Genomic DNA, 72,089 nt, shown 5'->3' on the forward strand with positions numbered 1-72,089 from the left:
GAAGATTCGGCCAATGGGCCTATGCTTATGTAAATATTAATCCGAGTTCTATCTTTTCTTGCTTATTGCTCCTTTGGCTTTTTCCTTTGCCGCCTTCCCCTAGTCGCCGCTTTGCCGGCCGGCAAACCACTCTGCGGACTGCCGCTGGGCCAAATGCCTGGCTACTTTGGGGAAAGCAAGTACTTGCCTTTCTTTGGAGTTTATTTAACAAGTTAGATAGAAAGCAGTAAGCCGAATATTCGCGAGTCGGCTTGTAAAAGGGGGCTGGAAGCCGGCTTAGGCTATGTTGATGTTTTAGGTCCTTAGCCATTTTTCGTGTGGACGCCCATTCATCCTTACTCTTGCCTACCAATCAGTCGCTCTGCGAGCTGCGGCTTCTGACAGGAGACGGCTTAGGCGCCGCACACTACTTGTCCGACTTCAAGAAATATTTCATAGCGCCAGACGGTGAGTCCCCGGGCCGACTAGTCGAGCCCGGTGCCAAGCGGCATAGCAAGAAGTAGCATACTTGAAGGCATAATTCTTATCATACAAATAATCAAAAGGGGCAGTCCCCGAGCTCGTCTTGGGGGCCCGAAGTCTCGGTACTTTAATACAAAGGGGTAGCGTGATACATACTGAATCAACTGTAAAATCTTCGGAGGAGGTTTGCATTCCATGGTCGTTCCGACTCTTTGCCGGAGTCGTCTCTCTTGAGAGCTCGGGGCTTTTGGGCATCGATCAGGTAGTAGGAGTCATTGCCCAACACCTTGCTGACAACTCTTCTTTTCTCTTCTGACAGGCGGCGCAAGGGCTGCCTGACGGGCTTCACATCAGATCAGACATGTAACTTGTGCTCGGCGAATTCCATCGGTACACCTGGCATGTCTTTAGGGGACCATGCAAAGATGTCTCGATTCTCACGGAGGAAATCGACGAGCTCGCCTTCCTATTTGCTGTCTAGGTTTGCACCTATGATAGTGTGCCTCTCTGGGTGCTCCGGGTCCAAAGGTATCCTCTTTGTTTCTTTAGCCGGCCTGAACGAACCCTCAGCTTCCGACTCCTTGGGGTCGGGCGACATCTCTGGCTGCTTGCCGGCCATCGCCACAAACCGGTCAAGGATCCGCCTCTCAGCTGCGATCACCAGGGACTCAGCCAGCCGACTGCTCTCGGCCGCGCAGGCGGACGACTTCCTGTAGTCGCCAGCCACGGTCAGAATCCCCTTTGAACTCGGCATCTTCATCTTGAGGTAGGCGTAGTGGGGGACCGCCATGAACTTGGCTAAAGCAGGTCGGCCAAGCAACGCTTGGTATGGGCTTTCAAGGTCCACCACTTCAAACTAGACTGGCTCTCGGCGAAAATGGTCTTTGTCTCCGAAGAGGACGTCTATCTGGATCTTGCCGATTGGGGAGCAGGAAAGGCCAGGTACAATGTCGTGGAAAATAGTTCGGCTGCTTTGAAGCTGTTTCTGCTTGATTCCTAATTTCTCCATGGTATCCTTGTACAGGATGTTGATGTTGCTGCCTCCGTCTATCAACACTCGCGAGAAGCGAGCGGCCCGCCTATCAGTGGCCAAGGTAGCACTCAGAACCAAGGCGTAGGAGCCCGGATTCGGCATCACCTCTGGGTGATCTGCTCTGCTCCAACTGATAGGCTTCTCGGACCAATGCATAAACTCCTGAGTATCTGATGCTACTGCATTTACTTCTTGCTGCTGCAACCGTCTGCTGCGTCGATCATCAGCCATACTGGTGAACACCACATAAGCTCCATGTTCTTCGGGGTATTCATCTTGTACGGCGCCGACTGGCCTGGCCGCCGGCTGCTGGGGCGGCTGTGGAGGCGGCGGCCCAGCAGGCAGAGGAGGAAGGAGGCCGTCTCCCTTGGCGATTCTGGTGAGCCAGTGGCATTTCCGGGTGGTATGGTTTGACGACTTCGCGCCGCTGTGAAACTTGCAGGGACCATCCAAAGTCTGCTCATAAGAGAAGGCCGGCAACCAGTTGGACTTGCCGCCTTTCTGCCGCTTCGCCGGAGGCTACCCCTCAGGCTGTTGGTCTTCGACTGTCGCAACCTGCCTACTGCTGGAAGTCGGCTGTGGGGCCTTGCGCCTGTGATCATTCTGCTGCTGTCGCCGACTGGTATCTCCAGCCGGAGTTCTGGGAGCCTGAGGGGCCACTTTGCTAGTCGCACCAACTTGAATCTCTATCTTCATGGAGGAGTCGGCTGTAGCATACTTGTCTTCTATGACCAGCAACTCGTCGAGGGTCTCTGGCTCGTCGCAGAGGAGCTTGTGCTTGAGGAGGGTGCCTTCTCTACACCCGGCAGTGAAGTACTCGATAGCCTGCACCTCGTGCACGCCCTCGCAGGAGTTCTGAAGCTTGCCCCATCGCGTGAGGTAGTCGCGTGTCGACTCGTCTTGGCCTTGTACGCACAAGGAGAGTTGTCGTGGCTTGGGGGTCGCTTGTACGTGCTTGTGAAGTTGCGGATGAAAGCGTCGGTGAAGTCGACCCAACTGTTGATGCTGCGGGGCTTCAAACTGTTCAACCATGTCCGGGCCGTGCCCTGGAGCATGAGCGGAACGTACTTCACGGCAACACGCTTGTTGCGTTTGCTATGTTGACGGCTGTGGAGTAGTCAACTAGCCAATCTTCCGGCTTCACGGAGCCGGTGTACTTGGGCGTGTCTCGGGGGAGCATGAACCCTTTGGGGAAGGGCTCGTCTCGAATGCGGGCGGGCCCAGCTCATCTTCTTCTTCCAGCGCCAGGGATCGGTGGAGTCGGTCGATCCGGAGGCGGGCGTCGTTCTCTCCGACTCCCTCTCGACGGCCGAGGCGGTCGCCGAGAGTCGGATGCTCGACAGTCGGTGGGGAGACTCGTCTTTCTCTTCGTGGCGGAGGAGGCAGGTAGTCGCCCTGCCGCTCCACTGCTCTTGGGCGGCCGTCTTGGTCGCGCTCGATGGTGATGCGAGTCCGACTGTGGCTGACAGCCGGATCCTTCTCTTTTCTCCCGCGGACTCCACCAGTCGGCGTCCGAGACGTCGCGCCTTGATCTCGGCAGGGAGGTAGGTCATCATTTTGGCGTTGCGGCGCCTTCGTGCGGCAGCCGGCTTCGTTCTGTGCGGCAGTCGCTTTGAGGAGTCGCTGGACTCGCTCGGTCATTAGGCGGCGCTCTTCGCCTTTGAAGTTGTCTAGCTCGTCTGCTGCCGCCTGGGCGGCGCGGATGTTCTCCGTGGGCGTGGCATATACGGGGCGATCGGCCCCGAACAGGTTGGCGATGGCTGTGCCGCGTTGTCAGACCGCGCCTAGGCGGCTAGGCCCAGTCGGCGCTGGCGAGCCGCCCACAGCGCGACCCATCTCACGTTGGTAGGCCTCCGACAAGCGTCTCATGCTCGCCAGCTTCTTCGCGCCTTCGACGAGCTGAAGGCGGCGTGCCTCCAGCGTCTCGGTGTCAGCGTCCTCCAGAATGGGCGCCGTCAGGTCTCGCAGAGCCGCGTCAAGCGGGTCATGAGCTCCTTCACCGGAGTGCTCGCCATGACTAATGACGAGCACCTCCATGAAGGCTCTGCCGCCGCTCCCTTCGCGAGGGAGTGGCTCGTCGTAGATCACCACGTTGGAGGGGAACGTGTCGAGCGACACGCCGTCGGAGTCGACCAACATCGGGTCCGTGGAGCCTACGGACTCCAAGTCCACGGCAGGCTCCCCGGCGACGTGGAGATGGTCGAGGAGGCCCGCGAGGAGGCTTTCGGGGCCGCCCGTGCCCGCATCGGATGCAGGCTCGTCGAAGATGCTAACCTCGCCGAGAAGGTCAGCGAGGCAGCTCGCCGCGTAGGCGTCGTCAATGCTTTGCAGCGCGTCAGGGCAAGCGCCATCGGGCGTGTCGGGCTGGCTACGCTCGCGGGGGAGGAAAAGGGTTCCCGTCCAAAGTAGGTCTCCGGACGACGGTGCACCTCGCCCCACGGTGGGCGCTAAATGTCGGGGGTTGGGTGCGACATATGCCAAAGGATGGCTTATCATGGTGGGAGCGAGTAGAACGTCGCCGGTGCCAGGAAACGGGATTAGGCGAAGGCATGCACGCCGGCGAATCTTACCCAGCTTCGGGGCTCTCCGGGGAGATAACACCCCTACGGCTGCTCTGCGGGGTCTCTGCATGATCACTAAGGCGTAGTGACTACAAGGTTGCTCCTAGAGCTGTATTCTGGAGGTAGAAGGAGGCAAGGCTAGCTCTCTTCTTCCTATACGATCTGGTCTAAGGCTAATGGATGCGAACCCTTTGCATGGGTGCCCTTGGGGGTTTATATAGGCCTACCCCCCGGGGGTACAATGATAATCCGGCTGGGCGCGGGTCCCAGCCGTCTGTCTCACAGGCCGCCATCCTCTCCGTCGAGTGCTGGGGCCCGCCGACTCGCGGGCCCCGCCGGCGAGTCCGGCACTGTAGCCGTGCTTCGGATGACACGGGCTTGGTCATTGGGTCGTGGCAACAGTGCCCCATCTATCGGGCGATCACTGTCGTTACTCCCCATCTTGTCTGGTTAATGGCGCGTGGGACCCGAAGGCGAGGCTGGCCGACTCTGGGGAGCCGACTCCCACGGGGCCGCCTTCGGGGCGTATCCGCCGTCTTCTATGTTCTCACTGTCCGGCAGGTCCGCCGTCTCTGGGCCGTACAGGTAGGCCATCATGGCCATAGTGCGCCGCTCACTTGGTTGAGGTCAGGGCTGGCATGGCAACAGTGCCGGGCCACGCCGGAGATCTCCGGCGGTACGTCACACTGTAGCCATGCTGGCCCCTCGCAAGCAGGAGGTGACGGCTACGCCGTGGTCGTACCCGCCTCGCCTATCGAAACGAGTGTAGCATCGTGAGCCGACTCTCCGTAGTCGGCTTTCCTGGAAGTCGCTGGCCAGGAGTCGGCTCATCTGGGAGTCGTCATCTGAGACTAGGCTCATCTGGGAGTCGCCATCTGAGACTCGGCTCATCTGGGAGTCGCCATCCGAGACTTGGCTCATCTGGGAGTCGCCATCTGAGACTCGGCTCATCTGGGAGTCGTCATCTGAGACTCGTCTTTGAGGGGCGCGGCCTGCCCTGATGTCTTGAAAGGTTCTGGGGCTCGGGTTAGCCCACCCGTGGCCCATTACCCCGACAGTTTTCTTACCTATGAATAACCACAACGTGATTTTGTCAACTTCTATTTACCCTTCATAAGGACCCTTTTCATCGAATCCGCTCCAACTAAAGTAGGAGAGACAGACACCCGCTAGCCACCTTATGCAACTAGTGCATGTCAGTCGGTGGAACCTGTCTCACGTGAGCATACGTGTAAGGTCGGTCCAGGCCGCTTCATCCCACAATACCGCTGAAGCAAAATAAGACTAGTAGTGGCAAGCAAGTTGATAAGATCTACACCCCCAACAAATTTGTGTTCTACTCGTGCAATAGAGAACTACGCATAGACCTAGCTCATGATGCCACTGTTGGGGAACGTTGCAAAAAATAAAATTTTCCCTACGGTTTCACCAAGATCCATCTATGAGTTCATCTAAGCAACGAGTGATAGGAGTGCATCTACATACCTTTGTAGATCGTGAGCGGAAGCGTTCAAGAGAACGGGGATGATGGAGTCGTACTCGCCGTGATCCAAATCACCGATGACCAAGTGCCAAACGGACAACACCTCCGCGTTCAACACGCGTACGGAGCGGATGATGTCTCCTCCTTCTTGATCCAGCAAGGGGGAAGGAGAGGTTGATGAAGATCCAGCAGCACGACGGCGTGGTGGTGGATGCAGCAGGACTCCGGCAGGGCTTCGCCAAGCAACTATGGGAGGAGGAAGAGGTGTAGCAGGGGGAGGGCGGCGCCAAGACTCAGGGTGCGGCTGCCCTCCCTCCCCCCTCCTTTATATAGGCCCCCAAGGGGGCGCCGTCCCTAGAGATGGGAATCTCCCAAGGGGGCGGCGACCGGGGGGGTGGAGTGCCCCCCAAGGCAAGTGGTGGGCCCTCCACCCTAGGGTTTCCAACCCTAGGCGCAGGGGGGGCCAAGGGGGGCGCACCAGCCCACCAGGGGCTGGTTACCCTCCCACTTCAGCCCACGGGGCCCTCCGGGACAGGTGGCCCCACCCGGTGGACCCCCGGGACCCTTCCGGTGGTCCCGGTACAATACTGGGTGACCCCGAAACTTTCCCGATGGCTGAAACAGCACTTCCTATATATAATTCTTTACCTCCGGACCATTCCGGAACTCCTCGTGACGTCCGGGATCTCATCCGGGACTCCTAACAACATTCAGTTTGCTGCATACTCATATTCATACAACCCTAGCGTCACCGAACCTAAAGTGTGTAGACCCTACGGGTTCGGGAGACACGCAGACATGACCGAGACGGCTCTCCCGTCAATAACCAACAGCGGGATCTGGATACCCATGTTGGCTCCCACATGCTCCTTGATGATCTCATCGGATGAACCACGATGTCGAGGATTTAATCAACCCCGTATACAATTCCCTTTGTCAATCGGTACGTTACTTGCCCGAGACTCGATCGTCGGTATCCCAATACCTCGTTCAGTCTCGTTACCGGCAAGTCACTTTACTTGTACCATAATGCATGATCCCGTGACCAGACACTTGGTCACTTTGAGCTCATTATGATGATGCATTACCGAGTGGGCCCAGAGATACCTCTCCGTCATACGGAGTGACAAATCCCAGTCTCGATCCGTGTTAACCCAACAGACACTTTCGGAGATACCTGTAGTGCACCTTTATAGTCACCCAGTTACGTTGTGACGTTTGGTACACCCAAATCACTCCTACGGTATCCAGGAGTTACACGATCTCATGGTCTAAGGAAAAGATACTTGACATTGGAAAAGCTCTAGCAAAACGAACTACACGATCTTGTGCTATGCTTAGGATTGGGTCTTGTCCATCACATCATTCTCCTAATGATGTGATCCCGTTATCAACGACATCTAATGTCCATAGTCAGGAAACCATGACTATCTGTTGATCAACGAGCTAGTCAACTAGAGGCTTACTAGGGACATATTATGGTCTATGTATTCACACGTGTATTACGATTTCCGGATAATACAATTATAGCATGAATAAAGACAATTATCATGAACAAGAAAATATAATAATAATCCTTTTATTATTGCCTCTAGGGCATATTTCCAACAATTATACCCAGACTTTTTGAGTATGTGTTCACTGACAGAACTATTATCCTCCATCTTACAGCTATAGAACTTATTGGAGACTTCATATCTCTCAATCTGGGCATTTGCTTGAAATATTAACTTCAACTCCTGGAACATCTTATATGCTCCATGACGTTCAAAACATCATTGAAGACCCGGTTCCAAACTGTAAAGCATGGCACACTGAACTATCGAGTAGTCATCAGCTTTGCTCTGCCAGACGTTCTTAACATCGTCAGTTGCATATGCAGCAGGCCTGGCACCCAGCGGTGCTTCCAGGACGTAATTCTTCTGTGCAGCAATAAGGATAATCCTCAGGTTATGGACCCACTCCGTGTAATTGCTACCATAACCTTTCAACTTAGCTTTCTCAAGGAACGCATTAAAATTCAATGGAACAACAGCATGAGCCATCTATCTACAACAAACATAGACAAGCAAAATACTATCAGGTACTAAGTTCGTGATAAATTTAAGTTCAATTAATCATATTACTTAAGAACTCCCACTTAGACATACATCTCTCTAGTCATCTAAGTGATCACGTGATCCAAATCAACAAAACCATGTCCGATCATCACGTGAGATGGAGTAGTTTCAATGGTGAACATCACTATGTTGATCATATCTACTATATGATTCACGTTCGGACTTTCAGTCTCCGTGTTCCGAGGCCATATCTGTATATGCTAGGCTCGTCAAGTTTAACCTGAGTATTCCGCGTGTGCAACTGTTTTGCACCCGTTGTATTTGAACATAGAGCCTATCACACCCGATCATCACGTGGTGTCTCAGCACGAAGAACTTTCGCAACGGTGCATACTCAGGGAGAACAATTCTTGATAATTTAGTGAGAGATCATCTTAAAATGCTACCGTCAATCAAAGCAAGATAAGATGCATAAAGGATAAACATCACATGCAATCAATATAACTGATATGATATGGCCATCATCATCTTGTTCTTGTGATCTCCATCTCCGAAGCACCATCGTGATCACCATCGTCACCGGCGCGACACCTTGATCTCCATCATAGCATCGTTGTCGTTACGCCATCTATTGCTTCTACGACTATCGCTACCGCTTAGTGATAAAGTAAAGCAATTACAGGGCGTTTGCATTTCATACAATAAAGCGACAACCATATGGCTCCTGCCAGTTGCCGATAACTTCGGTTACAAAACATGATCATCTCATACAATAGCATCACGTCTTGACCATATCACATCACAACATGCCCTACAAAAACAAGTTAGACGTCCTCTACTTTGTTGTTTGCAAATTTTACGTGGCTGCTATGGGCTGAGAAAGAACCGTTCTTACCTACGCATCAAAACCACAACGATAGTTCGTCAAGTTAGTGCTGTTTTAACCTTCGCAAGGACCGGGCGTAGCCACACTCGGTTCAACTAAAGTTGGAGAAACAGACACCCGCTAGTCACCTGTGTGCGAAGCACGGCGGTAAAACCAGTCTCGCGTAAGTGTACGCGTAATGTCAGTCCAGGCCGCATCATCCAACAATACTGCTGAACCAAAATATGACATGCTGGTAAGCAGTATGACTTGTATCGCCCACAACTCACTTGTGTTCTACTCGTGCAAATAACATCAATGCATAAAACCTAGGCTCGGATGCCACTATTTGGGAACGTAGTAATTTCAAAAAAAATCCTACGCACACGCAAGATCATGGTGATGCATAGCAACGAGAGGGGAGAGTGTGTCCACGTACCCTTGTAGACCGAAAGCGGAAGCGTTATGACAACGCGGTTGATGTAGTCATACGTCTTCACGATCCGACCGATCCAAGCACCGAACATACGGCACCTCCGAGTTCAGCACACGTTCAGCTCGATGACGATCCCCGGACTCCGATCCGGCAGGGTGTCGGGGATGAGTTCCGTCAACACGACGGCGTGGTGACGATGATAATGTTCTACCGACGAAGGGCTTCGCCTAAGCACCGCAACGATATGACCGAGGTGGAATATGGTGGAGGGGGGCACCGCACACGGTTAAGGAACGATCACGAAGATCAACTTGTGTGTCATGGGGTACCCCCTGCCCCCGTATATAAAGGAGGGAGGGGGAGGTGCGGCCGGCCCCCTAGGGGTGCGCCTGGAGGAGTCCTACTCCCACCGGGAGTAGGACTCCCCCCTCTTGCCTTGTTGGAGAAGGAAGGGGGAAGGGGGAAAGAGGAAAGGGGGGTGCCACCCCCCCCCCTTCCTTGTCCTATTCGGACTAGAGGGGGAGGGGGCGCACGGCCTACCCTGGCCGGCCCTCCTCTTCTCCCTTATGGCCCATGTAGGCCCATTAACCCCCGGGGGGTTTCCGGAAACCCCCGGTACTCCGGTAAAATCCCGATTTCACCCGGAACGATTCCGATATCCAAATATAGGTGAGGGAGTCCTGGATTACGGGGTGTCCAGATAGCCAAACTATCACCATTGGCCGGACTCCTAGACTATGAAGATACAAGATTGAAGACTTCGTCCCGTGTCCGGATGGGACTTTCCTTGGCGTGGAAGGTAAGCTTGGAGATACGGATATGTAGATATCCTACCATTGTAACCGACTCTGTGTAACCCTAACCCTCTCCGGTGTCTATATAAACCAGAGGGTTTTAGTCCGTAGGACGAACAACAATCATACCATAGGCTAGCTTCTAGGGTTCAGCCTCTTTGATCTCGTGGTAGATCTACTCTTGTACTACCCATATCATCAATATTAATCAAGCAGGAGTAGGGTTTTACCTCCATCAAGAGGGCCCGAACCTGGGTAAAAACATCGTGTCCCTTGTCTCCTGTTACCAACCGCCTAGACGCACAGTTCGGGAACCCCTACCCGAGATCCGCCGGTTTTGACACCAACATTGGTGCTTTCATTGAGAGTTCCTCTGTGTCGTCACCTTTAGACCCAATGGCTCCTTCGATCATCAACAACGACGTGGTCCAGGGCGAGACTTTTCTTCCCGGACAGATCTTCGTATTCGGCGGCTTTGCACTGTGGGCCAATTCACTTGGCCATCTGGAGCAGATCGAAAGCTACGCCCCTGGCCATCAGGTCAGATTTGGGAGTTTGACCTACACGGCCGACATCCGCGGAGACTCAATCTTCGACAGATTCGAGCCACAGCCAAGCGCGCCGCACTATCTCGATGGGTATGATCTAGCTATGCCGCCGAACAGTGCCCTGGAGGTCGCACCAGCGTCCGCTCCGACCCTTAGCTCAGAGCCGACTTCGCCGATCGAGGACGAGTGGCTGGACACCACCTCGGGGGCTATGATCTCTACGGCGATAGAGCCGAACACCATCCCTGTCCTTTGCAAAGCCCATGACTCCGAGGTGCCGGACTCCTCTCCGAACTCCGAACCTCCCGCACCCCTGCCAATCAAATCCGATTGGGCGCCGGTTATGGAATTCACTGCCGCGGACATCTTTCAGCACTCGCCCTTGGGCGACATCCTGAATTCACTAAAGTCTCTCTCTTTATCAGGAGAGCCCTGGCCGGACTATGGTCAGGAAGGTTGGGATGCGGACGACGAAGAAATTCAACACCCACCCACCACCCACTTCATAGCCACTTTCGAAAGTTTAAACGACGTGCTTAATTTCGACTCCGAAGACATCGACGGTATGGACGACGATGTAGGAAATAATCACGAACCAGCACCTATAGGGCACTGGACAGCCACCCCATCTCACGATGTATACATGGTGGATACACCTAAAGGAAGTGACGACAATAAACAATGGGACGCTATGAAGGATAAACCCCTCGAAAAGCAATCAAGACGGCGACGAAAGCACCACACAAAATCCCGCCTCGACAAAGATGGCAGCCACACAGACCCAGCCATAGAGCAGGTCGAACCGATGGACGATGAACATGCCATTGAACAACCGTCCGAACAGGACAACTTGGATAAGCAACCCGTCCCCGGCGAAGATAACAGTCCGGACGATCTCACACCAGACAAGTTGTTGGAGCAGAAGAACCTCCACAAAAGGCTCGTCGCCACTGCGCGTAGCCTGGAAAAGCAGAAGCGGAAGCTCAAAACAGCACTCAGAATCAGATGGAGCAAAGTACTCAACACCGCACACAAATACGGCGACAGTCGCCAAACAAAGAGCTACCCGAAGCGCAAACTACTACCCGAATTCAATGAGGAGGCCTTAGAGCCCCCATAATCAAAGAACAAAGAGGCCGCCCGGTCGGATAGACGACCACATGACAAGCATAGAGCGGCAAGCGACGCCACACTTAAACCGGCACACGATCCGCATAAGGATCCGCATCAAAAGGATGGCCCTGTTAGATCCATCTACGGGCCAAGAAAGCAAGCTCTTCTAAGCAATGCAACACGCCAAATATCCGGATATCACGGCACACGCACACCCAAATACAGGGGAGCCGCACAACCCCTATGTTTCACCGATGAGGTGTTGGATCACGAATTCCCAGCGGGATTTAAACCCATAAACATAGAGGCATACGACGGAACAACAGACCCAGGAGTCTGGATAGAGGATTACATCCTCCACATACACATGGCTAGAGGAGATGATCTTCACGCCATAAAATACTTACCCCTCAAGCTCAAAGGGCCAGCACGGCACTGGCTTAAAAGCCTCCTTGAAAATACCATTGGAAATTGGGAAGAGCTCAAGGATGCTTGCTCGAGGATGCTTTTCGGGCAAATTTTCAAGGGACTTATGTCCGCCCTCCGGATGCAGACGATTTAAGTCACATAACTCAACAACCCGGAGAGTCAGCCCGCAAATTCTGGAACAGGTTCCTCACCAAAAAGAACCAAATAGTCGACTGTCCGGACGCCGAAGCCTTAGCAGCTTTCAAACACAACGTCCGAGACGAATGGCTCGCCAGGCACCTTGGCCAGGAAAAGCCAAGAACAATGGCCGCACTAACAAGCCTCATGACCCGCTTTTGCGCGGGAGAGGATAGTTGGCTAGCAAAATGTAGTACCAACGACCCAAGTACATCCGAAGTCAGAGATGGAAACGGGAAACTACGACGCAGCAAGGACCAGCGCCGGACAAGGGAAACAGTCCGAAGATCACGGCAGTCAATGCCGGATTCAAAAGCTCTCGGCAGAATTATAAAAAACTGCCCCTCAAGGATAACAGCCACGAGCTATCCAACTTAAACAAAATCTTGGACAAAATATGCCAAATCCACAGTACCCCCGGGAAGCCTGCAAATCATACCCATAGAGATTGTTGGGTCTTCAAGTAGTCCGGCAAACTCAACGCTAGACACAAGGGGCTCGACACATCAAGCGAAGACGATGACGAACCCCACAAGCAGAGCACCGGAAAACAAAAGAATTTCCCACAAGAAGTCAAAACAGTAAACTCACTTCAAGTGACAAAAGGGAAAATCAGAATGGCGCCCATAGAAATACGCGCCGCACGGCCTATCCCAGCGGAGTCCCGACATTGGTTGTCAAAACCAATCACCTTTGATCATCAGGATTACTCCGGACGTATCCGGAACGCAGGATGGACTGCCCTGATATTAGGTCCTATAATCGACGGACTCCAATTCACAGAAGTCCTAATGGACGGCGGTAGTGATCTAAACCTGCTATATCAGGACACAATCCGCAAAATGGGGATAGACCCAACCAAAATTCGCCACAGCAACACCTCCATCAAGGGGGTAATGCCAGGCCTATATGCCCATTGCACGGGCTCCCTACTGCTAGAAGTTGTGTTCGGCTCATCCGACAACTTTCGCCACAAAAAGTTAACCTTCCATATCGCCCCATTCAAAAGTAGTCATCAAGCACTATTGGGACGTGAAGCTTTCGCCCGCTTTAACGCAATACCGCATTATGCATCTCTTACACTTAAAATGCCCGGTCCACGCGGCATCATCTCATTAAAGGGAAATATCAAGTGTCACTCGAGCACGGAAGAACGTGAGACTGCTTGGACAGTCACACACTAATCCGGCTCCACTAAACCAAGCACCTGAACAGGTCATTCGGACCCCGGATACGGCTAGACGAGTCCGGCGTAATCATATGAAGGCCTACTAACCGCACACCCCCGTACAAGGGGTTGCATGCATGTACAACACGAGACAATAAAGCTCAAATTTTATTCGCTTTTTGAATCGTACTCCTTTTATTTAAACATAAAGTACATCTTTCGCACGATCTTTCTTCAACTAAGTTCTTCTCCTTTATAGACGAACACCGTGCTACACCCGTCCAAGATACGGCACAACGGAGACACAGGCGCAGACATGCAGTAGGGACCCGTTGCAAGGATTCTTTTCAGATTAAGACTCTGCGTAAACCTTTTTTACTGTCTCTTGTTGGTACACATCCCCCGGTTTCTCGCTATAACCGAGGAGGAGGCTGGCGTTTTGGCATCGGCCGCGTCAGAAATTTTTGCGCGTACCTGGACACCAGGGGCTTAGGGCATTGTTCTGCCCGTTTTCATAAAGACTGAATACCTTAGGGAGTGTTCGGCGTCTCGAGTTAGGCCCTATATGCATCAGCTCCGAATCATGTCTTTGGTCAAATGTTGGGTTTGCCCGGCTCCTGTGTTTTGCTGCCTTACGTTCCGTTTTATCGGTTAACGCGGCACCAGGAGAACTACTGCGATTGTGCCCCGGTTCGGCCTGGCGAGCACCTCAGTAGAGAAAGCCGAAAACTAATTGTCATGATATAGCGTGAGACTGGTCAACCACTCGATGACCCACCGGAATGTTTAGAATTCATCCGCATTAACGAAGGACCGTTTCCCGGTCAGGCACATACGCGCCCCGAATTCGGGAGAGCGCGGTGCCCCTAGGGGCTATATAGTAGCCCCACCATCGAACTCCTATGGCTAAGTGAAAGTGATAAAGCATTATAGTCCGGTTGCCTAGTTTGCTACGCTATCACCTCCTTTACAGGACCAAGACATTGGATTAAGTGTGAAGATGCGCTTTTTTGCAAACACCCCCACACTATGTGCGTGGGGGCTGAAGCCAAGGACTGCCATCTTTCAGGTTATATACACATATACATTAACGGCCGCACAGGAGGTACATTACTACTTGCACGCACAAGTATAAAATGCCATTATATTATATCGAAACATTGTTTCGCAAATCATACATGTCACTTGAACATAATATCCTTCGAGCACTGCGTCTCTATTAAACGAGCGCCCTGCAGGACTTCCTCAAAATAGTGCTCGGCAGGTACTCGGCTTCTATCAGAATCCTGGGATGCAATGTCGGTGGCTTTCATATCTACCCAGTATGTCTTGACACGGGCGAGAGCCATCTGCGCACCCTCTATGCATGCTGACCGCTTCATTGCACTAATATGTGGCACCGCACCAAGGAACTGCTGCACCAAGTCAAAATAACTCTTTGGCTCGGGCCTCTTCGGCCACAAATGAGTCACGACAGATTTCATGGCAAGTCCGGACAACCTATTCAGCTCAGCCCATTCGGCCAAACGATCAATCAATGGAAGCGGACGCTCTGGACTATGGAACTGCGACCAAAAAAGCTCTTCCATTCCGTGATCCTTTTGGCCTCGGAAGTGCTCGGCCGCGTCCGCGGCACTCGCTGCCAAATCCAGATAAGCATCCTCCGCACCCCACAGCTGGTCCAACTGAGCATACTTGGGATCCGTGAATTTTCTCCGCGGCAGAAATGGCTTTACAGCCGCAATATATTCGGCCTGACGTAGCTCCTCTTTCGTAGCTCTCATTGCAGAGCGAGCATCCTTGGCCTCAGCAGCGGCCTTTTTTAGGCCCTCTTGTTCCGCTCGACCTTCTTTTTCAAGAAGCTCGCAACGGTCGGTAGCATTCTTCAACTTTACGGCCATCTCGGCCATCTCTTTCTTGCTTCGGCAGTGAGCAGCCTGTTCGGCTTTCAGCTCTTCGGCCGCTTTTAAGGCAGCCACATCACTTTTTCGGGCTTGCTCCTTGGCTCGGGCGAGTTCCGCCTGAAGGTTCTCCATGGCAGCGGCACCATCTGCGTCAAGCATACAAGTTGTAAGGCACAGACATTAAGCTACCTTACAGGGTGTCCGCAGAGAAGTTGCATACCTTGTGACTCGTCAAGCCGCTTATTGACAAGCGCGATGTTAGAATCCGCCACGTCAAGTTGCCGCTTTAGTTCGGCAAATTCATCAGTCTGGCTTGCCACCGGACGCCTCGCCACCTACATAGGAAGAGCACATATTATATCTGGGATTATGATCCTCAGTGCGCTGTCATTTTTGACAACGCACCGAGTCTCAGGGGCTACTATCTATACAGGGCGCATTCTACATGCCAAAGTATTAGAAGGTACATCATCTTTGCGTACCTCAAAACCCGTCAGTAAACTTATGACGGCTCCATGAAATCCGCTTTCAGCGGATGAAATCCTTTCAATCACCGTACCCATTAGCGCACGGTGATCTTCCGAGATAGATGCTTGCCCGAGCAGATCTTTCAGTACACCAGTCGGTGCCGGACTAGTCCGATGGCCTTTTTCGAAGGCCGGACGCAGAGGGCTTTGAGGGGACATACGACTGCCTTCGGGCCCCGCCAGATTCGGAGAAACCCTCCGCGACGACACCTCAGGCTCGTCCGCTTCGCATGACGGCACGGCAGGCGGAGGAGTTTCGCTCTCCATCTTCTCCAGATCAAGATCCCCTGAAGACGAGCTCTGCTGAGAAGGGCTGAGATCCGAACTACAAAGAAAAACTTTGGTTATCTTCAGAAATAAAACAGGGATGCCTCTCATTTTAGGAAGACGCCCCTCTTTACTTATGGCTCGCTGGAGGGCTGGTCTCCTTGGGGAGATAATGCGGCCGGGGCAACTCCCGGGGCAGGACCCTCTGGCGAGGATTTCTTCCCTCGCTTCGAGGCCTTGGTCTCCGGATCTTCAGAAGCGGTCCTCTTCTCCCCTGGGAGGGAGGGATTCTCGGTCCCTCCCTTCTTGATAAACTCCTTCGCGGAGGCAGTAGCTCCCTTGCTCCCCCCTTCGCCCTCTTAAAAAGGCGCAACCTCTAGCATCCTAGTTAACACAGGATCCGGCGTGGTCTCAGGGAGGGGGGTCGGACACCGGATCAGTTTTGCTTTCGCTATCCACTCTTGTTCAAAGGACAGCTCTTTTAAAGGCAAGTTTATGATAGATATACGGATAGCATGTCCGGGTACAGGGCTACTTATTTGAGTATCCGGGCGATTGCAGCTTAGACCTGCGTCCTCGGACAATTCTGGACACGTTGCTCGTGATCCGAAGAATAGTTGGTACATCTCTACGGGCGTTGCGCCCATAAAATGCTGGAGAGCTCGTGGTCCCTCCGGATTGAACTCCCACAGGCGGAGGGGGCGACGTTTGCAGGGCAGGGTGCGACGAATCAGCATGACCTGCGCTACTACAACCAAATTGATCTCCCTCTCTAGGAGGTCTCGAATGCGGCCCTGCAACAAGGGCACGTCCTTGGACGGCCCCCAGTGGAGCCCTTTGTTGACCCATGACGCCAGCCGTGGTGGAGGACCCGAGCGAAAGGCAGGTGGCGCCACCCATTTGGTGCCCCTGGGAGCGGTGATATAAAACCACTCTTGTTGCGATAGTCTGAGCTCCTCTTGAAAAGAGCCCTCGGTCCATGGAGCGTCAACATTCTTGCTTATGACAGCCCCTCCGCACTCTGCCAGCTGCCCCCTGATTATCTTCGGTTCCACTTTGAAGGTTTTGAGCCACAACCCGAAGTGAGGGGTAATACGGAGGAAGGCTTCACATACGATAATAAACGATGAGATGTGGAGGATGGACTCCGGATCCAAGTCATGAAATTCCAGCCCATAATAAAACATGAGCCCCCTCACGAAGGGGTCCATCGGGAAGCCTAAACCCCGAAGGAAGCAAGACACGAACACCACGCTCTCACTAGGCTTGGGAGCGGGAATAACCTGCCCTTGGGCAGGCAACCTGTGCGAAATTTCGCCGGTTAGATACCGGGCGTCTCACAGCTTTAGCACGTCTTCTTCCGTGAAGGAGGAAGGCATCCACCGACCTTGCAGGCCGGACCCGAACATGTCGGAGGTCCGAAGCGCCTGAATCTAGAGCTTTGGGTGTTGGAACTCGAGGCGAGGGGCGGATTCGATTGAAGATTGAAAGAAAGGAGCGGGCCTTGGTCTCGTTATAAAGAGGTTGAATACCGAGAGCCCTCCCCGTGACCGTTCGGGACTCGCCCTCGATAGAGGAGGCGTGCCAACGGGCACGACTGGGTTACCCATGCCCGTATTAATGAGAATCCCGGAATAAGGGGACACGATCTCTGCTTTGACAAGACGTGCCAAAGAAACCGCCTCGCTAAATACGCTGAGGTGGGACAGTAAAAATGATTCCAATAAAGGCTTGGCCGTGGTGTGACGTCACGCCACGTCAGCAGATTGAATTTGTGTAAGGATTATTCTCTCTATGGTGGAACGTGGAATTTATCTTGCAGAGTCGGACACTATCCTTGTGTTCAAAATCTTCTATGAAGTATTCGGAGGAGGAACCCACCTTGCAATGCCGAAGACAATATGCGTGTCGGACTCGTCGTCATTGAAGCCTGGTTCAGGGGCTACTGAGGGAGTCCTAGATTAGGGGGTGTCCGGATAGCCGAACTATCACCGTTGGCCGGACTCCTAGACTATGAAGATGCAAGATTGAAGACTTCGTCCCGTGTCCGGATGGGCTTTCCTTGGCGTGGAAGGCAAGCTTGGCGATACGGATATGTAGATATCCTACCATTGTAACCGACTCTGTGTAACCCTAACCCTCTCCGGTGTCTATATAAACCGAAGGGTTTTAGTCCGTAGGACGAACAACAATCATACCATAGGCTAGCTTCTAGGGTTTAGCCTCTTTGATCTCGTGGTAGATCTACTCTTGTACTACCCATATCATCAATATTAATCAAGCAGGAGTAGGGTTTTACCTCCATCGAGAGGGCCCGAACCTGGGTAAAAACATCATGTCCCTTGTCTCCTGTTACCATCCGCCTAGATGCACAGTTCGGGAACCCCTACCCGAGATCCGCCGGTTTTGACACCGATAATAGGCTTCCAATATAACAATATTTATGTCTCGACCATTTCGAGACTCCTCGTCATGACCGTGATCACATCCAGGACTCCGAACAACCTTTGGTACATCAAAACTTATAAACTCATAATAAAATTGTCATCGTAACATTAAGCGTGCGGACCCTACGGGTTCGAGAACTATGTAGACATGACCTAGAACTGTTTCCGATCAATAACCAATAGCGGAACCTAGATGCTCATATTGGCTCCTACATATTCTATGAAGATCTTTATCGGTCAAACCGCATAACAACATACGTTGTTCCCTTTGTCATCAGTATGTTACTTGCCCGAGATTCGATCGTCGGTATCTCAATACCTAGTTCAATCTCGTTACCAGCAAGTCTCTTTACTCGTTATGTAATGCATCATTCCGTAACCAACTCATTGGCTACATTGCTTGCAAGGCTTATAGTGATGTGCATTACCCAGAGGGCCTAGTGAAACCTCTCCGACAATCGGAGTGACAAAACCTAATCTCGAAATACGCCAACTCAACATCTACCTTTGGAGACACCCGTAGAGCTCCTTTATAATCACCCAGTTACGTTGTCACGTTTGGTAGCACACAAAGTGTTCCTCCGGTAAACGGGAGTTGCATAATCTTATAGTTGTAGGAACTTTGTATAAGTCATGAAGAAAGCAATAGCAACATACTAAATGACCAAGTGCTAGGCTAACGGGATGGGTCAAGTCAATCACATCATTCTCCTAATGATGTGATCTCGTTAATCAAATGACAACACATGTCTATGGTTAGGAAACATAACCATCTTTGATTCATGAGCTAGTCAAGTAGAGGCATACTAATGATATTACGTTTGTCTATGTATTCACACATGTATCATGTTTCCGGTTAATACAATTCTAGCATGAATAACAAACATTTATCATGATATGAGGAAATAAATAATAACTTTATTATAGCCTCTAGGGCATATTTCCTTCAATAAAGTGTCTTTGTTTGTTGCCTTGTAGTTCGGATATGGTCTTCACAAACGCCGCCAACTGAGGATAGATGCCACCATCAAGATAGTATCTCATGTTGTAGTTGCGTCCATTGAAAGTGTAGTTGCATGGCGGCGATTGATGGGGAACGTAGTAATTTCAAAAAAAATCCTACGCATACGCAAGATCATGGTGATGCATAGCAACGAGAGGGGAGAGTATTGTCCACGTACCCTCGTAGACCGATAGCGAAAGCGTTATGACAACGCGGTTGATGTAGTCGTACGTCTTCATGATCTGACCGATCCAAGTACCAAACGTACGGCACCTCCGAGTTCAGCACACGTTCAGCTCGATGACGATCCTCGGACTCCGATCCAGCAGGGTGTCGGGGATGAGTTCCGTCAGCACGACCGCGTGGTGACGATGATGATGTTCTACCGTTGCAGGGCTTCGCCTAAGCACCGCAACGATATGACCGAGGTGGAATATGGTGGAGGGGGCACCGCACACGGCTAAGGAACGATCAAGAAGATCAACTTGTGTCTAGAGGTGCCCCCCTGCCCCCGTATATAAAGGAGCCAAGGGGGAGGGGGCGGCCGGCCAAGGAGGGCGCGCCAAGGAGGAGTCCTACTCCCACCGGGAGTAGGATTCCCCCCCTTCCAAGTAGTAGGAGTAGGAGTCAAGGAAAGGGGGAAGAGAAGAGAAGGAAGGAGGGGGCGCAGCCCCTCCCCCTAGTCCAATTCAGACTAGGCCTTGGGGGGCGCCCAGCCTCTCCTCTCTCTTTCCCCTAAAGCCCAATAAGGCCCATATACTCCCCGGCGAATTCCCGTAACTCTCGGGTACTCCAAAAAATACCCGAATCGCTCGGAACCTTTTCGAACTCCGAATATAGTCGTCCAATATATCGATCTTTATGTCTCGACCATTTCGAGACTCCTCGTCATGTCCCCGATCTCATCCGGGACTCCGAACTCCTTAGATACATCAAAACTCATAAACTCATAATATAACTGTCATCGAAACCTTAAGCGTGCAGACCCTACGGGTTCGAGAACTATGTAGACATGACCGAGACACGTCTCCGGTCAATAACCAATAGCGGAACCTGGATGCTCATATTGGCTCCCACATATTCTACGAAGATCTTTATCGGTCAGACCGCATAACAACATACGTTGTTCCCTTTGTCATCGGTATGTTACTTGCCCGAGATTCGATCGTCGGTATCCAATACCTAGTTCAATCTCGTTACCGGCAAGTCTCTTTACTCGTTACGTAATGCATCATTCCGTAACTAACTCATTAGCTACATTGCTTGCAAGGCTTATAGTGATGTGCATTATCGAGAGGGCCTAGAGATACCTCTCCGACAATCGTAGTGACAAATCCTAATCTCGAAATACGCCAACCCAACAAGTACCTTCGGAGACACCTGTAGAGCACCTTTATAATCACCTAGTTATGGTGTGACGTTTGGTAGCACACAAAGTGTTCTCCCGGTAAATGGGAGTTGCATAATCTCATACTCATAGGAACATGTATAAGTCATGAAGAAAGCAATAGCAGAAAACTAAACGATCAAGTGCTAAGCTAACGGAATGGGTCAAGTCAATCACATCATTCTCCTAATGATGTGATCCCGTTAATCAAATGACAACACATGTCTATGGTTAGGAAACATAACCATCTTTGATCAACGAGCTAGTCAAGTAGAGGCATACTAGTGACACTCTGTTTGTCTATGTATTCACACAAGTATTATGTTTCCGGTTAATACAATTCTAGCATGAATAATAAACATTTATCATGATATAAGGAAATAAATAATAACTTTATTATTTCCTCTAGGGCATATTTCCTTCAGTCTCCCACTTGCACTAGAGTCAATAATCTAGTTTACATCGCCATGTGATTCAATACCAATATTCACATCTATATGTGATTAATACCCATAGTTCACATCGTCATGTGATCAACACCCAAAGGGTTTACTAGAGTCAATAATCTAGTTTCACATTGCTATGTGACTAACACCCAAAGAGTACTAAGGTATGATCATGTTTTGCTCGTGAGAGAAGTTTAGTCAACGGGTTTGTCACATTCAGAGCCGTATGTATTTTGCAAATATTCTATGTCTACAATGCTCTGCATGGAGCTACTCTAGCTAATTTCTCCCACTTTCAATATGTATCCAGATTTAGACTTAGAGTCATCTGGATTGGTGTAAAAGCTTGCATCGATGTAACTCTTTACGACGAACTCTTTTTATCACCTCCATAATCGAGAAACATCTCCTTAGTCCTCACTAAGGATATTTTTGACCGATGTCCAGTGATCTACTCTTAGATCAAAATTGTATTCCTTTGCCAAACTCAGAGCAATATATACAATAGGTCTAGTACACAGCATAGCATACTTTATAGAACCTATGACTGAGGCATAAGGAATGACTTTTCATTCTCTTTCTATTTTCTGCCATGGTCGGGTTTTGAGTCTTACTCAACTTCACACCTTGCAACATAGGCAAGAACTCTTTCTTTGACTGTTCCATTTTGAACTATTTCAAAATCTTGTCAAGGTATGTGTTCATTGAAAAATCTTATCAAGCGTCTTGATCTATCTCTATAGATCTTTATGCTCAATGTGTAAGCATCTTCACCGAGGTCTTTCTTTGAAAAACTCCTTTCAAACACTCCTTTATTCTTTCTAGAAAATTCTATATCATTTCTTATCAACAATATGTCATTCACATATACTTATCAGAAAGGCTGTAGTGCTCCCACTCACTTTCCTGTAAATACAGGCCTTTCCAAAAGTCTGTATAAAACCATATGCTTTGATCAACTCATCAAAGCGTATATTCCAACTCTGAGATGCTTGCACCAGTCCATTGATGGATTGCTGGAGCTTGCACACTTTGTTAGCACCTTTAGGATTGACAAAACCTTCTGGTTGCATCATATACAACTCTTCTTTAATAAATCCATTAAGGAATGTAGTTTTGACATCTATTTGCCAGATTTCATAAAATGTGGCAATTGCTAACATGATTTAGACAGACTTAAGCATCATTACAAGTGAGAAAATCTCATCGTATTCAACACTTTGAACTTGTCGAAAACCTTTCGCAACAAGTTGGGCTTTGTAGATAGTAACACTACTATCAGTGTCCGTCTTCCTCTAGAAGATCCATTTATTTAACTTGGCTTGCTGATCAACGAGCAAGTCAACCAAAGTCCATACTTTGTTCTCATACATGGATCCTATCTCAGATTTTATGGCTTCAAGCCATTTCGCGGAATCTGGGCTCACCATCGCTTCCTCATAGTTCGTAGGTTCATCATGGTCTATTAACATGACTTCCAGAACAGGATTACCATACCACTCTGGTGCAGATCTTACTCTGGAATACCTACGAGGTTTGGTAGTAACTTGATCTGAAGCTTCATGATCATCATCATTAGCTTCCTTACTAATTGGTGTAGGAATCACAAGAACTGATTTCTGTGATGAACTACTTTCCAATAAGGGAGCAGGTACGGTTACCTCATCAAGTTCTACTTTCCTCCCACTCACTTCTTTCGAGAGAAACTCCTCTAGAAAGGATCCATCTTAGCAACAAATAACTTGCCGTCGGATCTGTGATAGAAGGTGTACCCAACAGTTTCCTTTGGGTATTCTATGAAGACGCACTTCTCCGATTTAGATTCGAGCTTATCAGGTTGAAACTTTTTCACATAAGCATCGCAGCCCCAAACTTTAAGAAACAACAACTTTGGTTTCTTGCCAAACCACAGTTCATAAGTCGTCGTCTCAATGGATTTTGATGGTGCCCTATTTAAAGTGAATGCAACTGTCTCTAATGCATAACCCCAAAACGATAGTGGTAAACTGATAAGAGACATCATAGATTGCACTATATCCAATAAAGTATTGTTATGACGTTCGGACACACCATTAAGCTGTGGTGTTCCAGGTGGTATGAGTTTGTGAAACTAGTCCACATTGTTTTAATTGAAGACCAAACTCGTAACTCAAATATTTGTCTCCGTGATCAAATCACAGAAACTTTATTTTCTTGTTACGATGATTTTCCACTTCACTCTGAAATTCTTTGAACTTTTCAAATGTTTCAGACTTGTGCTTCATCAAGTAGATATACCTATATCTGCTCAAATCATCTGTGAAGGTCAGAAAATAACGATACACGCCACAAGCCTTAACACTCACTGGATCGCATACATCGGTATGTATTATTTCCAATAAGTTAGTAGCTTGTTCCATTGTTCCGGAGAACGGAGTTTTAGTCATCTTGCCCAAAAGGCACGGTTCGCAAGCATCAAATGATTCATAACCAAATAATTCCGAAAATCCATCTTTATGGAGTTTCTTCATGTGCTTTACACCGATATGACCCAAACGGCAGTGCCACAAATAAATTGCACTATCATTATCAACTTTGCATCTTTTGGCATCAATATTATGAATATGTGTATCACTACGATCGAGATCCAACAAACTATTTTCATTGGGTGTATGTGTTGGAGAACGTAGTAATTTCAAAAATTTCCTACGTACACGCAAGATCATGGTGATGGCATAGCAATGAGAGGGAGAGTGTTGTCCACATACCCTCGTAGACCGTAAGCGGAAGCGTTATGACAACGCGGTTGATGTAGTCGTACGTCTTCACGATCCGACCGATCTAAGTACCGAACGTACGGCACCTCCGAGTTCAGCACACGTTCAGCTCGATGATGATCCCCGGGCTCCGATCCAGCAAAGCTTCAGGGATGAGTTCCGTCAGCATGACGGCGTGGTGACGATGATGATGCTCCACCGGTGCAGGGCTTCGCCTAAACTCCGCGATGATATGACTGAGGTGGAATATGGTGGAGGGGGGTACCGCACACGGCTAAGGAACGATCCGTAGATCAACTTGTGTTGTTGTGCCTTGAGTTGCCCCCCTGCCCCCGTATATAAAGGAGCAAGGGGAAGGGGTTCGGTCGGCCAGGAGGGGCGCGCCAGGAGGAGTCCTACTCCCACCGGGAGTAGGACTCCCCCCCCTTCCTTGTTGGAGTAGGAGAGAAGGAAAGAGGGGGAGAGGAGGAAGGAAAAGGGGGCTGCACCCCTTGTCCAATTCGGATCAGAGGGGGGCTGCGCGCCTCCTTCCTTTCGGCCTCTCTCCTCTATTCCCGTATGGCCCAATAAGGCCCATATACTCCCCGGCGAATTCATGTAACTCTCCGGTACTCCGAAAAATACCCGAATCACTCGGAACCTTTCCGAAGTCCGAATATAGTCGTCCAATATATCGATCTTTACGTCTCGACCATTTTGAGACTCCTCGTCATGTCCCCGATCTCATCCAGGATTCCGAACTCCTTCAGTACATCAAAACTCATAAACTCATAATATAACTGTCATCGAAACCTTAAGCGTGCGGACCCTACGGGTTCGAGAACTATGTAGACATAACCTAGAACTATTCTTGGTCAATAACCAATAGCGGAACCTGGATGCTCATATTGGCTCCTACATATTCTACGAAGATCTTTATCGGTCAAACCGCATAACAACATATGTTGTTCCCTTTGTCATCGGTATGTTACTTGCCCGAGATTCGATCTTCGGTGCCAATACCTAGTTCAATCTCGTTACCGGCAAGTCTCTTTACTCGTTACATAATGCATCATCCCGCAACTAACTCATTAGTCACATTGCTTGCAAGGCTTATAGTGATGTGCATTACCGAGAGGGCCCAGAGATACCTCTCCGACAATCGGAGTGACAAAACCTAATCTCGAAATACGCCAACCCAACATGTACCTTTGGAGACACCTGTAGTACTCCTTTATAATCACCCAGTTACGTTGTGACGTTTGGTAGCACCCAAAGTGTTCCTCCGGTAAACGGGAGTTGCATAATCTCATAGTTACAGGAACATGTATAAGTCATGAAGAAAGCAATAGCAACATACTAAACGATCAAGTGCTAGGCTAACGGAATGGGTCATGTCAATCACATCATTCTCCTAATGATGTGATCCCATTAATCAAATGACAACACATGTCTATGGTTAGGAAACATAACCATCTTTGATTAATGAGCTAGTCAAGTAGAGGCATACTAGTGACTATATGTTTGTCTATGTATTCACACATGTATTATGTTTCCGGTTAATACAATTCTAGCATGAATAATAAACATTTATCATGATATAAGGAAATAAATAATAACTTTATTATTGCCTCTAGGGCATATTTCCTTCAGTCTCCCACTGGCACTAGAGTCAATAATCTAGTTCACGTCATCATGTGATTCAACACCAATATTCACATCTGTATGTGATTAACACCTATAGTTCACATCGTCATGTGACCAACACCCAAAGGGTTTACTAGAGTCAATAATCTAGTTCACATCGCTATGTGATTAACACCCAAAGAGTACTAAGGTATGATCATGTTTTGCTTGTGAGAGAGGTTTAGTCAACGGGTCTGTCACATTCAGAGCCGTATGTATTTTGCAAAATATTCTATGTCCACAATGCTCTACATGGAGCTACTCTAGCTAATTGCTCCCACTTTCAATATGTATCCAGATTGAGACTTAGAGTCATCTGGATCAGTGTAAAGGCTTGCATCGTTGTAACTTTTTACGACGGGCTCTTTTATCACCTCCATAATCGAGAAACATCTCCTTAGTCCTCACTAAGGATATTCTTGACCGTTGTCCAGTGATCTACTCTTAGATCAAAACTGTATTCCTTTGTCAAACTCAGAGCAAGGTATACAATAGGTCTGGTTCGCAGCATAGCATACTTTATAGAACCTATGACTGAGGCATAGGGAATGACTTTTCATTCTCTTTCTATTTTCTGCCATGGTCGGGTCTTGAGTCTTACTCAAATTCACATATTTGCATCACAGGCAAGAACTCCATCTTTGATTGTTCCATTTTGAACTATTTCAAAAATTTATCAAGGTATGTACTCATTGAAAAATCTTATCAAGCGTCTTGATCTATCTATATAGATATTGATGCTCAATGTGTAAGAAGCTTCACCGAGGTCTTGCTTTGAAAAACTCTTATTCAAGTATCCTTTCATGCTATCCAGAATTTCCATATCATTTCTAATTAACAATATATCATCCACATATAATATTAGAAATGCTACAGAGCTCCCACTCACTTTCTTGTAAATACAGGCTTCTTCAAAAGTCTGTATAAAACCATATGCTTTGATCAACTCATCAAAGCATATATTCCAACTCCAAGATGCTTGCACCAGTCCATAGATGGATCACTGGAGCTTGCACAATTTGTTAGCACCTTTAGGATTGACAAAACCTTCTGGTTGCATCATATACAACTCTTCTTTAAGAAAACCATTAAGGAATGCAGTTTTGTTTATCCATTTGCCAGATTTCATAAAATGCGGCAATTGCTAACATGATTCAGACAGACTTAAGCATAGATACGAGTGAAAAACTCTCATCGTAGTCAACACCTTGAACTTGTTGAAAACCTTTTGCGATAATTCTAGCTTTGCAGATAGTAACACTATCAGTGTCCGTCTTCCTCTTGAAGATCCATTTAATCTCAATGTCTTGCCGATCATTGGGCAAGTCAATCAAAGTCCATACTTTGTTTTCATACATGGATCTTATCTCAGATCTCATGGCCTCAAGCCATTTTGTGGAATCTGGGCTCACCATCGCTTCTTCATAGTTCGTAGGTTCGTCATGGTCTAGTAACATAACTTCTAGAACAGGATTACCGTACCACTCTGGTGCGGATCTTACTCTGTAAGACCTACGAGATTCTGTAGTAACTTAATCTGAAGTTTCATGATCATCATCATTAACTTCCTCACTAATTGGTGTAGTAGTCACAAGAACAGATTTCTGTGATGAACTACTTTCAAATGAGGGAGCAGGTACAGTTACCTCATCAAGTTCTACTTTCCTCCCACCCACTTCTTTCGAGAGAAACTCCTTCTCTAGAAAGGATCCATTCTTAGCAACGAATGTTTTGCCTTTGGATTTGTGATAGAAGGAGTACCCAATAGTTTCCTTTGGGTATTCTATGAAGACACACTTCTCCGATTTGGGTTCGAGCTTATCAGGTTGAAAACCTTTTTCATATAAGCATCGCAACTCCAAACTTTAAGAAACGACAGCTTAGGTTTACTTCTAAACCATAGTTCATACGATGTCGTCTCAACGGATTTAGATGGTGCCCTTTTAACGAGAATGCAGCTGTCTCTAATGCATAACCCCAAAACGATAATGGTAAATCAGTAAGAGACATCATAGATCGCACCATATCCAATAAAGTGCGATTACGACGTTCGGACACACCATAACGTTGTGGTGTTCCAGGTGGCGTGAGCTATGAAACTATTCCACATTGTTTTAATTGAAGACCAAACTCGTAACTCAAATATTCGTCTCCGCGATCAGATCGCAGAAACTTTATTTTCTTGTTACGATGATTTTTCCACTTCACTCTGAAATTCTTTGAACCTTTCAACTATTTCAGACTTATGTTTCATCAAGTAGATATACCCATATCTGCTCAAATCATCTTGTGAAGGTCAGAAAATAACGATACTTGCCACGAGCATCAACACTCATTGGATCGCATACATCGGTATGTATTATTTCCAATAAGTCAGTAGCTTGTTCCATTGTTCCAGAGAACGGAGTTTTAGTCATCTTGCCCAAAAGGCACGGTTCGCAAGCATCAGATGATTCATAACCAAGTGATTCCAAAAATCCATCTTTATGGAGTTTCTTCATGCGCTTTACACCGATATGACCCAAACGGCAGTGCCACAAATAAGTTGCACTATCATTATCAACTTTGCATCTTTTGGCATCAATATTATGAATATGTGTATCACTACGATCGAGATCCAACAAACTATTTTCATTGGGTGTATGACCATCAAAGGTTTTATTCATTTAAACAGAACAACAATTATTCTCTGATTTTAAATGAATAACCGTATTGCAATAAATATGATCAAATCATATTCATGCTCAACGCAAACACCAAATAACATTTATTTAGGTTCAACACTAATCCGGAAAGTATAGGGAGTGTGCGATGATGATCATATCAATCTTGGAACCACTTCCAACACACATCGTCACTTCACCCTCAACTAGTTTATGTTTATTCTGTAACTCCTGTTTTGAGTTACTAATCTTAGCAACCGAACAAGTATCAAATACTCAGGGGTTACTATAAACACTAGTAAGGTACACATCAATAACATGTATATCAAATATACCCTTGTTCACTTTGCCATCCTTCTTATCCACCAAATATTCAAGGCATTTCCGCTTCTAGTGACCATTTCCTTTGCAGTATAATCACTCAGTTTCAGGCTTTGGTCCAGCTTTGGGCTTCTTCGCGGGAGTGACAACTTGCTTGCCATTCTGCTTGAAGTTCCCTTTCTTTCCCTTTGCCCTTTTCTTGAAACTAGTGGTCTTGTCAATCATCAACACTTGATGCTCTTTCTTGATTTCTACCTTCATCGATTTCAACATCACGAAGAGCTCGGGAATCGTTTTCGTCATCCCTTGCATACTATAGTTCATCACAAAGTTCTACTAACTTGGTGATGGTGACAAGAGAACTCTATCAATCACTATCTTATCTGGAAGATTAACTCCCACTTGATTCAAGCAATTGTAGTACTCAGACAATCTGAGCACATGCTCACTAGTTGAGCGATTCTCCTCCATCTTTTAGCTATAGAACTTGTTGGAGACTTCATATCTCTCAACTCGGGTATTTGCTTGAAATATTAACTTCAATTCCTGGAACATCTCATATGGTCCATGACGTTCAAAAACGTCTTTGAAGTCCCGATTCTAAGCCGTTAAGCATGGTGCACTAAACTATCAAGTAGTCATCATAGTGAGCTAGCCAAATGTTCATAACGTCTGCATCTGCTCCTGCAATAGGTCTGTCACCTAGCGGTGCATTAAGGACATAATTCTTCTGTGCAGCAATGAGGATAAACCTCAGATCACGGATCTAATCCGCATCATTGCTACTAACATCTTTCAACATAATTTTCTCTAGGAACATATCAAAATAAACATATGAAAGCAACAACACAAGCTATTGATCTACAGCATAATTTGCAAAATACTACCAGGACTAAGTTCATGATAAATTTAAGTTCAATTAATCATATTACTTAAGAACTCCCACTTAGACAGACATCTCTCTAGTCATCTAAGTGATCATGTGATCCAAATCAACTAAACCATGTCCGATCATCACGTGAGATGGAGTAGTTTTCAATGGTGAACATCACTATGTTGATCATATCTACTATATGATTCATGCTCGACCTTTCGGTCTCCGTGTTCCGAGGCCATATCTGCATATGCTAGGCTCATCAAGTTTAACCTGAGTATTCTGTGTGTGCAAAAACTGGCTTGCACCCGTTGTAGATGGACGTAGAGCTTATCACACCCGATCATCACGTGGTGTCTGGGCACGACGAACTTTGGCAATGGTGCATACTCAGGGAGAACACTTTTATCTTGAAATTTAGTGAGAGATCATCTTATAATACTACCGTCAATCAAAGCAAGATAAGATGCATAAAAGATAAACATCACATGCAATCAATATAAGTGATATGATATGGCCATCATCATCTTGTGCTTGTGATCTCCATCTCCGAAGCACCTCCATGATCACCATCGTCACCGGCGCGACACCTTGATCTCCATTGTAGCATCGATGTCGTTTATGCCATCTATTACTTCTACGACAATCGCTACCGCTTAGTGATAAAGTAAAGCAATTACACGGCGTTTGCATTTCATACAATAAAGCGACAACCATATGGCTCTTGCTAGTTGCCGATAACTTCGGTTACAAAACATGATCATCTCATACAATAAAATATAGCATCACGTCTTGACCATATCACATCACAACATGCCCTGCAAAAACAAGTTAGACGTCCTCTACTTTGTTGTTGCAAGTCTTACGTGGCTGCTACGGGCTTAGCAAGAACCCTTCTTACCTACGCATCAAAACCACAACGATAGTTGGTCAAGTTGGTGCTGTTTTAACCTTCGCAAGGACCGGACGTAGCCACACTCGGTTCAACTAAAGTTGGAGAAACTGACACCCGCCAGCCACCTGTGTGCAAAGCACGTCGGTAGAACCAGTCTCGCGTAAGCGTACGCGTAATGTCGATCCGGGCCGCTTCATCCAACAATACCGCCGAACCAAAGTATGACATGCTAGTACGCAGTATGACTTGTATCGCCCACAACTCACTTGTGTTCTACTCGTGCATATAACATCAACGCATAAAACCTAGGCTCGGATGCCACTGATGGGGAACGTAGTAATTTCAAAAAAATTCCTACGCACACGCAAGATCATGGTGATGCATAGCAACGAGAGGGGAGAGTATTGTCCATGTACCCTTGTAGACCGATAGAGGAAGCGTTATGACAACGCGGTTGATGTAGTCGTACATCTTCACGATCCGACCGATCCAAGTACCGAACATACGGCACCTCCGAGTTCAGCACATGTTCAACTCGATTACGATCCCCGGACTCCGATCCAGCAGGGTGTCGGGGATGAGTTCCGTCAGCATGACGGCGTGGTGACGATGATGATGTTCTACCGTCGCAGGGCTTCGCCTAAGCACCGCAACGATATGACCGAGGTGGAATATGGTGGAGGGGGGCACCGCACACGGCTAAAGAATGATCACGAAGATCAACTTGTGTCTAGAGGTGCCCCCCTGCCCCCGTATATAAAGGAGCCAAGGGGGAGGGGGCGGCCGGCCAAGGAGGGCACGCCAAGGAAGAGTCCTACTCCCACCGGGAGTAGGATTCCCCCCTCCCCCCTCCAAGTAGTAGGAGTAGGAGAAGGAAAGGGGAAAGAAAAGAGAAGGAAGGAGGGGGCGCAGCCCCTCCCCCTAGTCCAATTCGGACTAGGCCTTGGGGGGGCGCCCAGCCTCTCCTCTCTCTTTCCCCTAAAGCCCAATAAAGCCCATATACTCCCCGGCGAATTCCCGTAACTCTCCGGTACTCCGAAAAATACCCGAATCACTTGGAACCTTTCCGAACTCCGAATATAGTCATCCAATATATCGATCTTTACGTCTCGACCATTCCAAGACTCCTCGTCATGTCCCCGATCTCATCCGGGACTCCGAACTCCTTCGGTACATCAAAACTCATAAACTCATAATATAACTGTCATCGAAACCTTAAGCGTGCGGACCCTACGGGTTCGAGAACTATGTAGACATGACCGAGACACGTCTCCGGTCAATAACCAATAGCGGAACCTGGATGCTCATATTGGCTCCCACATATTTTACGAAGATCTTTATCGGTCAGATCGCATAACAACATACGTTGTTCCCTTTGTCATCGGTATGTTACTTGCCCGAGATTCGGTCGTTGGTATCCAATACCTAGTTCAATCTCGTTACCGACAAGTCTCTTTACTCGTTATGTAATGCATCATTCCGTAACTAACTCATGAGCTACATTGCTTGCAAGGCTTATAGTGATGTGCATTACCGAGAGGGCCTAGAGATACCTCTCCGACAATCGGAGTGACAAATCCTAATCTCGAAATACGCCAACCCAACAAGTACCTTCAGAGACACCTATAGAGCACCTTTATAATCACCCAGTTACGTTGTGACGTTCGGTAGCACACAAAGTGTTCCTCCGGTAAACGGGAGTTGCATAATCTCATAGTCATAGGAACATGTATAAGTCATGAAGAAAGCAATAGCAGAAAACTAAACGATCAAGTGCTAAGCTAACGGAATGGGTCAAGTCAATCACATCATTCTCCTAATGATGTGATCCCATTAATCAGATGACAACACATGTCTATGGTCAGGAAACATTACCATCTTTGATCAACGAGCTAGTCAAGTAGAGGCATACTAGTGACACTCTGTTTGTCTATGTATTCACACAAGTATTACGTTTCCGGTTAATACAATTCTAGCATGAATAATAAACATTTATCATGATATAAGGAAATAAATAATAACTTTATTATTGCCTCTAGGGCATATTTCCTTCAGCGATTCCCCATTACAAAGGTTCCTGAACACGGGAGATCATTGAAGCACATTGATGTCGTTGTGAGAACCCGGCATTCCAAAGAAAGCATGTCAAATCCATAAGTCATGTGATGTCAGTGTCTCAAGTATGATGGTGACCTCTTTGGTATGACCTTGGTACATTCCACGCAAATCTTTGCGGTAGTTCTTCCATTGCCAATGCATACAATCAATTGATCCATGCATTCCTGAAAAACCTCTTGGCTCTTCAATAGCCAACAACCTTTATGTGTCCTGCACATTTGGTTCTCCCAGATATTCTGCTCCAAACACCTGCATCACGGCGCGGGCAACTCTGACAGCAGTCTTCAAGCATGTGCTCTCCCCCATCCAGACCATCTCACCAACGGCATTGGCGGCGGTACCAAGTGAAAGCATCCTCAGAGCAGCCATGCATTTCTGCTTAGCAGAGAAAGAAAGTTGGCTGCAGCAACCCCTATTCAGATTGAAGTAGTGATTGTGTGCCTCCACTCCCTCCATAGCATGCAAAACAATGGTTTGCGCATATGAAAACGTCACCAAAATGATGGATCATCCAGAAAGTTGGATCCTGAGCTAAGTAGTCCTTGTAACAATTGTGCTCCAGAGACCCTGTCTCGATTAATAACTCTTCTCCCCTTGATTGAGCCCTTGAAGTTGAGAATATGGTCCATCCGCCGGCCCATTTCCTCCTGCATACTCATGAGCATGATCATATCCATTTTTTCGTTCGAATCTGACGAATCAAAGAACTCATTTTCAATCATTTGATTAAGTTATGTTGGTCCATACACCTCGTCCGACGAAGCATCGGAAACCATAGGGTTTCCTACAAATAAATCTCAAAAAAGCTGGTGAGGCAATGTGTCAAACACATCAAGGGCAAAGTACAGTCAGAATGTTGTCGGACGTACCGCGGTGGCGTCTGGGCCAGCGACAATGTCCACGGTGGCGAGCATGGATGGGGCGACTAAGTGTCGATGTCGGTGGCGCTGAGCTCGGAACGGTGGCGGAGCTGTGAGGCATCCGATGTAGAGGAGGAAGAAGAGATGAGAGAGCAAATGAAATCGGTAGGTCGAGGGGGTGAATTTGTTGTAATTTATGATGGGGTCGGATGTCGGGTCCGACGTGGCGGACACGGCCAGGCCTCCCCATATCCATCCTATATTTGGGTTGGATACGAAGAATACCGGTCAACCCCGGTGTTTAAGCCTCATTTGAGGTGCTCGTCTGTGTCGTATATATTCTTTTTGGATCCCGATAACGGCTGAACGTTCGGTCTGGGAGCTCCCCAGATCGAACGAGTCATTCGCTACCGGGACGGGATCCATCGAACATATTTGTTCGGAACGAGAGAAGCCCAGCGCGAACGCCTTCCGATCGGTACGATCTCCCTTCCTGCCAAACAGATGCTCCCTTCCCTCCAGCGGGCCAGCCCAAAAAACATGATTGCCTTCAAGAATTAAAAAACAAAAAGAAGTACAATATTCTAGGCCCAAAACTGCTTTTGTCCTAACAAATAGAGAAAATACAAAAAAGGCCTCAAAATTTCACAAGAACAAGAAAAATGGAAAAGCTCTTAAGAACAAAAAGTTGCCATGCTCTAATGAACAAAATTACCATATAATCATGAAAAAGGGTATATTACAGAAATATACATGATGTTCATACACACTTCGTTAAAATTGAGTGTGGCAAAGTTTGCCATGATATAATGAAAAAACAAAAGGCACAAAAAATGGACATATAGGATAGAACAAAAAAGATTTCTAAAAGATTACCCTTGGGGATGTACAAAATAATTCTGATCAATGACATGTCAATGGATCAAAAATTCTTAACTTTGCCATCGTTCAATTCACAAATGTAAAAAGCAGAAAAACTTGCCATGGCAAATTAAATAAAAATTTGTCATGTGAATAAAAGTATTTCGCCATGGCAAAAATGGATTAAATGTTGCCATGGAAAATATATTAAAAATTTCCATGGGAACATAAGTATATTTACCATGCTACATAGAAAATTTGCAATGTTCCGAAAAATGTAAATTTGCCATCATATTTAAATAAAACTTGCCATGTTCTTTACAATGAATTTGCCATGGCAAAAAAAAGTAAAATTTGCCATGTCATTAAAAGTAAAGTTACCATGGCAACAAAAACGTAGAAAAATCCCAGTTTCGGCTGTGAATAGAAGTATTTTTGCCATGTCCCGTGAACTACAATTGCCATGCCCCATTAATACATTGCCAAAAACATCTTAAGTTTGTCATGGCAAGTTTTTCATGTTTTTGTAACATGTTAAGTTGCCATGTTTTTGAACATCTATAAGTTTGCCATGTTTTTGAACATGGCAAAGTTGCCATGGCAAGTTTGCCATGCTTTCAAATAAAAAAGTGCCTTGTAAAATCACATAAATGTTGTCATGTAGAGCAAAAAATATCCTTGTTTGTCAAACAAGGACAAAGATGAAAATTGCCATGAACTTTGCAAAAATTGCCAATGTAAACAAACATTGCATCTTTGCCATGGCAAAACTGGAAAAATCTGTTGTATAGAAAATCAAGTTGCTGTCGTGGGCAAAATATAACTTCAGTTGCCATGGCAAAACATGTGTAGTTGTCGTGCAAAACTTATATTTTTTGTTGCCATACTTCAAAAACTATGCAATAAAGAAGAACTCTACTTGTTCCCATGGCAAAAAAAAGAACTTGTTGCCATGACACAAAAGAGTATCTTCGGTTGGCAAAGAGCTAAAAATGACATGATATACATACTTATAAAAATTGCCATGCTACTATCAAATTGGGTATATGGCAAATTTCAGTAGTAGGTCCCATGCTAAAGGAATTTAACTTTTTTGCTTCAGATCAGTTTTAGTGGATTAATACATGTAACCTACCAATTAATGATCGGCCATCCTCTGTTATTAAGCAAACACAATTTCCCAAAAGCTAGGTTGTAGCTTTTTCTTACATGTTTCATAAATCAATTGAGGAACACAAATAACTACCTTAGTTTAGAGGAATCCCAACAATGGGACGTAGGCGAGGATAATGCTCATCTCGTCACAGCTTGGCTTTGTGAAGCTTGGTAGCTCCACCGACGAAGCAGTGAGGCGCAGCGCCCCGTGGAAGAGCAATCAGTGAAGTGAATCCCAGCAAAACACCTTGCGGCTGCCATAACAAAATTTGCCATGGTGTACATAGTAGGTCATGACAAAGGTCACAACCTAAAAAATATATTCCATGTCGAAAACTATCATGATGTACTTGGTAGGGGCATGGCAAGGTCACTTAAATACCATGTTTGAGTAAACTACTTAGAAGAATTTTGACATGTCAATATGTGAAACATGTGTCGTGTCACTTATGGAAAAATTGCCATGAGTCATGAATTACATTTGCCATGATTAATTAACTTATATTTCCATGGCCCTATAAGCTAAAGTAAATGGTTTGCCATTGTTGAAAAGGAAAAAGAATTTGGCATTGTCCATAAACTACAATTGCCGTGTTTCCATGAACTTAAATTGTCTTCATACATAAAAAATTGAGGGGATTCATCATCTTCCATAGCTTGAACACAAACTGAACACAAACAAAACTTGCCATGTGAAAAAAGAGCTCATCACTGATGTTTATAAACTACAATTGCCATGCTTCAATGAACTTAAATTGCCATGGTATATAAAAAATACCAGGGGATTCATCTTACACAGCTTGCACAGAATTGAACACAACAAAATTGCCATGTGGAAAAATAAACTACCTAATTTGATTGCATACGGAAATTTCAACTGTCCACTTTGTTCAAAACACATCATCGTCAGATGATGCAAACAGCACCCCAACTGATAATACATGACTGAAAATGTCCAACGAAAGAACCTGTAGCCTGCGATGTCCTCTTTAGAACATAGACGTCAGGGACGTCCGGCTTTAAATTAATAAAGCCCACAACATAGGCAGAGTATCACAACCACAGGACCAACACACGGCGCCAAAAGAGGCAATAAGTTAGGGAAACGACCGCGAGACGAGCGAAATAAGGAGCGGTACAAGGCAAAAACAGCCCAAACAACGAGCGCGCAGGCTCGGGGGGAGCGAGGACCTAAAGGGGCTGCCCATCCCTATGCGGCAGCCAACTGATCGGACGACGGGGCTCGGGACTCGGAGTAGACGGAGCGAAGACGGTAGATCGCTTGGCAGTGAAGATCAGAGTCCTGTTGTCTTCCCAACGGAGCCCATTGCTGCAAGAACACGATGTATTTGAAGATAACGTCAGCGGGATGCGAGGGAAACACACCCTCAATAGTAAACTTGTTACGGATATTCCAAATAGCCCATAGCATAGCCGCCGCACAAGTCCACATGACCCTACGAGATGTGCCTTGAACCAGAGACAAGGAAGACACGAGCTCAGAACGTGAACGTGGATCCCAATCCACTCCCGCGGCCGCACGGACCGCGCTCCAGGCAAAACGGGCCAAGGGGCACCGGAAGAAAGTGTCGTCAGCATCTTCCGGGACCCCACACAGCGCACAGGGGCCGGATGCGGGGCCATTGCGTTTAGCAAGGTTAATAGAGGTAGGAAGGTGATCTTGGCAAAGTTGCCAGAGGAAGACCTTGATCTTGAGGGGGATATTAGCCTTCCAAAGCCCCATGGCCGCCGACGGGATCTGGCCGCGGGAAAGCTCTCTGTATAGGGAGTTGACAGAGAATTTGCCAGAGCCCGAGAGTCTCCACGAGATCGAATCCGCGGAGTCCGACAAGCGGACGTCCGCAAGCAGAGCCCAAAGGCGATCCCACTCTCCGGCCCCGTTAGTTCGCGCCTGAAGTTAATGCAGGGGGAGAGGCGCTAAGAGCCAAAGCAACCCATTGATCGGGCTCGACTGCTATGGAGTAGAGTTGGCGAAACTCCGACCATAGAGGCCGCTGGCCAATCCAAAAATCAAGCCAGAGACGCGTGGAGCGCCCATTGTTAACCCCAAACTTCGCACCCCTGGCAAAGTAGGGTTTGAGGGATTGGATGGAGTTCCAAAAAGGTGACCCTCGAGAGACCGCCAAAGAAGTTCCCATGCGGGAAATATTTTGCACGGAGGAGGTCGATCCAAAGGCCAGTCTCTCCCTGAGACATTTTCCAGATCCACTTGCACATTAGTGCGGTGTCATCAACTTGGAATTGATGATCCCAAGGCCCCCCTGGGCTTTAGAACGGCACACGGCCTGCCATTTAACCATATGGTATTTCCGTTTCGGTCCCGCTCCTTCCCAAAAGAAACGGGACCGCGGGGTATCAAACTTAGTGTGTACCCCATACGCCAGCAAGAACAAGCCCATGGCAAACATGGGAAGAGAAGAGAGGCTGGAGTTGGTTAGGATTAGTCTTGCCCCTGAAGACATAAAACGACCCCTCCACGGACAAACTCTATCCGCAACCTTGGAGGAGAGGGGTTCCCAATCGGAGATAGTACACTTCTTCGCCGCAATGGGGAGACCGAGGTAGGTGAACGAGAACTGTCCAAGTTTGCAGTTAAGCAAGTTGGCGACCCGTTGACTTTCGGTCGTGTCCATCCCTATGGACACCACTTCACTTTTGTGGAAGTTTATTTTAAGTCCTGACATGAGTTCAAAACACAACAGTATTGCCTTGATCGAAGCGATACTGTGTGTGTCGGGCTCGAAGAGGAGAAGTGTGTCGTCTGCATATTGCAAGTGAGACACTCCCCCCGAGATCAGATTGTCCACCACTCCCCTGATGTGGCCGGCCAAACGAGCTCTGTCGAGCATGGCGCCTAAGGCGTCCGCCACGAAGTTAAATAACAACGGCGAGGCTGGGTCCCCTTGACGCAGCCCGCGCTTGTTACGGAAGAAGTTCCCTACTTCTCCGTTCACCGCAATCGCTGTTTGGCCTCCCGAGACCAACACATCATGCGGTGAACCCAAACCGACGAGAATCCTCGATCCAGGAGGACTTGTCGGAGAAACTCCTAGTTCACATGGTCGTACTCCTTCTCAAAATCAAGTTTGAGGAGAATCGCGGGCTGTCGAGCGCGTTTTAGGGAGTGGACTATTTCTTGGAGGACCAACGGCCCCTCCAAGATGTTACGGCCACGAATGAAAGCCGACTGGGTCTTACTAATAATGCGATGGGCTATCGGAGACAAGCGAGTCGAACAAGCCTTAGCACAAATTTTAAACGGAACATTAATCAAAGCGATAGGGCGGAAAAGCCATATGATCCGCGCCCGGGACCTTGGGGATCAGAGAGAGAACCCCAAAGTTCAGGCGAGAGATATCTACCGCACCGCGCATAAAACCATTACAAACGTCGAAAATCGGGCCTTTAAGCACTTGCCAAAACCGCTTAAACATCGCCACCGGCCACCCATTCGGCCTGGGTGCAGTATCGGATTTCATACCCAGCGTCGCCTTGTCAATCTCCTCAGGGAGGAAGGCCAATCCCAGGCCCTCATTTTCCTCGTCCTTGACCCGCAACGAAGGGTCCCACACATCCGCCCTAAGCCGAGCTCGGGATTCCTCCCTGGAACCCATAAGTTGGATGTAAAACTCATAAATGTGTCGGACGATATCCTGTTGCCGCAGAAGGAGCCCCTGCTCCGATTGCAGTCTCAGGATGGCACACTTACGACGTCTGCCATTAGCGTAAGCGTGGAAATACTTAGTATTCGCATCGCCCTTGAGCGTCCACTTAATACCACCGCGCCTGCGCCGGTACTCCTCCTCGGCTCTAAGAAGGGACTCGACTTGGGCTTCAAGCACGTAGCGCTGGGCCCAGTCCTGCTCGGAGAAGACCTGCACGTCCGCCGCTGCGTCCAACTGGGAGAGCTCCTCGGTCAGGCGTGAGCGTAACAGCTTATCCGCACGACCCTGGTTAGCTCCCCACCCTTTGAGAGCCGCATGCAAACCCACCCCTGCGGCAATCTAGAACTCCATCGGTCCGCGCGCACGCCCGACCCGAGCGACGCAATTCTCCCATTTCGAAAGGAAGACATGCTCAAAGTCCGGAGACTCAAGCCACGCGGTTTCAAAGAAAAAGCGCAGGCTGCGTTTTAACCTTTCCTCCCCCGAGGAGAGAATGAGGGGGACGTGGTCCGACCCAATCCTTGTTTCGGCGTGCAGCGAGCACAAGGGGAACATCACCTCCCACTCCGAGGACATGAAAACCCTGTCCAAGACCGATCGCACCGGCGTTAGCTGTTTGTTGGTCCAGGTGTATTGAGCCCCCACACGGGCCACTTCCCTAAGGGCCATGGATGCGATTGCATTATTAAACATGGACACCCTTGTCCAGTTAATAATACCGTTATTTTTGTCTGCTCCCGAACGGATTAAGTTGAAATCCCCGCCCACTAGCAGAGGAAGGTTGCGCGCGCTCAGAGACATCACCTTGGTCTGGAGTTCTCCCAAGAACTCGAGCGAAAGCGAGTGATCGGCCGGGCCATACACGACGATCACCTCCCATTCTTGGAGAGTGGCACGGTGGCGCACGTGGGCCGACAAGAAGAACCGGTCGGCGTCCCAAGCTACCACCTCAAAGCAAACTAGGTTGACGCCGAGCAGCAGGCCCCCCGAGTGTCCTACCGCTGGCACCCAATGCCAAACAAAACGCTCCAACGGGTCAACGGCTAGAAGGTACCGATGATTGAAATCGGCCTTGATAGTCTCTTGCAAGCCGACCACGTCGATATCCTCGTTCCTAATGAACTCTTTTAACTGGGTCCGCCTCCCAGCGTGGCTGAAGCCTCGGATGTTCCAGAAAATGAAACGCATTATATGATGCGATTGCGGAGACGGATACCGCGAGCGGTAACCGCTTTGGCCACGCGTCGTGTTTTAGCAGGACGATGGTTGGAGGAGGACGGTGCAGCCCCTGCTACTATGTCCTCCTGATCAGGCCGCACAGCAGGCACCAGAGAAGTCCCTGCTTCGTCTCCTGCTGGCGCAACGCGGGACAGCGCTGCCTGAGCAAGCGCGGCCTGTGCAATTTCCTTAGCACGGATGAGAGACAGCACCTCATGCGCTTCCCCCGCATCAGTCATTGCCACGCCACTATCCGCTAAGATACCACCCAGGCACTCATCTGAATAATCTTCAAAGATCGTAAAGCGGGGCATGGGGTTACCTTCGATTTCGAGATTCTTCTGAGCCTGCAGGAGCTGGGCCCGCTGGAGGGATGGCATGTTGCCCTTGGTACCCTTCGAACGAGAGCTCACCCGCTCCTGCGTCGCCGGGGACGCCACCACCGCCTTGGACCGCCTGGCCGTGGGGATGGGCACCACCTTGGACACCTCCGCCCGAAGAGCATCAGAGGCGGGAGGGGAGATGACCGACAAGGAGCCCCCAGCCGGACCCCCAGGGGAGGCCAGCGCCATCACCACCGGACGCTGTGAGGCCGGCGTGCTCGCACGGACCGCTGGGGGGCTTGCCGGCGCCACCGCGGGGGGCTTGCGGCCCGCCACCTTCTTCTGGAGCTTTGTCCCGCCATCGCCGAGGCCGGACGCCACCTTGGGAGAGCGCGCCGTGACCCAAGGCTCGCCCACCACCGTAGCCACCGGGGAGACCAGCATCGAGCGTCCCTCTGAGTCACAGGACGTCGAGACCCCCTTGTCGATGTCGAGGCCCATGGTCATATTGGATCCGTATTGGTTGAACCCCATCTCATTGCTGCCCACCACCACTTGGCACTCCTCCTAGTCCTGAGCCGCACCCGCCGCCGGAGGCGCCGCCTGCACGTCCTTGTCCTTGAGACCAAGCTTTTCCCAAGTCGCCGTGTCAATGGAGTCGTCCCCCATGCTCATGTCGTGATCCTTATCCTTATCCTTGTCTTCTGGGCCCTTGTTAGTGTTGGTTGGTGGAGGAGGAGGGGGAGTGGGAGCCGCACCCTACAGAACGCCCTCCTCGGCCTCCAGGCGAAAGGTGAATCCCTCACTGTTGAACCAAACTTGCACGTAGCCCTTGACCTTGGCCGGAGCACGACACGCGAAGCGCATCAGCACCGGCCCCAGGCCCGGCAGCGAAGCCTGATCCACCTTCATAGGACGCCCGATCATCACCGTGGCGGCCATGAGGCGGTCCACACGACGATGCTTGGGCGGCACACCCCACAGCTTGACCCAAGTGTCCTGCATGATCTCGGCCTTGGGCTCCTCCGGCGAAATTCCTTGATGTCCGCCATGATGTCGTGGAGGGAGAAGTAGAGCTTGCCGCTGCGGGTCGCCATCTGCAGCATGGCCTTGTTGGGGAAAACGACCGAGAACTGATCGGCACCGAAGGCCGACACCTGCCAATCCCACTCCCCTTCGAAGAGATTGGGTAGCTCCGCCTCCAGGATGGGGATTGACAGCTTGTCGGGCTCCGCCGAGATGATCGCCGCGTCCGACACGAGAGGGGCACTGACCTCCTCAGCCTCCGTATCCACGAAGGGGAGGCAGAAGAAACCCTCTCCAGGGATGGCGTTGCCCATGATCTGCAGCGCCAGGGGCCTCCCCCACGTGGGGCAGTAGGCCGACGTGTGGTCTTCCTCGTGGCAGACAACGCACAGGGGCTTGAAGAGACACATGTTTTGGTAGTGCCCCACCCTGCCGCACTTGAAGCACTCCGGCCCGTCTGCCACCTCCACTGGAATCGGGGCGTCAGCCGACCCCTTCGAAGCCTCGGGGCCAGCCGCCAGTAGCAACGGCACCGAGCCTCCCCCCTTGTGCTTCGGCTTCTTGGCCTGCGGGTCCCCGCCCCGCTCACCGCCCGAAGCGAGCAAGGACTCCTTCCGCTTGAGCTCTTTCTTCTGTTCGAGCCCCCGACGCCGATACTCCTCCTTCTTCTTCTTCTTGCGCTCGCGCTCCTCCTGCTGCTTCCGCTCATGCTCCGCAAGCCACCATGGAGGTGGCGGCCCCCAGCCCCCTCCTCCGCGGGGATCGCAGGCACCTTGGTGAGCGCCTTCGCCCGCAGATCCTTCTCGCGCTGGCGATCCGTCGCCGGAATCGGGGGAGACATGGGAGGCTTCTCACCACGGTGGGAGGCCATCCTCACCGCAGTGGCGTATGAGCAAGAAAGGGGAGGGGGAGGGACGGAGCGATGCAGACGACGAGCAAGATGCCCGAGGCGCCGCACCTGAGAAGGGGATGCGGGAAACCCTAGCGATAGATCTAGGGTTCCCTTTGGCACCCACAGCCACCTATAAATAGGGGCGGACGGCTACGACTTCTCCTTCGCGATGGGCCCAGGCCGAGGCACAGGCGCACAGCAGGCCACCGGGCCAGTCTGATCTGGCCCAAACACAGCGGCGTGCCCGTGCATCCCCTCAGGCACGGTAACGGACGGGCGCATCGCAGGGCCCCCCAGGCCCGCTGGCTCAGTAACGGGCAGGCCCAACACTGGGCCCCCCAGCCCACCCCCTGGCAGGTTGGGCTAGTCAGTCTAGCCCAACAGCGGACTAAGCCCATCCGCCGCCACCCCGGAAACCCTAGCCAGGTTCCGCGGATCCCCGTCCCGACCGGCTCCGCCGCCGCCGTCGCCAACCCCTGTCAACTCCGGCGAGCATACCGGAGCCTGAGGGAGCTCCGCCAGCCCCAGCTCCCGGCGACCTGCCTCCGGCCTGGCGCACGAGCGGCCCTCGGGGCCCGCATCCACCCCCTTCGGCGGACGCCAGATCCGAGCCGCCAGGCGGCGCCCATCCTGCCCGCCAGGAGAAAAAGCACGCCGCCGGCCGGCCACGAAGGAGCCCACGAGCTCCTCCGCACGGGCGATAAAATCACCCACCGAGCACCCAGCACTGGGCCTCGGCGAACCACCATCACCACCATCACTTACCTGACTACAAACCTCGTCGTCGTCGATGTCAGAGTCGACCCCCTCCAGCGCCCAGAACCGGCTGCCGGAGAAGGACGGGACGAGGGGCCGCCCCTCGGGCGGCACGCCCCACCGCGAGCGCCCCGCTGCAGACCGCACCGCCAGCCGACCGCCTCCGCCGAGGCGCCGTCCGCGTCGCCCGACCGAAACACCATCCGCTCGGAGAATCGCCTGCGATGTCCTCGTGCAGGTGGCGCATCTCCCTGGTACTGCACCAGGGCCTCGGGCTTGTATGGACAGCGGCCGCTGCCGGAGTTGAGGTCCAGCGCCGAGCGGATCCCGCCGCCACAGAAGGAGGCGCCCAACTCATCGAGGCATTTGAGCTCGCCGTGCTCCGAGAAGAGCACCTGCAGCACAGAGCGTGCCGACAGCAGGCCGGTCTGGACGTCGCGAGTAGGCTCCGCGAGTCGCTGCAACCCCGCCATGGCTTTCGTCTCTTTGATCGCGTCGGAGCCGAAGGGTGCTCCTCTCGCACGGCGACGAAGGGGAACGCCGCCGCACGACACTGATGTAGCTCCTCCTCTCCTCACACGGAGACGAAGGGAACGCCACCGCACTACGCCGATGTAGCTCCTCCTCTCCTCGCATGGGGATAAAGGAAGCGTCGCCGTTGTGACCTCCTCCATGGCGGCCCCTTGTCGGATCCACAGTGTATACCTCCACCGCTAGGAATAGGGCCAGCCAAACGCCGGGGAACAACCGGCGGGGACGAGAGGAAGGATTCGCGCGGTGTGGCCGATAGGAAGCAAGAGGATAAGGGAGAGTTAGTGATGGGATAGAGAAGAGGATTGAGCGAAGAAGAGTGGATGGGTTCGTTCGGGACGACTCTGTTTTCTCCCGAACGATCTGGTACGCTGACGTGGCTCCGGTGCTCTGCTTTAATATTCATGTTTAGATCTAACGGTAAAAAGGACGTTCGGGGTGATTTGCTAAAACACAATATGTTCGGTAGTTATCAATTCTGTTCTTTTTTTTACCCATCAGTGACGAGGGGTTCGCCTGAATGTTTGACGGATGTTTGAGGGCGCCCGGCTATACAAGCATCCCAGACCACCACACTACAATATATTTTCTCGCAGGGCTCGGGTGGTGCAGCGGCGTCGTTTCTGCGGCGAGCGGCGTTGAGGGTGTTGCCCCCCGTCTTCTTGGTCGCGAGGGCGACGAGGGACGGCAGGCGCTGGCGCCGGTCGCAGCGAGGGCGCAGCCCCCCTGTTCGCGCCTGGATCTGAAGGCAGCATCCACTCCCCCTCAGCGTGCTCCTCCTCGCCGGATCTGGTCGGCGGCGGCCTCTGGACGCCGGATCCGTGGCTGGTGGGGTTGCTTGGAGCTGCGGAACTGGACCGGGAGAAATCCTTGGCTGGCTCTCCGGCCACGGCATCGGCGACACAGGGAGGTGCCGTTTTCCTCCTCGGAAGCTTTGTCGAGGTTCGTTTCCTCTCCCTCCTGCTCCATGACCCGGGTGAAAACCCTTGTCTTTTCAAGACTGGACGGCAACGGCGCAACGTGCGTCGCCACCTTCTTGAAGGTGTCGTCTTGGGATGGCAGAAGTGTGCAGAGTGCTGTGAGGTGGGTGTCGGGTTGGCTGCGTCAGCATCGAGGGAGATGAAGCTAGGTGCTCTGTTTATGTAGCAATGATGCTCTGCTTTGGCTTGCTCGCCGGATCCTTTCTTGCTTGCTCACCGGTTGGCGCCATTCTTTGGCAGGGAGGGGATAGGGCTTCTCTCTTCGGCTAGCAGCAAATTGATGCGGTGGCTTGGGCATGGAGCCGATCCATTCGGGCTTGATCTGCTTCCTGTAAGGTTGCTTCATCTTACTCGTTGTTCGTTTGTTCAGTGTCAGTGCCTTTGTGCAGTTTTTCCCCTTGGTGGTTGTAGCGGTGACCTGCGGTGTGGCAATTCGTCTGGTTCCTCATACAGCGCTGTGTCAGGTTGAGAATCTCCCATGGTGCCCGGCATCGTGTCCTATCCTGGCTCTAGGGTGAGCTTCTCCATATTCCAGCGGTCCGGCGCCTTTCGAGCCAAGGCGAGGGGCAGGGGTCCCCTCTGGATTTGGAGATGAGTGGATCGAACAAGGTGTCACCTTTCGGTGTAGATGAGGACGTGACCATCGCTGGACTTTGTATCAGTATGAAGAACCCCTCCGGTTTGCTCAGCTTGTTCTACTTCACTTGGTGGACGCCATCGACTTCTAGCTAATGCTTAATTTGCTTATCCCTATAGGGCTTAGTCTTTGGTGCTTGTAAGCTGCTTCGGCAACACTATGTATCTGCTGCTCTTTTCGTTTCTTGTTAGCGTCTTTTTGCAGATGTTTAGTGGTTGTAACGATGGCCTTGTGTAATCCCTGGCCGGTTGATGGCTTTGTTAATTCAAAGTCGGGCTCCCCTTGAGCCTTCGTTCTAAAAAAACAGGAGGGAGCAACAAGTGCAAGCTAGAGACCTTGTTCGCCTAATCTTAGATGAACTTAGAGAGTGGAACTTAGCTTTTAACGGTGTTGGAGGCCTACAACGATTTGTGAGACATTAGCTTAGTTTCTTTTTGGTTGGAGTGGGTGCTCCCTTGATGATGTTCGCATCATCGTGTGGACTCTTGTAAATTTTATTCTCCTTCTTCTATAAAAATACGGTACGCAATTGCGTACTCTTGAAAAAAAAAACATTACTGAAGGCCTGAAGATTTACCTAATGATGTGAACGTTCGTACAGCCAGTATTGTTGCTGAGCCCGTGTGATTTATGGAATCGTGGGTGTTCCATTTCAAAAAAAAAAATCGGATGTCTTTTATTTGTTTTGCCATTTTTTCAATAATTTAACTGATTATGTAAGCATCCCAGACCACCACACCACACTATATTTTCTCTCACAGGGGAGTCATCGAGTCAACGTCAGGTTCCTCTTGTACTATACTAGCAAATGTGTCCGTGCGTTGCAACGGGAAAAAGTTGGCGTGCTTCGTTGTGAAGCAAAGTCAATTATCATTCAGGCTTGACATGTAGATGATAAGTTTGATGATTACAAAAATGATGGATCATTTAACAATAGGATTCTTTGGAGCCCTAGTTCGAAACTTATGACATGAATCGTAGTCAATTTTTTTTTCTTTACTTCATTGGTCATCCATCATCTACTGCTCTATATCTCTTTTCGCTCTTTGTTCCTTAGCATCCATGACTGGAGATTACGACCCAATTGCTGGCCTTCATGAGAGTTTTCTACAATGTAGGAATTCGTTGTTGATTAAAAAAGAAATTGATTAGATTCTACATCATAAGTAAAGCATACATAGCTGCTCATAAATTAATTTAATTAGCCTGGAGATAAGCATCAAAATAACATGTTCTTTATATGGTAATGTGTTACTTCCTCTCAGCAATCCCTTTTTAAAATTGTGCAACCATTTTGGCTTGCAGTATAAGTTTATATTAGCCAACTATGATATTCTGTCTATCTCGTTTTAGATGGTTATCACCAAGTAAAGTTAATTCCTTTTTTAGAATAAGTAAAGTTAATTCTCTCATGCATAGAAGTATTAATGTCTTCAAATCATGGTGTAGGATATAACAACTTCTGTAATTACCTTTTTATAAGAAAGTAAGCTATTTTTGTTTACTATATTCTTTTGTTTAAATAATACTTTTGTACCGTGGTATCCCTAAACATAGTTTCAGATAAGCGTGAGGGAGTTAATTAATGATGTTTGGAAACAATTTATTTTGAATTTAGTTTATTGGATGTGCAAACATATATGTTTTTGCCATGTATACCCGAACATGTGTATATATTTTAGTCAAACATTGCTTAATCATTATCCTTTTATGTATGATGTTTGTTTTCTTTTCAGTTTTCACGTCCTAATAGCTAGTAAGTATGAGTTTGCGAGGGATATAAACGGAGTCTAATTCAACTTCTCATTTTTGAGATGAGTCAAAGTTCAACCTTCAAATAAAAAGGCGTGAACCAACGTAATCGAATGGTCCGAAGGATCAATCGTGTTTTGCATGTCCTCGTAGGGATAGTGCGTCGTGTGTTTGTAAAGATGAGTGTACACATGTATATATGAATGTATGCCTGTGTACTGTGTTTAAAAAAAAGAAATGTGCAAACGGAGAACAAACAGTTCATGCTAACACGTCCGTGTAAAGGTTTTTTATCCGTGCACGCTAGCCTCACACCCGACTGGTCTAGAAGAAACGAGCCAGCGCTCGTCCAGCCGTATACGGGCTCGTCGGTCACAACCATCCATGTTGACCACGGTTCGTTCTCTTCCGAACGGCTCGGCTCTCACCACATCCCGACTCAGATCCACGACCACTGGGACACGCCGCCGCTCGCCGCTCGCGCCCACGGCAGCCGGGTTCACCCCCAAGCTCCACCCACCGCCGGATCCCCCCGCCCCCAAGCTCCACCACCGCGGGATCCGCTAATCCACCGGCCATGGCACGGGCTACACACCCGCGCGCCATCAGGACGCCGCTCCCCCGTATCCCATGCGCCATCGGGAAATCCCACGACGGCCCATGAGGAGCTGGCTCAGGCCGTGCGCTCGAGGCCGCCTTCGCTCTAGCACCGATGGTTGTCTCGTACTCGGGCGGCCATGCTCATGTCCCACCACAACGCCCCCTCCCCGCCTCCAGCTCTGGATCCAGATGGCATCAAGGCCACCACCGAGCCTCCCGAGCGTCTCCTCTTTCGTCCACGGGCTCAGCGCCCGCCCAATCCCTCGCGCACGCCGACCCACACTGGAGCTCCAGCGCCTGTCCTTCTCCTTGTTCATGTCTCCTCCTCATCTGCATCTTAGCCTTTTCTTTTTCCTTTGGTCATGCAGGGAGCACGCAATGAGCCTCGCCGCTGCCGCCAGCACCCGGACGTCGTCGCGCAGCCACCACCTCCGAGTTCGCCGGCCGCTGAAGCCCGTCCTCCCCTGCGTCCGGCACCGCCACTCTCTGGCTTGCCTCCAAGCGGATTCGGCTGCCCTCGACCTTGTCTACTCCTCCCGTCGACAGATTTGACGCACCGCCGCCGGATCCGTCTTCATCGGACTGGATCCGCCAGATCCGGCTGCCATCGGCTGCCCCCGGCCTCGTCTACTCCTCCCCGTCGCCAGATTTGACGCGCCGCCGCCGGATTTGCCTCCATCGGATCGGATCCGTTCGGATTAGGCTGCCCTCGACCGTCCCCGGCCCTCGACCCTCCCCGGCCTTGTCTGCTCTTCCAGTCGATCTGAAATACAAAACATTTTTTTTCACATACATAATGAACCGCGGGTTAATTACTTAAAACCACAGGGGGCTTTTTGCAAAAAGTGCATGACGACGGACGACAGAAACCCAATTCTCTTTATTATTAGGTAAAGATAAAGATAAAGAGGTAAAGATAAAGATTAGGTAAAGATAAAGACTAGGAACGCACCACCGTATCGGTAGAAGACGGACGCAAGGGACACAAGAGTAGTCAGTAGTGGGCCCAAAGGACGGTATATCTCCTGAAGATACCGTGCACCACCCATGCACGCACCAGAGCGCGGGCGGCGGCATCGTGGCTGCCGTCCCCGGCCGGACGACGCCACCCGCGCGGACTCCACGATGCCGCCCGCGCGCCAAAACCGAGCCGACCGCGCTTTTAAAACTCACCAATCCGCCCCCGCGATACACCCCACACGGACGGACGGAGCTCGCGACATGGAGGCCGAGACGCTCGAGTGCGGCGGCGACGCGGCGGCGATCGTGCTCTCGCGCCTGCCGCACCCGGACGACGCGGCGGCCGGGGCGCGCGCGGCCTACGTCAACGCCGCCACGGGCCGCGCGCTCTCCTTCGCGGGCCTGCGCGGCGCCGCGCTCTCGCTCGCCTCCGCGCTGCGCCTCGGGCTCGGCCTCCGCCGCGGCGACGCCGTCCTCGTGGCGCTCCCCGCGCCCGACGACGACCCGCTGCTGCTCCCGCCCGTCCTCCTCGGCGTCCTCGCGGCCGGCTGCGTGGCCGTCCTCGCTGCCCCGGGCGCCAGGGTAGACGCCGTGGCGCGGGAGTCCGGCGCCGCGATCATCGTCGGCGCGCCGGGGACGGGCGGCGGCCTGCCGCTGCTGCTCATGTCGAGGTCGTCGGACCCACGGACTGTGTCCGTGGAGGAGCTCATGGAAGGCGGCGACCCGGCCGCGCTCGACGCCGTCGCCGCGGACCGGCCAGACCACTGGGACCCGGCCCTCGTGGTCCACTGCTCGTCGGCGACCAACAAGGTGGCCATGACGCACGCCGACCTGATCGCCGCCGTGGGCGGCGTGGCCTCACCCGACGAAGACCGGGTCTGCCTTGCCACACTCCCGGCGTGGGGAACCAGCGTCCACGGCGGCCTGGCACTGCTCGCCCTCGGGCTCCCGGCGGCCGGAGCCACCACGGTGCTCCTGCCGCCTTCCTCCGACCTGCGGGCCGCGGTGGCCGCCCACGGCGCCACCGACGTCGTGGCGACCCCCGAGGCGGCCGCAGCGCTCTTTGCTCCCGGGCTGCCGCAGGGGAAGCTCGCCACACTGCGGAGGGTGACAGTGGTGACGCCGCTCGCAGATGACGCACGGCAGGCGTTCCGCCGCAGGCTATCGTGGGTCGATCTGGCTGAGATGTCCGGCGCGCCGGAGATGGGAGCAGCGACGGCGGAGTCGCCGGAGCAGGTGAAGGTGGCTCCTGCACCTCTGGGGCCTCTGCTGCTCGTGCAACCTGATGCTGCAGCCACACAGTAAGATTGCCCTGAGCCCCTGACTCTATACACATTACCAATTTGCCACACAATCCAGAGAATTACTACATCACTTAACCATCTATACATGTTCAAATATTTCAGGCTGAAGGGCAAAATACCAGACCAAATGCCATCGCCAAGCGAGGCTACCTCTCTGGTAAGAATCCATTTATGCACTGAACAAACCAAATTTATATTAAAAAAAACGGCACATAACACTCACACCTGAACCAGAAGTATGTAAATTTACGCTATAAACAATGTATTTTCCACCCAGTCGCCTGAACCAATGAGCATATTTGTATACCAACTCCAGAAAGGTTAAAACAAAAAACAAGAGCTAACATCCCCAGCCAATTATATTTCCAGTCCAGTACAATCTTAGGTATACTTGTCATATATATGGTACCACCATGCTTTTGCTGTGCAATGTCTAAACGGGCCGCCTACGGAAAATTTCTACCAGGTGTCGCCGCTTCAGAAGATCCAAAAGACTGTTCTCAGTGACGCCTTCGCAAAATCAGTCGCGGGCAAGTTCTTGAGGAGGAGCCCGGTGGCCTGCGACAAACAAGCCGTCTCAAAACTGTAGCAGCTTCGCCTCTGTTTCGCTGCTGGGTGGCTGCCTGTCTTGAAGGACCTGGCATATAGAATGCTTAAAGAGTTACAAGTGCTCCCGGAAGTTGTACTATCACATATCGAGCCATACGAAAAATTGGAAGGGGGTCTGTAAAAGGAGAACCGATAGTTTTTACGGACTCTAGTTTAGCGAAATCAAGGTTGTCTTGGTGGACCTGACATATAATGCTTAAAGAGTTACATACACTCTTTGTAAGTTCAAGTATGAAATATTGAGCAAGTTGAGCAGAGGTGGCCTCAACGGTAGGGAAATCAGTATAACACGGGTCAAATACATGAAATGGAATGCAGCTTTGGAATACATTTACATTTCTCTGCCTCCAGGATTTTGCTGTCCTTGGTTCTGTAAGCATACAAGAAACTGTTTCGGGAAGAAAAAAAATATATAGAGATAAACGTCAAAAATCTAAACTAGGGCACAAGATTTCATCATACATGAGTTGCATATATGTGCGGTAACACTTTGTTAAGAAAAGTTTGTTTCCTGGTTCTCTTTCCATAAAGCAGCATAGATGCCAAAAAAATGTAGGCAATCACCCTTTAATGTTCATTTCACAAATCATTCTACATTACGCATTAACTATTTGCTTACATAATATATGATCTAGAACCATGCATTGTATCCTTGAAAACAGGGATCACATCAACCTCTACAAAATTCTTGCGCAAAATGATAACCATGAAGCTTTGACAATAGCTTAGCACAGTAACACATAAGTACATCAGATATTTTTCCATTCAAGCATGTTGCACGCAGACTTACTATTCATTGTCGGAGACCTCTGCACTTCCTCCCACCCACTTCCACACGCCCCCTGATTTCCGTCTCTGAGAAGTCGTCATGGTTTGTTCCGCCTGAGATATTTGTTGCTGCAAGGCTTCCAGTTCATTTTCCAGAGAACTAGCAGACTCCAACCTTTTATGCGCAGCAGCAATTTGGGACTGAATTGACCAGAGAAAAGAAGAGGTAAGCAATCAGCAGCATAAAAAGGAGAATTGAAAATACATGTGTCCACGCTCAGAACTAATTATAGTACGCAAGTTCAGAACCTCCAGTTTCTGGCATCTTGAACCCTCAGCAGCTAGCTGATTCTCAACTGATCTAAGTTCCTTCATAAGAAAAATAAAAAACAGTGGAAATTCGTATGGTGAATAAGAATGTCCTTCTGCAGTATGGAAAGAAAGTTTGCACTCTCAAAGAAACAAATGGAATGACAGTTTACCTTTGTCAATTCATTGTGGGACAACTTCACCACATCTAGTTTATCCTTTAGCTTTGAGTTTTCAGTGCGAACTTCTGCCAGTCGAGACTCTAGTTCTCCTTTCTCCCCATTAAGTGCATCAATTTCGGCAACCATTTCTTTGGAAGAACTTCCAGGTTCAGCTCTCTTCACATCCAAATCATCAGTAGCAACAATATCTTTAGTTTTCTCATCAGTAGCAGTTATTGCAGCATAGGCAGCTTTCACAGAAGCTGCAGCAGCAGCGGCTGCTGGAGATTGGAAAAGCCGAGGTTGCACAAAGTTTCTTGGTTTGGGTTTCATCACAAAGATCTGCAGTAGTGTCATTTTTTTCATTAGGCGTATGCTTAACTGAAACAAAGCGCACTAAAAATTGCTAACGGAAACAAAGAGTACTGAAAAGGGAAAAAAGAAGAATATGTAACTTCACCCTAAACCCAAAAACCCCAACTAGAGGGACCACACATAGAGACAATGGCATGACAACAGCCATCAAAAGAGAAAATCCTACAGGTGGATCATTTTGAACAAAATACTATGCATGGTCGTTATTTGCTCAAAGCAAATACCTCATTGTTGTACTTCCCATTGTAACCACCAAAGGCAATTAGAAACTTTTCGCCATCAACTGTGGTTGAACAAAGAGTGAGGCCCTGAAAAATATGTTAAGAAGTCATGATTCACCACATGATGAAAAGCTAAAGCTCTAAATATTCATAGTTATGCACTTCCTAGAACATGAATTTGTATGACCAATCTTTATGACTGAACATGTCAGCAGCAATGTGCAAATACTGCTTACCTCACAAGCAAGTGGATCTCGAACTGACACACTAGTGACCACAGACCAGACAAACTTGGAAGCGTTCATTACGATTGTATCAGTGGAACCTACAACATGTGCATTTCCTTAGATACTGGAGCTGAAAGAACAGCACAAAAGGAATTTAATAAAAACATATAAATACTGTATCATGCATCCAGGCATTACCACTGGCATTATCTCCACCACCAACTATGTACCAATCTTCGTCAATCATCATACCAGCATGGCCACTCCTAGGAGTTATATGTGCACCTTGAGTGTCAGGTTGAGACCACTCCAGCTGTTACAATTAAACGTTATTTACGCAAACTTATCAGTCGAGTCCTAAAGACGTGTTAAATTTGGCTCAAGAGGAAAAGCCCTCTAAAGTATCCCTTATGTGTACAGTACAACATAATATGATAAGCATATCTGCATGTCATTTCATGATGCATTGATATGTAGTTAGCGATAGTGAAATGGAGTTGGATCCTAGTCATTTGATTGGAACAGTTTAACCCTGCAGTTACTATTAACTTGATAAAATTTTGACTTGCAACTCCTGCTACAACCTAGAACAATTAATGTGGAGAACTTTGACGATCTTTAATGGGTTTACAAAGAACAACTAAATATCAGCTAATTTATCAAATAAACTTTGGCTTTGCAGATTTACAGAATGTGAGTTGATGCACAAGTGTACTTGTATAGCAAAATACATAAGAGCATTCAGTGCTTACAGTTTGCAAGTCAAGTAAGTACAGATCGTTGAAGCATGTGGAGTGAGAGGAACCGCCAAAGATTAAAAGATAATGTTCAGCATAAACAGCAGCCGAATGATCATACCTAGGAGCTGGGCCACCTTTTCTGTTTCACAATAACAAACAGAACGATGAATTCAGCATTCAGCAAGTGGTTAGAAATACCTTAAGCGATATTTAGCATAACTAATAAGTAAACTCTTACTCTGTTTTAACTTCTTCCCAAATCATTGTCTCCAAGTCAAGTACATGAAGATCACTCAGAAGCCTCCTCTTATTATCCTCTCCACCAAACATTATTAATCGAGAACCGACTAGTGTTACAGATTGCCCACCTCGAGCCATCTGATGGAGGGAGGATTCAGAACATGTTCTCCAGTAAATTAATGTATAACCACAGGAGAGACAAGATTCTTACTGGGACTTTTCCATATGTATCAACAGCAGACCAGCTATTTGTTTCCAGATCGATAAACCAAACTGCAGGCAGAAATACAATGCAATCAGTTCTAGTACTTGTAAAGTCATCTGGAAGATAACTCCAAAACATGAAGAGGCAATGTTAAAGCACATATCATTATGCTAAAATATATTAGGTGTTAGAAAGAGGCAACATTCTTTGTCAAGCAACCGGCAGGAGCGCTGCCTTTCATGGAGAAAAATAGAGGTAATAATCACAAACACAGGGCCATGTCATTATGGGGAATCGTGGGCCTTCGCTACACAGAGCTGCCAAACCAAAGGCAATGGAAACTGGAAAGAGGCAATTTTTGGAATTTTGGGGAAAATGTAACTTGTGAAATTGAGATGAAGCATGTTGATTCACTACAAGTTTAACACGTGATTAATCAGTATGTAAACAGCACAATGAAATGAAATAAATGTATCCATTATAATACCACAAACAGTAATTGAGAATCATCCCTGTAGTACTGCTTATTTTTCAAATCTGAAATTTCGCCAGATGCATATGGACTGACATAGACTAAGAAATAATCCACCTTAAAGTGAAATATGTGCACACATCCGTTCATGTACGACACTAGAACAACTCTATGATCGTGCAACTTACAACATTTAGGGGTGTCAACAAATATGTCATAGTTTTCGGTGGTGGTGCGGAACCATAAAGTGATAGTCGAACTATTACTAGGTATGTTTAAGCAAAGCCATGACCCGGAATTTGCTGCTCAACGTTTTAGTATGAACCAAGAAAGAGGGAAATCCAAAGAAGCACCTGAAACCTTATTCGATGTTGATGCTCTGGAGTTCCCAGCTACAACCAGAAGCATGTTCCTCCACTTGACCTGAATGAAAACACTAGTCAGCATAAAAAATGACACTCTTTCGCTCAAAAGGTTTAACGATGCTTAGGAAAAGTTTAGTTAATTCTCCGCAGAAATGGAAGATGATATCATTACCATACTATGGCTTGCTAATGCTGGGAACCGCTGGTTTCCGGCATTATTTTCAAGATTCAGCTGGTTTGAATCTCGACTAGGACTTAACAGTAACGCTGACCACTTGGACGTCCTGAAATCAAAGACCTGCCAAAATTGCAGGTGTTAGGATATGTTTCAGGTGATGAAGGAACAGAGGGGATATGATGAGTAAACATGCGTGAGTGCCAAACCTGAACATCTGACAGAGAGCGCCCATTCCGGCTTCCCCCGACCACGTACAGCTTGTCTTGAACCACCTCCGCGGCATGCTGTCATGTATTTAGCACCTCCGTACTCAGTAGTCATTACAGAATAAACAAAACGCAATGCAAGGAAGTCGCGCAGCACGAAGGAACACTGGATCGGCACGCCGGCCAGTCATATGATCCTTGGCGTACATTACGTCTGAAGATTTGATAAGCATGTTTTTGCCGTGTCAAGTTTAGATCACAGTGCGCAACAATAACTTGAGTAACTTGCTAACTCCTGTCCTGATAAACTCCCCTGTTTCGATCAGCTAGCCGAAGAGAGCGGGACAGGACGGAAATGACCGTCTGCCTCTACCCTGAACATTCCTCGTGCGCATGAACGCGGTGCCTAGTCACATCTCGCATCCCATGTATTCGATCCCAGCATCCCTACGCACGAGCCAATGGCTACGGGGCGGATCAGGACGGGACAACAGGGCAGATCACTGATATCAGAGACAGGAACCGCGACGGCCAAATCGGAGGAGAATTGCGCGCGCACCTTGTAGCGGGCGGAGGGGCGGGCGGAGCCCTGGGCGGGGCGGAGCAGGACCCAGCGGTCGTGCGGCGCCGCCGCGAGGCCGGGCCCCTCCTCGCCGCCGTTGATGGCGCCCTCCTCCTCCTCCACCCCCATTCCTCCGCCTCGCCCCGGCAGGAATCGAGATCGCGGGTCGGGCGGAGGGAAGGAAGGGAGGAAGCTTCGGTGCCGCGGCGCGCGTCGGTGGCCGGCGGATTGACTTGGTCGGCTCGTCGGATCTGGAGCGGTTTTAAACCCGGGAAAGCGATTAGGGTGTGCCGGGGAGGAGAGTGGAGCGGTGGTGGACTCGTCGTCGCTGCCTACCTTCGCCGCTTTGCGTACCTGTCACGTCCCTTCTTCTTACAAGAGACGCATGTGCGTCAACGCAACAGCGAAGGCGTATTTCGTCTCATCAAAAAGAAAACAAGCGAAGGCGTAGGCATATTCCGTCCGATGCGTAAACGCGCATCAAAGGCGCCTCTCCCAATACCGAGTCTTTGCAGCACAAGGATGACTCTTACTTGGGTTTTTTTTTTGCGAACTCAAACTTTGTATTACTCAATCAAGGTCTCATTACAATCCTCATCAACTAACTCCAAAACTTTCAGGAGGACCTGATCCTAACCAAGTCATAGTCCTATTATTAAGACGACCAAAAGCAGCTAACTTGTCACTCGCTTTATTCTGCGAGCGAGCGACATGAGTAATACAAATTTGATGTGAATTCACCAACTCTCTAATCTCATTCACCAACAAAGAATAAACCGATCGATCGATAGACCCACATGTGATCATAGACACCGCAACTATAGAGTCCAACTCGACCTGGATCGGCAAAGTTGTGCGTTGTATCGAGGACGACAATCCCTCCAAATAGGCACATAATTCCGCCTCCAACGCATCTCTGCAAGATAATAATGCCCTGCAAGCTGAGAAGATGATTTTTCCTGATTCGTCCCGCAATATCATGCCCGCTCCAGCTTCATTGCTTGACACAAACGCATCATCCGTGTTCAGTTTTGTCCATCCCTAATTAGGTTTTATCCATCTAGGCAACATGACATTATGACTAACCGCCTGAACCCTGGTATGCAATGTAGTGGAAGCTTTACCTTTCCCTGGATCAGCTCCATTGTCATTTTTGATGGCCAATAGTGAGTCCATATAGCCCTGGAGAAACCTAACCGACACGTCCATTAGCGGAGCCGGTTTGTGATGCACCACCTCATTGCGTATATACCAGCTCCGCCAGAAAACAAGAAGAAGCGTACATCTTTCCATCTCATTTCTCTGTGCTAGTAACTGTAGTAGCCACTCCTTCCCACAATTTACTATTGATTGTAGTTGAGGAAGTCTCCATATTTTCGCCATTTTTACATATAGATCTCTGCCAAATTGACAGTTCAAAAACGGGTGAAAGTTGTCCTCCGTCTCAAGCCCACAAACTGGGCAAACATCTGTAATTTCCAGTCCAATCTTATGCTTGTTTTTCCATGTTGGCAGCCCATCAGTCGCAACCCTCCATGCAAAATTCGCCACTGAAGGCGGGACACCACAGTTCCAAATAAACTTCCAGCAGCTCCTTGCTCCCGACGGCGCTGAACTAGTTGACGCAGCAGTAGCTCTGTGGGCCTCGTCAAACGCCAAGTGATAAGCACTTTTTACAGAAAAAACACCGAATTTGTCAGGCCCCCACGCAATGACATCTTCTTCTCGCCTCGGGGAGACTCTGATTTTCAAGATCTCCAACACATCTGCTTGCATGAAATATTGGTTGAGAGTCTGAACCTTCCAAGACCCATTTTCATTCAACAAGTCGGACACATAGCGAATACGACACACACCCTGCCTTGAGATCGGTTTATAAGAAAAAGGCCGTGGAATCCAACTGTCCCTCCACACTCGAATGCTTCTTCCATTGCCCACTCTCCATATCAATCCTTTCTTCAATAGCTCCAAACCATGACTAATAGCCGACCAGGATGAAGAAGCATTACCAGAAAACACCGTGTCTTCGAGCTTACCAACCGGGTAGTATTTTGATTTAAGCAAACATGCACACAAACTCTCAGGCCTTGTTAACAGTCTCCAGGCCTGTCGAGCCAACAGGGCTTGGTTAAACAGACGAAAGTCTCGAAAACCGACACCCCCCCTCTCTTTGGGCTGCATAAGATGATCCCATCCCTTCCAATGAACCTTCCTCTTGCCCTTCTCCGACCCCCAATAGAAATTTCTGACCATTCTAGTCAGGTCATCACACACCGAGAACGGTAACTTGAAAACACTCATTAGGTAAGTGGGTAACGCTTGTGCAACAGACTTGATAAGAACCTCTCTTCCCGGTTGCGCCAGATAACCATCACCCCACTGAACAAGTCTTTTGGTCAGACTTGTTTGAAGATTTTGGAACTTTCCTTTAGACATGCGTCCCTCGGGGGTGGGGAGTCCCAAGTACTTCTCTTCAAACACTAAACTTGTAACTTTGAGGACATCCCGTACCTGCTCTTGAACCGTGACCGGGCATGCTGCACCAAAAAACACCGAGCACTTGTCGTAATTCAGACTTTGGCCCGTGGCCGTACTGTACAGGTCCAAGCTTGCTTTAACCTGCTCTGCTTGATCCCTTGAAGCCTGGAAAAACAACATAGTGTCATCTGCAAACAACAAGTGGGATATGCCTGGTGCTCTTCTACAAATTTTCACGGGTGAAATAACTCCATCCTGCACCCTGCTTCTCAGAATAGCTGAAAGACCATCTGGCACAAATAAGAATAAGAATGGAGAGAGTGGGTCTCCTTGCCGCAGCCCACGCGGCGGTGCAAATGAATCCAGGAGAGTTCCATTTAATTTTACTGAGTATCTCACCGACGTGACACACGCCATTATCCAGTCAATCCATCGATGAGAGAAACCCAACCTTTGCATCACTTGCTTCAAGAAAGCCCAATCAACCCGATCATAAGCTTTAGATAAGTCCAACTTATATGCACAAAAACTTTTTGTAGGATCCTTCTCCTGTTTAATATAGTGTAAGCACTCAAAGGCAACCAAAGCGTTATCTGTAATCATCCTGCCAGGGATAAAGGCACTTTGCTCCACCAAAATTATATCATCCAACAAAGGCCGTAAACGATTAACTAAACACTTGGAAATTACCTTATAGCTCACATTACAAAGACTTATCGGTCTGTAGTCTGACATACGTGAGGGGTTAGATATTTTTGGGATGAGCACAATCGATGTATCATTAACTCCCTCGGGCATATGTCCAGTGCTGAAAAAGTCCCTAACCGCAGCCATCACTCCCTCCTTAACAGTATTCCAGTTCCGTTGGAAAAACCTCGCGGGGAAGCCATCGGGGCCTGGTGCCTTCAAAGGCCCGATCTGAAACAACGCATCCGATATCTCCTTATCCGTGAATGGCGCACACAGCCTATCATTATCAGCCGATGACACCACTCGCTCAAACAAATCCACCACCCCTCTTGCATCTAGGGTGGTATCCGCGGCAAAGATCTTGTGGAAATATTCAGTAGCGATCCTACTCATAGCTGAAAACTCCGTGTGAACTGTTCCAATGCTGTCCGACAGTTCCCTAATTTTATTCTTCCTCGCTCTCCAAACTGCTTTGCTTTGAAAATACTTTGTATTACGATCTCCCTCTTTAAGCCAAGAAATCCGCGATCTCTGCATCCACAACATCTCTTCCTGATATAACAGTTCATTCATTTTATCCATCACTCTTCTTATCTCTTCCCTGTCCGCATTCATATGCATAAGCTCTTCCAGTTGATTTCTTGACTTCGCAAGCTCTCTAGTCACATTGCCAAACTTTTTGCTCCACGGCCCTAAAGCTGTCATGGTTTTAGATAGGGCTTCTCTCAATTGTGAGAGGTTCTGGATCACACCTACAGCTCCCCATGCATCTTCCACCACCTTTGGCAAGGCTGAGTCCCGTTCCCAAAAGACTTCGTATCGTCTACACCTCCCCCTCACCGGGCCTGGGTCCGGCTCTCCCTTAAGAAACACCGCAAGATGATCAGAGCATGGAGATGGTATCTGCTCTACTACAGCAAAGGCGAACAGATTGCGCCAATCATTTGTGGCCACTGCCCGATCGAGTCTCACCTTAACATTAGACGATCTGCCCCGTCTGTTATCATAAGTGACCGGGAGGCCTGTGAACCCAAGATCCACAAGCTCACACACCTCCAACATGTCCCTGAAGGCTACCATCTGCGCTTCCGCTCGTGGCATGATCGAAAAGTGCTCAAAGTCCCACATAGCTTTGTTAAAATCACCAATTACCAACCATGGCAAATTATTAGTAGTTTTTAGTCTCCGTAACTTAGCCCACATTAGGTGTCTGTTTTCCACCCGTGGCTCTCCATACACAAAGGTAGCTCTCCATTCCGGCGCACCCTCCTGGACTTTAATAGCTATATCAATGAATCTAGCATCCTTTTCCAAAATGTTTACCACACATTCTTCACTCCAGTACAAGGCCAAACCACCACTCAAACCATCACTATCCACTCCACAAAAACCCTTAAGGCCCAGCTTGGCTCGGATCCTCTTCATGTTCTCCTCCTTTTGCCTGGTTTCACACAGAAAGACAATCATGGGGGAATGCGACTTACACAACGTCGCTAACTCGCGAACTGTCCGGGTGTTCCCCCCTCCCCGGCAGTTCCAACTTAGGCAATTCATTGGACCCGGCGGTCCTCCTCCCCGGAGGCCGCCATCATAGAAGTGTCCATATCAACTTCCTCCCTCTCCTCCACCCCACCATCACCCTGCTTCCTCCTCTTCACGACTGGTTTTTTGCCCGGCGTGGTGCTTGGATCTGAAGAGCTCCCTACACCCGCTGTTTCTCCATACTTCAGCCTTAAAACCGCGTCAGCCACCTTGCCGGCCAGGTTGGGCACACCCTGGCCACGCACATTGACCACACCATCGTCACCAACAAGCCTCTTCCTAGCTGTTCGTTCCTCCGTGTAAGTGCATCTAGTGCCCCTTAGTGATTTTGCTGTATTGAAGACTTATAGGTTAAGGGACTAATGCGTTTGTGAGTGTACACAGGTCTATAAGTCTATGAGGAGTTTGATATTTACAGAGAAAGTCGACCCCTAAAAATGAAGTTCTTCAACTGAAGACTTTGATATTCTGAAGACTTTGAAAGTGAAGAAATTGGTGTGCCCTTGAAGACTTGGTATTCATTAGTGGAACATGAAGCGTGAAGACTTTTGTTTTCGTAGTTTCATTTTCTCTTTCTTGAGTCATAGGAAACACCGTACTGTTAAAGGGGGTCGAGGAAATACTAAGGAAAAATTTCCATGTGATGCTCAACTCAAAATCCTACACCTACCAATCCCTTCGAGTGAAGCCTTTGGAAATCTCATACAGTTCAGTCACTTTCTTCAGTGACAGAGATGAAGTTCTTCTGGTCGCTGATGAATTTGTTCTGACTGAGGAGTTAGGAATTCGCCAGTGCGAATTACCTACACAGTGAGGAACATGATAGCCCTGAGGAATTTGAGAGTCAAATTTCCGACCGTTGCTGTGCTGCGCGCTAGCTGTCCCAAAATATCTTATCCACCTAACGGTCATATCATTGAAGGGCATTTATGTCTTATCATGTCGGGCTGCTCCCTAGGCTATAAATAGCCGCCCCCTACAACCACTAGCTGGTTGGCTGCTCCGAGAGAACTTGACACTTGTCATTTGAGAGCAACCCATCCTCTGAGGACTTTGAGCGAAAATCATCAAGTGAGGAAAATCCCAAACCCAAACACCTACAAACCCCAAAGTGATTGAGCATCACTGAAGAAATTGATCCCGCGTGGATCCGACGCTTGTTACCTTTGAAGACTGTGCTTCTTCCAGACGGTTAGGCGTCAAGGTCTAGAGCATCCAAGAGGAATTGTGGATCGCCGAGTGACCAAGTCTGTGAAGGTTTGGAAGTCGCCTGAAGACTTACCATGAGTGATTGGACGGGATCTGTGTGATCTTAGTTCAAGGAGAATACGGTGAGGACTGGGTGTCCTGAGCTGCGTGCTCAGTGACTGGGTGTCCGGGACTGCGTGTCCTCGAGTTTAAATACTCAGCCGCTCCAACCAGACGTACAACTGAGACAGCAGTTGGAACTGGTCTACCAAATCATTGTCTTCACCAACCTAACTGGTTCTATTTCCTCAACCCTTTCATTTCCTCATTACTGTGTTGAGTGTTTGTTCATATCTATGTTTGAAGACTTTGACTGAAGACTTTCTCTATTTCCTCAGTTCAATTTCTTCAGTCTGTTTGTCTTCATCTTGTGTTATCCTGTGATTACGCTTTTTGTACTCTGTGCTTGTCTTCATTTCATCATGATGACCATGCGTGTATTCTGTTATGCTTACTTCTGAGTACTTATTCCGCTGCTAATAGTTCTTCGCTAAGGAATTTCCTCACCGGCAAATTCCTCAGTGAAGAATTCATAAAAAATCGCCTATTCACCCCCCTCTAGTCGACATAACGCACTTTCAATTGGTATTAGAGCAAGGTACTCCCTTGTTTTGTGTGATTTTGGTTTAACCGCCTGGAGTTTTAGTTATGTCGACCGCAGGTATGAAGAAAGTGACATGCCCTATCTTTGACGGTCGTGACTATCCCAAGTGGAAGGCCATGATGAGGAAGCGCCTCATGGCAAGGGACAGCGGACTGTGGACCGTCACTGAGATTGGTCTTACTGATCTATGCAAGACGGCGAATGCACATGATATTCGCAAATACACTCAACTTGACTGCATGGCGAAGGATATCATCTGTTCCTGCCTATCCAGAGATCAAATCAGGAACATTATGCATCTTTGCAATGCAAAGCTTATCTGGGACCGAATCTCTGATGTCTATGAAGGTCATCGAACTCGTCATGATCCCTGGTTTGAGGACTTCAAGGAATCTCTCAAAACGATGACTTTCGAGCCAGAATCATCATCGTCTGCATCATGTCTCATGGCAAAGGGTGATGAGGTAACCGAATGTTCCTCATCTGAATTTAGTGACTGTGAATCTGATGATGATGAATCTGATGATGATATTGAACCTTGCTATACCAAACTTGTTTGCATTGCCACCAAACAACAACATGCCTTGGAAAAGGTTCAAAACATGCTAGCTAAGAGTGATGGTATGTTATGTGAAGAAATGGATCGCACTAAAGCCCTGACTGAAAATCTTCAGAGAATTCAGTCTAGGCTTGATAACCTTCAAAGTCATCATAACACTCTCTTATCTGATCATGAGAAACTTTCTTATGAATTTCTTGAAAGAAAGCAAGATCTTGAGAAGCTAAGAGTGAGTTATGAAGATCTTCAGAAGGAGCGCGATTCATTACTTGCTCAACAAATCAGCACTTCTCAGGAAGAATTTGTTCCTCCATGCTTAAAGTGCATTGAACGTGAATCTGCTAATTCTTCACCTGAATGTTCAAATGCTTCAATTGTTACAAATTCTTCACCTGCCTCTGCTACCACTAATTCCTCATCTGAGGACATTGCTAGTATCACTGACGATGCAGGGTTGAAGGAACTGTACATGACAAGCATGTACAAAAGCCTCAAAGGGCATCAGATTCTTTGTGATGTGCTCAAAAAGCAGATCCTCAACAGAAACCCTAGGAAAGAGGGTATTGCCTTTGAGAGGAAACTTAATGCTGATGGAACATATTGGAAGCCTGAGCAGTACCCCAAAACCTCATGGGTTGCTGCAAAGGGACCTCCAGTTGATCCATCCATGTTATCTGGCTTTACATGTGAATCTCTTCATTCTTCTGATGAGTCATTTGACTCCAACTATAAACTATTCAAAAATCAGAATGGTGAAGTATTTGCTAGATATGTTGGGACTAACTGCAGGAACGGTTCCCCTATGAAGAAAATCTGGGTTCCCAAGAGTTATGTTGAAAATCTTCAGGTGAATGTCCTCATGACACCACCTGTGAAGAATAGGAACCCCAGAACAAACTCTTCATATGGACCTAATTCTTCATATGGATCCAAGTCCTCATATGGACCAAATTCCTCACGTGGATCAAATTCCTCAACTGGATCAAAGTCATCATATGATCATCATCATGCTAACAACTCTGTTTCACAGGGTAGAGCTCAGGGCTATGAATATGCACATTATTCCTCAAATCATTATGTTCATAAGTCCTCGAAGAATTTCTCTGCTTATTCATATGCTTACCCTAACCCCTCTTATGTGAAACGAAATGGGTTGGCTTCTATGCCACCATTCTCGTATGGTGCTCGCAGAGTGATGAACTCTTTGCCACCCCTTCAGATGTGGGTGGTGAAGAAAAATAACTAATGTCTTCTGCAGGGTCAGGTCTCCAGACGTGCTTTAACGTCTGAAGAATTTGCTGGGGACCTGACAAAATTGCCTGAAAGGACGCATGCTAACCATGATGAAATGAACTTTCATTTCACACGTCCTCCTACTGCTATATCTGTTTACCGCTTGATGAAATTCATCTGATGAACTTAATATCATATTCTTCACTGATGAAGCATATGAGATTGTAAGTTACACTAATTCATCTGCGGGATGATCAACCCAAAACCACTGAATGGGTCCTCGATAGTGGATGTACAAATCACATGACTGGTGACAATAATCTCTTGATGGATGCTCCTTTATCACCGTCACATCTGAAGCATATCATCTTTGCTGACAAAGGCAAAAGTCAGGTATTGGGTCTTGGTAAGGTTGCGATCTCTAAGGATAAGCACATGGACAAAGTCATGCTTGTTGAGTCCTTGGGATACAACCTCATGTCAGTCTCAATGCTTTGTGATCTTGATATGGTTGTTGTCTTTGGCAAGTATCGCTGTGTTGTGATTATGGAAGCTGACAATTCCAAAGTCTTCAAAGGCTTTAGGAGAGGAGATTTGTATATTGTTGATTTCTCTACAGGACCACAACCAGCCGTGTGTCTACTTGCAAAAGCTTCAGAAGGCTGGCTATGGCATCGACGACTTGGTCACGCAGGCATGAGGAATTTGCACACGCTTGCGAAGAAAAAGCATGTCATTGGCATTGAGAATGTCAAATTCCTCAAGGATCACTTATGCGGAGCCTGTGAAGCTGGAAAAATGACCAAGGCCAAGCATCCAGCGAAGACTATCATGACCACTACTCGTCCATTCGAATTGCTTCACATGGACCTCTTCGGACCTAATCATTACTCAGCAGTCACTAATGTTGCTTCTCTATATGGTTTTGTTATTGTTGATGATTACTCTCGATATACATGGGTACACATTGTTACTTACAAACATGAAGTGCAGGAAGTCTTCAAACGATTTTCCTCGAGGGCTTCAACCAACTTTGGTGTGAAGATCAAGCACATCAGAAGTGACAATGGAACTGAGTTCAAGAATTCCGGTCTTGATGACTATCTTGATGAACTTGGTATTACTCATGAATTATATGCTCCTTATACTCCTCAGCAAAATGGCGTCGTGGAGCGCAAGAACAGAACTCTTGTTGAAATGGCTCGCACTATGCTTGATGAATACAAAACGCCTGAATGTTTTTGGATTGATGCAATTGATACTGCGTGCCACATCATCAACAGAGTATATCTTCACAAATTCTTCAAGAAGACGGCCTATGAACTCCTCACTGACAAGAAACCCAATGTGAGTTATTTCAAAGTCTTCGGTGCTAGATGTTGGATTAGAGATCCTCACCACAATTCTAAATTTGCACCGAAAGCACATGAAGGTTTTATGCTTGGTTACGGAAAGGACTCGCACACCTACAGAGTCTTCAACATTGTTCTTCACAAGATTGTTAAAACTGTAGATGTGCGGTTCGATGAAACTAATGGCTCGCAAAGAGAGCACCTACCTTCTGTGTTAGATGAACCAGCACCTGAGGATTCTATCAAGTTCAAGGCAACTGAGGATGTCATTCCTACTGAAGAACTTGCTGAAGAATTCATTCCAGTACGCGAAGAACGTCGAGCTGTCGCACCTGAAGATAATGATGAAGTCAATGGTGCTGAGGAAAATGATCAAATACCTCGACATCAACCAGCTCATCCTCGCGTTGCAAAAGAAGTACAAGTTGACAAGATCATCGATGACATTGAAGCGCCAGGTCCTCTCACACGCTCAAAAGCTTCACATTTATCTAACTTTTGTGGGCACTATACTTTTGTCTCTATCACAGAGCCCACTAAGGTAGATGAAGCATTTTTGGAGCCGGAGTGGATTCAGGCTATGCAAGAAGAATTACATCAGTTCGAGCTCAACAATGTCTGGGAACTGGTCAAACGTCCAGATCCTCACAAGCATAATATCATTGGCACAAAGTGGATCTACCGCAACAAGCAAGATGAAAATGGCCTTGTGGTAAGGAATAAGGCACGACTAGTAGCTCAAGGCTACACACAGGTTGAAGGAATTAATTTCGATGAAACTTTTGCACCTGTTGCTAGACTTGAGGCTATTCGCATATTACTTGCTTACGCTAATCATCATGATATCATCTTATATCAAATGGATGTGAAAAGTTCATTCCTCAATGGTAAGCTTGAGGAAGAAGTATATGTTGCTCAACCCCCAGGTTTTGAAGATCCAAAGAATCCTGACAAAGTCTTCAAACTTAATAAGGCCCTCTATGGCCTCAAGCAAGCCCCTCGGGCGTGGTATGATACATTGAAGGAATTCTTCGTGAAGAATGGCTTCACACCCGATTCACTCGACCCTACTCTCTTTACTAAATCTTATGATGGTGAACTGTTTGTGTGCCAAATATATGTTGATGATATTATCTTTGGCTGTACTGACCAACGTTATAGTGGTGAATTTGCCTATATGATGAGTGAAGAATATCAAATGTCTATGATGGGAGAATTGAAATTCTTCTTAGGTCTTCAAATTCGTCAACAGCGCAATGGCATATTCATATCTCAGGAGAAATACCTCAAAGATGTACTGAGGAAATTCGGCATGCAAGATTGCAAAGGCGTCAAAATTCCTATGCCCACAAAAGGCCATCTATGCACTGATGAAAATGGTATTGACTTCGATCACAAGGTATACCGCTCCATGATTGGTTCTTATTGTACTTATGTGCATCTAGGCCAGATATAATGCTTAGTGTTTGCATGTGTGCCCGATTTCAAGCTGCACCGAAGGAATCACACCATAAGGCTGTGAAGCATATTCTTCGATATCTAGCTCACACACCAACACTAGGATTATGGTACCCCAAGGGCTCTGTCTTTGATCTCATTGGATATTCTGACTCTGACTATGCTAGTGATCGTGTGGACCGCAAGTCAACCTCTGGTACTTGTCATTTCCTCGGACGATCTTTGGTCTGTTGGTCCTCGAAGAAACAGAACTGCGTATCACTGTCTACTGCGGAAGTTGAATACATTGCTGCTGGATCGTGCTGTGCTCAACTGCTTTGGATGAAGCAAACGCTCAAGGACTATGGCGTCAACGTGAAGAATGTGCCTCTCCTCTGCGACAATGAGAGTGCCATCAAGATTGCTCACAACCCAGTTCAGCACTCGAAGACAAAGCACATTCAAATTCGTCATCATTTTCTTCGTGATCATGTGTTGAAGGGCGACATCTCTATCGAGCACGTGAAGACTGAAGAACAGCTAGCTGATATCTTCACTAAGCCCTTGGATGAGAAGAGATTTAGCAAGTTGCGGCGTGAGCTAAATATCCTAGAATCTTCGAATGTTCTTTGAAAAGGACACACATCCTAACACTTATGCAGAATTGATGACTTAGATGTGCAACACATGAAGAAACGTTTTTCTTCAATCAATGAAGAATAACACTCTAAGTGTGAAGAAATTAATGAAGAATTTGATTCTCAGAATCCTACGACAATTGTACGCGGTGTCTAAAATCATCATTCTTATACGGTGGGACACGCCACCACAAAAAGTTGAAAATCTTCAATTGAGTTTTTCCTCAGTTTTGAAATTCTTCAGTTTTTCAAATTCTTCAACTTTGCAAAATCTTCACTATTTCCTTCGTTTTTCTTCATTGGATATATATATGTATGAGTTTATGTCCTCTACAGCATTCACTTATAGCTATTTCTTCAAGATGTTTTTTCTGCTAAGTGAATGTGATCGGACCCTTCCCCTCTATGCTATACTCAACCCAATCTATTCACAAATTCTTCATGTGCGTTCTATTTGAAACTCGTTCAAAGTCTTCACTGTGTCCTTGGCAGCTGAAGAAATTGCGAACGAAACTTTAAAACAAATCTTATCCAAATTTTCGGTTTTGCCGCTCAAACTGTTCCGCATCCCACGATGCATTATTCTATTCACCCACGATCGTACACGATCTCCACTACACAGTACGTGGGTGACACATGTCGCGTGAAGGAGAAAGGGCAGGGGCACGTTCGTCCTAAATCTTCGGACGAACAGTTTTTCACTGTGTCTATAAATACCCCTCTCCCCTTCCTCACTTCATTTACTCCGCTCGACCATCTCTCTCCCGCTCGAGCTACCCAAACCCTAGCGCCACTGCTACTCCATCGTCTCCGGTGAGGAAGAGCTTCGCTGCCTCGACCTCGTCGCCGCCGTACTCACGCCGACCGCGGAAATCTTCACTCCGCCGCCGCCGTAGCTGTCTTCCTCCGCCGAGTTAGGGCAAGGAAGATCTAACCTGACGAACGTCCCGTCTGTTCTTCTCAGTTAGTCGTGTTCTTCATTTCGGGTAATTAAAAGTTGCTTTTATTACTCGCTTTGATTCTCAAGCTTTTCTGAAAATCTTCAAAGGTGTTTATTCCTCAAATCTTCACACATACGAACACCACACACTTCATATGATCTTGAACTGTTTCTCTAAGCAACCATTTTCTTCAAGATTCCCTAATTGTGTGGATCTTCGATCTGTACAACTCTGGAACCTAAGACAAGAACGCTTAGTGAAATTCCTCAAGGTTCATCTGGTCAAATTCCTCAAAACTTGTTCTTTTCAAAAACCTTCTTAGAACGCATATGACCTCTCCAAATTCCTCGCATCTGTACTCTGTTCACAGGTACTCATGTCTGCTGCTGAATCACTAGGTTCTCATCAACTTAACTCATTTGCAGCGTTCCTCGAAGAAAAACTGCATACTTCTTCAGAGAACTCAATTGTTCAAATTCCTCAACTGAAGAATATGGCAGACGGTAAGAAACCGCAGAAAGGAGGAAAGAAACCCGAGGTTATGACTGCGTTTGAAATCCCTGAAGAAATTTATGATGACTATTGCACACCTGATGAAGCAAAATATGGCAAAGAAAACAAAAATCAGCGCAAGGTGCGCATCCAGAAGATTAAACGGAGATGGGCAAGGGAATGGAGGGAATACAGATATGTAACTCCAAAGTACATGAAGAAATTCGCCCTCACTCCTCCGTGCCCAAGAGCTCCATTGGCACCTGGCCAAGTAGCTGATCCCACAAGCATCAAACGTGGTGAGGACTTTCCTGAAGAATGGGCTAAGCGCCAAGCCAAATTGGCAAGACAAGCCAAGGAGGAAGTGAAGAAATTCAATGAGGAGTCTGCCACTGCTACTGCTACTGAGGCCTCGGTACAACCGAGGAAATCCATGCCAAAGAAGCCTGCTCGTAAGCCAAGTGCTTCACCATCAGCGCCCTCACAGCCAAGTTCCTCAGCAGCGCCCTCACGGCAAATTCCTCACACTGCTCCTGCTCCTCCCAAGTCCTCAGTAGTTCCGACAAAGTCCTCAGCACCTGTGCATCTGACTACATGTCAAAGGACTGCTGGTTTCTCGATTGCCTCTGGTGTCTCAGCAAGTTCCTCACCTGCACCAAAGTCATCATCTGGCCCGACTCTGTTGAAGACCAAAACAACAGCTGGACGAGGTCCTCGGCCAAGTCCAAAGAATAAACAGGTCGCATTCCATGTGCCATCTGATGATGAAGCTTCTGATGATGAACTCGCAGAAATCATCAAAGACAGACAGGTGAAGGCCGCTAGAGCCAAAGGCACATATGTGCCACTGCTGTTGGATCCGAGGAAAATCCTCGATTATATTGATCTCTAGCACAAGGATCCAAACACCCCCATGCCTGATCTTCATCTGACCGCTGGTCAAAATCACATGCTGACCCATTTCATCACTGAAGAGAAATGGAAGTTTGAAAAGGCAAGAGAGATCAAGAAAGCTCAATACAGAAAGGAGAAGTTCCTGAAGAAAAACGTTGTCAAAATGACACCTGAAGAACTTCTCAAAGTCCAGACTGAAATTCAAGACCTCAGCAAAAACTTCAATGCTTATTATGCTGATTGGCAAGGGGCCAAGGTCAGATTCGTCAACCTGACAAAGAAATTCACCAATGTTGCAGCCTCAACGCAACATGAAATTCCTCAGGCTGAAGCCTCAGCTCAGCCGACTGAAGAACATGCCAGCACCGCTGATGAAGTTCAGGCTGCTGATGAAAATGCTAGTTCCAGGGCTGATGATCCCATTCCAGCCGCTGAAGAAATTGCCAGGGCATCCACTAGTGGTGCACCTGAAGAAACTGAAGAAGTCAGGGCAACTGCACCAGTTGCGCCTGAAGAAATTCAACCAGATTCCTCAGCTCCTCCAGCACCTACACCAACTCCAATTCTTCCATGTGCATTTGATGTAAAGAAAACCAAGGCTGCAGAGCGAGCTGCAGTGAAGAAAAGGAAGGCATCAGCTGTGTCAAATTCTTCGGCTGCGAAGAAAATGAAGCCAATAACCAGCTCACTTGAAAATCCAATTGATGCTGTTCCAATTTCCTCCATGCCGTCAAAGGACCTTGTTCCTTTTGGAGAAGACTATGAGATCCCCATCGGATCTGATGAAGAACATCATTCTGCTGCTTCGTCAGAGCAGATTGATGAAGAAATTGAAGTGGACGATATCCCTTTAATGCCAGTCATTTCCTCACCTATGCCTCAGTTCGCAGCTGAAGAGGCTGGTGTTGAGGAACTTGAAGATGAAGATGTGGATATAGGATGCACCACACCTGTGATGAATGATGACTTTTGGGAAAGTCAGCATCCCAATACTCCTCTCTTCACCCCGCTACAACAGATTCCTCAGTCCCCTGCACCAACAGTTCAATTGGGCTCTGAAGAAACTCAACCCACTCTCTTTGTGCATGAAGAAATTCTAGCCACTAGTGCTAATGAACCTGCTGCTGCTGATCCTCAGACTGCACCTGTTGAGGAACAAGAAATTCCTCAGCCTGAAGAACCTGAGCTCGCGATTCCTGAGGTGGTGATGCAACTCACTGACACCCCTCTCCTAAAACAAAAGAATCCATTCTCAAGCAAACAGAAGTTCAAGGCTGAAGATTTCTTTGCCGAGCACGTATTCTTCACTGATTATAATCCATATGATTCTGCTCGCATAAGGAAGAGGCGTTTCTGGACTGCCAGCCAAGCCAATTTCTATTCCTCAGTGCTCTTCAACAAAGACAAAGTCTTCGATCATGCACATATTCCTCATGTGGACATGGAGTCTCTGCCCGGCTTTGAGCCGGTCCTTAGTGTTCTTCACGACGCAGGACTTCTGAATTTCTGCATTGATATCTGTGACTGGAATGAAGAACTCATTCTTCAATTTTATGCAACTCTGCACATCACCGGAGGCGCTGAAGATGTGAACACATGGCTATTAGACTGGATGTCTGAAAAATACTCACTATAAGGCACCAGCAACTGAATTGCTTCGTGCTCTACCACTCAGTCCTCCAGTTGATGATGCTCGTTGTATCTACAATGAACCAGAACTTTCAAATCACTATATGCAAGTGCTGATGAAGCCTTTGAAGCCAAGGCAGGCCCCAAGAACCAAATTCCTCATCAAGGAATTATTGTATGTGCCTCGGACTGTCTATCAAATTCTGACGAAGACAATGAGTCCTATCAAAGGCCACGACTCAAATGATGAAGAAGTCGTTGGCATCATGAAGAATATGCTTTTCAACATCATTCATGGCGTTCCCATAAACTTCCATGATTTCTTCATGAGGACTCTGGCCAATATTGCTATGTCACCATTCGAGCTGAAGCCCTGTGCTCCTTGGATAATGAGGTTCATCAGGGCAAGATCTTCACTGAATTACAAAGCTGACACTCTGAACCACGGTAGCTACTTGCCTCCCATTGAAGTCCTCAAACGGATAGTTTCATCAGCTGATGATAAAGGCAAGGCCGCTGCTGTGATCGATGAAGGCATTCGTCCATTGGATGGTCAATTTCGCAAGGCTGCATCTTACTCTACCAATGACGATTCTGCCACCCATGACTCTGCCGCCAATACCTCAGCCAAGCAAAATCCTCAAGCCACATCACCCAGGGTGATGACTGATTGTGAGTTACTCCTCAGTCTTCATCAGAAGGTTGATCGCAATCATAAATGGGTCAAGCGTCAGTTTGGTTCAATTCTTCACAACATGACCTCCACACACA

General features: G+C 48.3%; 3 protein-coding genes across 3 annotated transcripts; 1 reads left to right on the top strand and 2 right to left on the bottom strand.

The window, feature by feature from the left end:
* Nucleotides 1–36,111: 36,111 nt before the first annotated feature.
* Nucleotides 36,112–44,057, bottom strand: LOC119325777. Its single transcript, XM_037599503.1, has 2 exons — nt 43,189–44,057; nt 36,112–36,608 (listed from the first exon to the last, which is right to left on the bottom strand). The coding sequence occupies exons 1-2, from the start codon at nt 43,851–43,853 to the stop codon at nt 36,470–36,472; spliced, it is 804 nt and encodes a 267-aa protein (XP_037455400.1). The 5' UTR covers nt 43,854–44,057; the 3' UTR covers nt 36,112–36,469.
* Nucleotides 44,058–47,409: 3,352 nt separating this feature from the next.
* Nucleotides 47,410–50,880, top strand: LOC119325107 (4-coumarate--CoA ligase-like 7). Its single transcript, XM_037598847.1, has 3 exons — nt 47,410–49,940; nt 50,046–50,100; nt 50,410–50,880. The coding sequence occupies exons 1-3, from the start codon at nt 48,727–48,729 to the stop codon at nt 50,530–50,532; spliced, it is 1,392 nt and encodes a 463-aa protein (XP_037454744.1). The 5' UTR covers nt 47,410–48,726; the 3' UTR covers nt 50,533–50,880.
* Nucleotides 50,172–55,919, bottom strand: LOC119325106 (acyl-CoA-binding domain-containing protein 4-like). Its single transcript, XM_037598846.1, has 14 exons — nt 55,579–55,919; nt 55,020–55,097; nt 54,808–54,933; nt 54,624–54,693; nt 53,805–53,866; nt 53,592–53,731; nt 53,366–53,492; nt 52,812–52,926; nt 52,623–52,711; nt 52,390–52,473; nt 51,803–52,132; nt 51,630–51,689; nt 51,343–51,521; nt 50,172–50,580 (listed from the first exon to the last, which is right to left on the bottom strand). Coding segments are annotated over exons 1-14 (1,593 nt in total). The 5' UTR covers nt 55,711–55,919; the 3' UTR covers nt 50,172–50,579.
* Between the last annotated feature and the right edge of the window lie 16,170 nt (nt 55,920–72,089).

This window comes from Triticum dicoccoides, chromosome 6B (assembly GCF_002162155.2).
Source record: "Triticum dicoccoides isolate Atlit2015 ecotype Zavitan chromosome 6B, WEW_v2.0, whole genome shotgun sequence".
Taxonomy (NCBI): Eukaryota; Viridiplantae; Streptophyta; class Magnoliopsida; order Poales; family Poaceae; genus Triticum; species Triticum dicoccoides.

What these genes read in the sequence shown, in the direction of transcription:
- LOC119325777 (XM_037599503.1), bottom strand. Translation starts at nt 43,853, where the DNA reads ATGGAGGAGGTCACAACGGCGACGCTTCCTTTATCCCCATGCGAGGAG. An exon ending in ACGACGAGGTTTGTAGTCAG is followed by an intron (nt 36,609 to 43,188) that starts GTAAGTGATGGT and finishes GTGTTCTTGCAG; the next exon opens with CAATGGGCTCCGTTGGGAAG.
- LOC119325107 (XM_037598847.1), top strand. Translation starts at nt 48,727, where the DNA reads ATGCACGCACCAGAGCGCGGGCGGCGGCATCGTGGCTGCCGTCCCCGG. An exon ending in CCTGATGCTGCAGCCACACA is followed by an intron (nt 49,941 to 50,045) that starts GTAAGATTGCCC and finishes CAAATATTTCAG; the next exon opens with GCTGAAGGGCAAAATACCAG. An exon ending in CAAGCGAGGCTACCTCTCTG is followed by an intron (nt 50,101 to 50,409) that starts GTAAGAATCCAT and finishes AATTTCTACCAG; the next exon opens with GTGTCGCCGCTTCAGAAGAT.
- LOC119325106 (XM_037598846.1), bottom strand. Translation starts at nt 55,710, where the DNA reads ATGGGGGTGGAGGAGGAGGAGGGCGCCATCAACGGCGGCGAGGAGGGG. An exon ending in ACTTACTTGACTTGCAAACT is followed by an intron (nt 52,927 to 53,365) that starts GTAAGCACTGAA and finishes TAATTGTAACAG; the next exon opens with CTGGAGTGGTCTCAACCTGA. An exon ending in TGGTGGAGATAATGCCAGTG is followed by an intron (nt 52,712 to 52,811) that starts GTAATGCCTGGA and finishes CACATGTTGTAG; the next exon opens with GTTCCACTGATACAATCGTA.